At 37.1% G+C, this 72089-nt stretch overlaps 1 protein-coding gene across 6 annotated transcripts; it reads left to right on the forward strand.

The window, feature by feature from the left end:
* Positions 1 to 6839: 6839 nt before the first annotated feature.
* LOC104603492 (alkaline ceramidase-like) lies at positions 6840 to 54190 on the forward strand. Of its 6 annotated transcripts, none has more exons than XM_010267538.3 (6): positions 6859 to 7246; positions 7672 to 7738; positions 21065 to 21242; positions 21368 to 21425; positions 35413 to 35711; positions 53194 to 54190. In XM_010267538.3, the coding sequence occupies exons 5-6, from the start codon at positions 35458 to 35460 to the stop codon at positions 53705 to 53707; spliced, it is 768 nt and encodes a 255-aa protein (XP_010265840.1). In that variant the 5' UTR covers positions 6859 to 7246; positions 7672 to 7738; positions 21065 to 21242; positions 21368 to 21425; positions 35413 to 35457; the 3' UTR covers positions 53708 to 54190. The 6 variants fall into 6 exon arrangements, with proteins under 6 accessions (XP_010265844.1, XP_010265845.1, XP_010265840.1 ...); XM_010267539.3 differs by having other exon boundaries at positions 21109 to 21242; XM_010267541.3 differs by having other exon boundaries at positions 21144 to 21242.
* The last annotated feature ends 17899 nt before the right edge of the window (positions 54191 to 72089 follow it).

Consider the following 72089-nt stretch of genomic DNA (forward strand, 5'->3'; position numbering starts at 1 on the left):
AACTTCATCGCGAGATAGTAAGTTGGAACTATCACGCGTAAAACATGTGTGATAGGTCAACATATGATTGCGTTGTAGGGGGATAGAGTCGTGACCATCAAGAATGTGTGCTCGAACTGGACAATATTCGGTCGCGTGCTCGCCTTCACTGGTACAGTGACCCGACCTATAGGCCTAACTTTCTTTCCGTTGAACCCTACTAGTGGGGCATCTCCTGGTTTCAGATCGCTCTATTGAAGTTGCAACTTATCAAAGGTTCCTTTGAAGAGGATATCGACTGAGCTACCTAAATCCACCAAGATCCACCTTACTTTGAAGTTATTGATGATCATTTTCACGACTAGGGCGCCATCATGAGGATACTGAATCCCATGTGCATTGTCCTCGGTGAAATAAATGGGTTCTTTGATCCAAGGTCACTTTGGTAGGTTCTCTACCTCATGCTCCAATTCTCGGACTGAAGTTTTTCCTGTTGTTACTGTGCACCCCGTAACAATAGATCCTCTAGTGATCATATTAATCATCCTGTGGATCGGTCTTTCTTCTAGTAGCAGGCGAGGTGGCTGCTAATTTTGCCTGCTGCTCTTTGGGGCATCTTTCTTCTGATTTCCCTATCGGTCCCCTTGTCCTTTCTCCTCATACAAAATGTATCTCTTCAAATACCCTCGACGAATGACTTCTTCAATCTCGTCTTGGAGGTTTCTGCAATTCTCCGTGTTGTGACTATGGCCCCGTTGAAAGTGACAATAAACATTCGGGTTCCTGATCGTTGGGTCTCCCCGTAGCCTGGGTGGCCATCTGATGATGGAGGAGTCTTTGATGGCCATTAAGATCTCTCCTCACTTCACGTTAAGGGGAGTGTAGTTGGTTTATTCAACTGGCAAGGTCCTAGAACGTGGACTTGACCTATAACTTCGTGCTGGGGACTTACTCCTCGAGTTCGAGAACTTGCTCTTTTTCCTTTTGTTGTTGCTCGTTCCTTCTTCCTCTCTCTTCCTCTTCTTACCTTGCTAGTTGTCGATTTTTTAGTTTATTTCCTCTTCTGTACTGATGAACTGATCGGCCAGCTTAAGGAACTTGATGATGTTTTTTGGCTTGTTGGTCATGACGTGCCACTTGAACTCTTTGTGAGTGATTCCTTTTCACACTGCGGTGAGACGTACCATTGGGTCAAGGTCTGGTATCTGCAGGCATGTCTCGTTGAAGCGCTTGATGTAGCTTCGAATTGACTCTCCTTCCTTCTGCACCACGTTCAGAAGGCTCTCCTGTGACTTCGAGCACTTCTTACTGGTGATGAAGTGAGCCATAAATATGTATGCGAATTGCGCCCAGCTTCTGCTGGAACCTAGCACGAGGTTTCTATATCGGGTCCGAACTACTCCTCTGAATGTGGTGAAGAAAGCCACGCACATGAAAGCCTTGTCGGCCCTGATGAGATGCATCTGGGACTAGAATGCGTCTACGTGATCGTTGGGATCAAAGGACCCATCATACTTATCTAACGGCGGTACCTTGAAATCTTTCGACATTGGGGCCGCTAAGAGCTCGGGTGACAGGGGGGATGGCTGGCTCAATAGAGCAGGCACCGTTCTTGTGGCCACCGAGCTCACCTCCTCTCTTTCTCGACCTTGATTCGCTGGATGGCTAGGCTTTGCTGGTGGACCATTCCTTACTGATGAACGGCGAGTCTTGCGACGTCGCCGCTGCTGCTTCTTTGGTGGTTCAGCATTTGTACTGCCAGCCTCAGTGTTGTCAGGTATCTCAATCTTACATTGAATGGTAGGGTGAGGTGGTTCAAGGGTTCTCCTCGTCGCTTCTTCGTCGCATGTCCGGTGTTGGCTGTCACGGGGAACCAAGGGTTCTCCTCTCGAGCCCGCACCTTAGGCCTCGAGCTGACGATCTACGTTACCTTGATGTGGAACTTGTTAATTGTGCCTCTCAGGCTAGCTGGGTTTGGGCTATCCCTTGAGCTCTCTCTTCAGGAAGCAGGGGGAGTACGCCGGGTTGCCTACTGTACCCCACAGCGGGGTCCGTCCCGATGGAGGAATCGGTACCTACGGAGTTCTCTCCGTGCGGAGAGGGGATTGCGGACGTTCTAATGAGCCCGGTGCTGATTCTGGTTCTGAGTCTGCCCTTGATGATGATTTGCCAACTGGTTCAGTTGCAACGGTGGGAACTGTTGTTGGTACTGTTGATAGAAATAGTACTACTAAAGCTATTGGAATTGATGGATCTACTGCATTTGAATCTGCATCATTCAGTCGTTCTAGACAAGGTCGTTGAATTGGGAGTGCTCGACCCTAGGGGGACCACGAAAGGTTCCGAGAATGCGACACTCACTTGGGGGAGCAGGACACTCACCTGTTAGGTAGTGTGTGGCACGGACAGTGATGGAACGCCGAAGACAGTCAAGGGATTGCTAAACTGGTCGATAGTCACTAAGGAACCCTGGGGAGTGACTGTTTGCTGTTCTTGCCCCTAGTGATGTTCATGTTGCTCTTTCCATTGTGGCTAGATGATGCCATTGAGGTTGAGATTGGGATTGAGATTGTAACTAGGATTGGGATGACCTTTCGATTGTTTCCCACAGACGGCGCCAATTGATGGTGCATGATCCGGAAGCTCCTAGCTGGAAGGTTGCCTGGACGTGCTCACCTGGCGAGTTGGATCAAACTACAAAACAGGGATCAGAGAGACCGTGGTGGATGAACCAGGGAGGTTGCTCCGATGCTTAAGTTAGTATTCTTGTTGTGGTTGCGAGCTAAAGTTTGAATGCTAGAGAGCTTGAATGTAAGTAATTGCGCGTACTTGGGCCCTAGAGAGGTTGATGCCCTTATATAGCTAAGTTGTCGTGGGCTTCACGAAACAGTTCCGAGATCTTCGTCCTGAGTAGATGATATCTGTTTCCGCTTTAGTCGGGGAGTAATGTATTAGTCAATGAAGTCTATCGTTACCGCCCAATCCGGACAGGGAGAAGATAAGGTCTGCCGTTATGCGGCGTGATCCTGTGAGGTTCGTAGTCCACTAGGAAGCTTCTAGAATCGATTACATGTCACTTCGGTTCCTAGGCCCTAAACTGGCTTAGGTGCCGAGGTGACTTTATGCCAAGGTGGCTTTGTGTCGAGGTGATCAAACACCCGAGCTCTGAAAATTGTTGACTAGGCTCCTCTTGCTGAGTTGTCATCCTACGGTAGATCGTGTCCACGTGACCTTTACTTACTGGGTCGTGCCAAATTACCCCTCATCAGTTGCAATGCAAATAAATTTGCACTAATGCAAAACAATGGCAGTGTAAATGATTTAAGTGTAAATTCTGATCTATTTTTGTTGCAAACTTTAGCTTATTTTGTTTGACTATAATACAAATGAAATTGCATTGCAACCAAACACAGGCTAAAGGCTCAATTTGAAAAAAGTACAAATACGTACATACAAAATAATACAAAATATAAGGTTTTACACTCTACTCTTTCCAAAGAGTACAAACACACGTTTAAAAATAAAAAATACAAAACTTTGCACTACATATATTTGTATTTATACTCTTACTAAATTGAACCTAATGAGCATCCATTAAATTTCTTTATGATATCATGGGGTTTAAGTAGGATAGGAAACAAGGTATTTTCTCTAAAACTAGAAACCCCATTACCCTTATATATACTTCTAATGAGTGCTGCTGCCGATTCCATTTGTTTGGTTTCCAATGGGTTCCTCAATTCATTATATGAGAATATGTTCTCTGATAGTGCACGACTTGGTTGCTCTTAGTTGGATGGCAGTTCAGACGTCGGTCTACTTAGATGGCTGGTCGAACTGCAAGAAAGCATAATCAGAGAACCCGGGGTGACTTACCCAGTGTGGGCACTCCGATGCTTAAGTTAGTGTATGGAGTTTGTGAATTCAAGAATTTGTAGCTAGAGAGCTAGTAAGCAAATAATCGTATGTACCTTATAATGTTGGGGTTGGAGCCCTTATATAGGTGAGTTGCCGTGGGTCTTAAGAAACACCTCCGAGATTCCCAACCCGCATTACCAGGAGTCCGTTCCATGCCTGGAGATGGACTTTGTCTGAGCTGATAAGGCTTATCAAGTCCGCCCAATCTGGGTGGGATAAGGATAAGGCTTGCGGATGTGTGGCGTGATCCCAGAGAGGTCGGAGATAGCTGGCTATCTTTTAGAAATCGACTACATATCACCTCAGCAGGTCGAGCCATCACAAACTGCTCGGACCTCGATCTTGGCTGAGGTGCCTAAGGTACCCGAGCTGACTTAGCCTACTAAGGTGGCAGGAAATGTTGAATCGTCTAGTCATCAGGTCGATCCACGTATATGCGTGCTAACAGGTCGGGCCAAATTACCCCTCAATCATTCTCCATCATTTATTTAGAATTTTCTTTATGAGCTTCGAAATCTGCAATTTTTTATATTTCAAGAGGTAGTTGCTTAATTTCTATAACCAGATTTTTGTAAAAAAAAATGTATAGGCCTTCAAAAAATTATGTATGAAAAATAAGAAATAGAGGAAGGAATATAATATGTTAGAGGAAGGAATATAGGGCTTAAAATAGCTGCTAATATCTCATGGGCCAGGGTTGGGTTGAATTTTTGCCAAATTTTGAATGGGCCTGCCCACTGAATGAGCCTGAAGTATTGTAAAAATTAAAATGTTCATGGCCCAAGCCCAACAGGTCTATTAGAGATTAGAGGAGTGTTAAGGTTTTTCTTTTCTTTTATATTTTAAACAGTGTCAAATAGAACGAATGACAAAATGGCAAAACATGATGCCCATGATATTATTTTATTTTTTAACAAAACAATCACCTTTGGCTGAATTTGGTATGAAAAAAAAAGGAAACGGTTCAAAAAAAGCAGGTGTTATAATATCTTTGGTAGGAGACTAGAAATGCAACTTGGGTGGGCTCGGGTTGGTATTTTATGAAAACTTGAATGGGCCTGGATCTAAAACTCGAAGTCCAATGTGTAAAATCCTAAAACTAGTTACCTGATTTGCACCATTAAGACTGCGTTTGTTTGCAGTGTAAATACAAAATTACACTGATGGAGTTTTACAATGGTTAGATTTCTGAGTGTAAAAAGTAAACCAGCTTTATACTCATTTTACACTCTAGTGTGTTTGGATGATTGATGTAAAAGGTAGTGTCGCTTAATTCTTCGATTCCTCAATCTCTCTCCTCTTTTTTCCATGTTCCAACATTGAGCATGATCTTCAAAAGCCTAAAAAGTTGCAGTTGAGATAAATGCTTTTTGTTTTCATCATAGAACAAGAACCCCTATTTTTCTTTGATGAATCAGTGGATGAATGATGAATTAGTGTTAAATATTTGCAAGAAATTAAAAGGGAAAACATGAGAAAGAACAAGAGTTTTGTAGAGACAAAATCTAGTGATAGGAAAACCCACGATAAATCAATTTGGGATCAAAATCTAGCTTTGGGATCGAAATATGCTGCACATGTGACAAGAGTTTCATAGGATTTAAGCGTATAGACTGAGACTCTAGTTTTTGGGATCGAAAACTAGAGCTTCTTTGGCGCTACTCCAAACCATGTAGTTGCAGAAGCTTCTCTCTTGTCCAATACATGTTTGGGTTTTCACTGTTGACCAACTGATTCCATCTTGGAATCTTGGATGTCGCATCGGGGTGGTTGCCGACCGACTAAGGTCATGATCGTGATCGCAACCAGATGTCTGAGGTCATGGAGGCTGTCGCAACAGTTGTTCTTGGATAGAGAGATAGAGAGAGAAAATCACACCTACTAGAGAAGTAGCAGCACCGAGGAAGGGATATATTAGTGGGAGAACTACCTTTACACCGATGGAGAGATGAGAAGAGGTTTTTACATTGATTTTTTTTATGTATTTTTCTTGATGTAAAAATCTATCGGAAAGCTTGTTTACGTCAATATTCGTTTTTATTTTACATTCCAACCAAATAGCTGTAAAACTAAACCAAAGTGTAAAAAATTACATCGAACCGGATTTTACACTGCTTCCAAATGCAACATAAGAATTGGGGATATGGTGCTGGAACTTGCAGCTGCATATCTTGGTGGGGTTATGGTACGAGGGACAGGTTACTGACATTCAAAAGATATAAAGGAAAACCAAACTGGTCACCGAGTTCTTGGTCAATTGTCCAGTCCAGAGTGTGACTACGTCAAAACATATCAACATGATTTTTGAGCCGCTGTTGACCCGGATGGTTGGATCGTTCGACCCGAGAACCATCTAAGCAACCGGTTCCGTTTTACCCAAACTTGGTTCATGATAAAAAACCGTTGAATCGATCAATGACTTAGTAACCCAAGCAGTCAAACCGTCAATCCATTCGACCCGTTTAATGGTTTTAACCGTTTTTAAATTTTAATTATTATTATTTTTTGATTTTTTGATTTATTTTGTCAGAATAGGTCATCTGTTCAGACCGTATAATCAAACCATCCATCTTTTTTAAAACATTGCATATCAATAATTCCAAAAAAAATTATAATATTAGAAAGACATATGATGCTGAAAAGAATAAGATTTTTCGATATCATGCCTTTTTGATATGGGTCTTTATGCTTTTACATGATATCAACCAATCACAATCCTGCGAATTTTGATGAAAACCTAATTGATTACTACTTTTATGATATCGGTTGTTTGATTATAAATTTTTCCGATATCATATTTATCCGGCATCACACTGTACTTTTTTCTTATCACCCAAAAAACCTTCCCAAATCCAAGAGTGATTTGGGCACAACCAAAATTGGACCACGTAATGCAAGAAAACATAAGTATGTGATTTAAATCACCAAAACAACCATACGTCACTCGATACAATTCAAAGATACAAGTAGAGTTTATTGTATTGGACTGAGGACGCGCTCTCTTCTGCAAAGGGGTTCGGACTCGGGCGTCTTGATTCGAATCGCGCCACACGCACTCTCCTCCCACTAAAATCCTAGCATCCACCTCCTTCCCCCCCCCGGTTCTCTCAATACCCATCTGCTCCGGCGAGATGATCGGTATAAGCTCGACAAAAGTCAGATTCTACAACCTCCGGTGAGATCTTTTCATATTCCTTCTGCAATCCTTGAATCATTATTGCATTAAGGCCTCTCGTTTCTCGAGGAATCTTCGGAGCAGTGTTAATTCTTCAAAGATTTTCGATCCATTGGCGAGAATCATCACGACAAGTTCTTGAAGGTCCTTCTCATCTTCCACTGAGAGTTTCAGGTTCGATCCGCTATGCATTTGTTAGATCCTTTATTTGTTTTTGGTGGTTTCTGCTATTCTTCCCCGCTTTCATGTTTATGCGTTTGTAGTGTTTCTCTTCCATGATTTGTTTGTAGAAATTCTGGGATTATGTCTGGGCAATTGGGAGTTTGATGTGAGACTGATTATGAACCGAAGAGATTTGAATTCATCAATCTTCTAGCCTTCTACCAAAATAAAAAAAAAGGAATCTGCTAGCCAAGTAGTCGTAAGCAATTGATCAAAAAAAGTAGTCGTAAGCAATAACTTTAGGAAAGGGGAAAATGAGCTTTAGCTTTTCTAAGACAACTACTAATAATGCTTTCTAATGACGAAGACCAATAGAAATGTCTAAAGATTTGTTGAGTGATAAATTTTCTGAAATACAATTTTTGCTAATCTGTCAGCTATGGTTGCGTCCGTATGAGAACTTAAGCTGAAACGTTAGATTGAGCTTTGAGACCACTGGGAAAGGTGAGCATTTTTACCGATCCTTTGGTCTTGAGATTTATTTTTTCCATTTGTAGGTCTTGAGATTTATGAAACAATTAATTTCCATAGACTCCCTTTCTTACAAGAAAAGGGAAAAGTGATAGAGAAACTTTGGCATGACCTGCTATGTCTAATTCCATCCTTTTTTATTGGTACTCATATCTCTCTATCCACACATTTTTATCTTGTCTCTAGAAATTCTATGTGTGGTGCCATCTTATGATCTCTTTTGTCTATGCACTCAACCTATCTGCTTATATTTTATATAGGGGCAGCAGATTCCACTTCCCTCTATTTTGAAAATGGCTGTAACTGATTTTGACATCTTTAGTCTTCTAACCAAAGTGCTTCAAGCTGCTGACATTGATATCAAGAAAGAGGCTGCTAAGTTTGTGAATTCAGATTGAGCTGAAGTGGTTAAAATTTATCCTGTAAAATTAGAATTATAAGAATAGATTTGGATAAGTATTAGCCTATTAGGAAATGAAATGTGGAAAAAATAATCAGCAACGAGGATTGAACTTACCATATTGTGTATTGGATAAATTTACCAATTTTTTGCTAATTCAGAGATTAGCAACTAAATATCTGAATCTGCCATATTCTGGGAATGTATGGTTGTATTGAAAAGATGAAATGTGTGCATATTAAGTAGTTTGTATTTGTGATTGGTAGTTGTTAATGATGGACAGTTCAAAGTTCCAGTCTTCTCATTTACTGAAATCTCAGTTGTGGAATGTAGCAACCGCTTAACATCAAACTGATGTTAATATATGCTAAGATGCTTGAAAGATACTGGTTTTTACCATTTAAATGAATTTTGTGAAATTTCTTTCCTGTCATATTTGGCAGCCAAAGATACTGGTTTTTACCATTTATATGAATTTTGTTTATAGCATTGAAGTAGGATTGATTTGCCAATGATAATCTGTGTTATTTTAATAAACTTTGGGTACTACACTACCTCAAGCAGTTCTGAAGTTTGATTTGGTTCTAAAGACCATTAGGCAGGCTCATTACCTAATGCTGGTCCTGGCCATGCAGGATTTTGGAAGAGGTGGACTGGATAAAGACTTAACCTCTTTTAGCTCAAGTCTGATTCAGTTCTTTCTTCTATAATGAAGAAATCACTGATTTTCTCATCTAACCCAGTTCTTAGTCTAAAAACTTGCCCCTATCTCATCCATCATTAACTAGAAAGATATCAAGTACTTCAAAGAACCCATCTGCAGTTTCTTTGTAAGCTATTGGGAGAGGCTGCAGCTTGCGCCTCTCCAAGGGATGTTGTATGGGAGTACAAATCTAATTCAGTTTCTGAAATAATAAAAATTCACTATTACTCATAAAAAAAAATCCATCTGCAGCTTCAGGGATGCTGTTTTTGATAGATAACTTGTAACCTTTATTGATTATGATAAAAGAATTTTTATGTAGAAAGAAGGATGATTCAGGCTGGCATTACCACCTGATCCTATTCTTTGGTTACATTTACAGTCCATCAATTGATTATTCCCCAATACAACTATTCCTTATTTGCCTTGTTCTTTACTAAGGAACCAACAAGAGGGTTTGTTGATCTGTGCACCCAACCAAATGTAGCTTGAAGTTCCCTTGCTAGATGTTGCACCTCCCTCATTATATTCTGATATTGCCACATTCTTTGTCTGTCATACTTCAACCATCCCAACCACCATCTTTGAGTCCCCCTTCACCTTGAGATTCCTATAGGGCCTAAAGACCTCGCCAGAGCTGTAAAATACCAAAAAAAGTTATTTATATTTAATTAATTGGGGTCTGGGGGGTTACCTTGTAATTTTCCCCCTTGGAGGGACTTCTTGGTAAAAACAAAAGAAAACAAAAAGACTAAACCTAAATGTTTGGTCTTGAACGTAGGAAATAAATTTTTTGATACTTGAGTTTTCAAAAAGTTGGGGATATTTCTCCTTCATATCATCCTCAAGCTCCCAAGTGGCCTCTCTCTCAATGTGATTACTCCATTGAATCTTAACATAATGGATAGTGCGGTGCCTCAACACTTGTTCCTTTCTGTCCACAATTCCCACCAGTTGCACCTCATAAGTTAGGTCCTCTTTGAGCTGTAAAGAGGGGTGATCTGTTACATGATTAGGGTCTGGTATATATTTTCTCAACATTGAAACATGAAACATGTTATGTATTCCAGCCAGTGATGGAGGTAAAGGAAGTTTGTATGCCACTTCACCGACTCTCTCCAAAATCTCAAATGGGCCCATATATCTAGGGCTCAACTTGCCTTGGATCCCAAATCTCATCACTCCTTTAGTAGGAGATACCTTTGTGTGGTGATCAATGTAGCCAAATTACTAGTGGAGTTCCTACTCAAAGCATCTGCTACCACATTGGCTTAATGGTAATTGACAATCAAATCATAATCTTTTTGTAGCTCCAACCACCTCCTCTGTATCATATTAAACTCCTTTTGAGTGGTAAGGTATTTAAGGCTTTTATGATCAGTAAATATTTCACATTTCTCCCCATACAAGTAATGTCTCCATATTTCAAGGGAAAATACTACAGTTGCCAACTCTAGGTCATGTGTGGGGTAATTTCATTCATATGGTTTCAATTGCCTCAATGCATAGGCTACAACTTTACCATGTTGCATGAGAACACACCCTAAACCTCGCTTAGAAGTATCACAATAGATGGTGAAACCCCCATTTCCTGAAGGAATAGTGAGAATTAGAGCTGATACTAATTGCTTTTTTAACTCTTGAAAACTTTGCTCACATTCATTTGACCATTCAAAACTTAACACCTTTTTGAGTTGATTGAGTCAAAGGCATGACTATACGGGAAAAACCCTTAATAAATCTCCTGTAGTACCCTGCCAAACCCAAGAAACTAGGAATTTCGATAACATTAGTTGGTCTATTCCAATCCACCACTGCTTCTACTTTCTTTGGATCCGCTGATACTTTATCCTTGGATATTACATGACCCAAGAATGCTACATTGTCACGCCAAAATTCACACGTTTTAGTTTTGCATAGAGCTTCTCTCTTAGAATCTGCAACACCATTTTTAGATGTTTTTCATGCTCCTCCTTACTCTTTGAATACACAAGGATATCATCTATGAACACTACAACAAACTGGTCCAGGAAGAGCTTGAACATTTTGTTCTTTCGATCCATAAAAGATGCTGGTACATTAATTAAACCAAAGGGCATCACAAGAAATTCATGATGTCCATACCTCATTCTAAAGGCGGTTTTAGGGGCATCTTCCACCTTAATCTTTAGTTGGTGATAAGTAGAATGAAGGTCAATCTTGGAGAAAATTTGAACACCTTGCAACTGATCGAAAAGATCATCGATCCTAGGTAGAGGGTATTTATTCCGTATTGTCACCTTATTTAATTCCCTATAGTCAATGCAAAGGCACATGCGTCCATCCTTTTTCTTCACAAATAACACTAGAGCATCCCAAGGAGGCACACTAGGTCTAAAGAATTCTTTGTCTAACAACTCCTGCAATTGTTCCTTCAGCTCCTTTAATTCCATTAGAGCCATCCTATATGGGGCTTTAGAAATAGGTCCTGTTTCTGGTATTAATTCAATGGAGAATTCAATCTCCCTATTTAGAGGCAACCTTGGTAAGTCCTCTAGAAACACATGGAAATTCTTTTCAATTGGAATATCCATTGTTTTTCTCCCTGGCTAGTGTCTCTGACTATGACCAAGTAAGCCTTACAACCTCTTCTCAAGAACTGTTTAGCCTGCAGGGCAGAGATGACTTGGGGTTGAACATCCGCCCCACTACCTATGAAGAAAAATTCAAGTTTACCAGGAATTCGAAATATCACTATCTTTCGCAACATTCCATGGATGCAAAATTAGTTGCTGAGCAATCTATGCCAAAGATTATATCAATATCCCGCAACTCTAGTACCATTAAATCAGCTAATAATTCCCTATCACCAACTTTAACTATATAGGATTTGCATACATGATCAGGTAGCCAGGGGAAGAGAAGAGGGATCACTTAATAAGGTGGGATATAGTGTGTAGAAGTAAGGAAGAAGGTGAATTGGGGATAGGAAATTTGGTCTTGGACTTAAAGAATACAACTTTGTTAGGTAAGTGGCTGTGGAGATGGCCCTTGGAAAGAGGGAGGTGTGGCATGAGGTGATAGCTAGTGTTCATGGTTGCTCAAATAATGGCTGGGATGTTGGTGTTTCTTGACGGGCTACTTTGACAACTCCTTGGAAAGTGATTCATAGCAATCCTTCCCCAATTTCTTAATTTTGTCAGGTATGATGTTTCCTTAGGGAATTCTGTTCTCTTTTGGGAAGATGTTTGGGTGGAAAATTCAGCCTTAAAAGACCTTTTCCCTTCTCTTTACTCTATTTCCTTGGTTAAGAATAAGGCTGTCTCTAATTTCCTTCCCTATCCCCTTTTGCCTTTGTCGTTAAATTGGGATTTTGGCTTCCGTCGGGGCTTGAGGGATGCTGAACTTGGTGATGTTTCTCAACTTCTTTTGATTCTTGATAATGTCTGTTTGGATCCTTTACAGTCAGACAAGAGGATTTGGTCCCCCCACCCAAAGGGCTCTTTTTCTTGTGCCTCCTTTTTGAAAGCCCTTTGTTCTTCCTCCCCTCAATCAGTTTTTCCGGTAAAGGAGCTTTGGGATAAGCTTGTTCCTCCTAAAATTATCTTGTTTTGTTGTGAAGTGTTTTATGGGAAAATCAATACTCTAGACTGCCTACAAAAAAAGAAGCCTTTTATGTGCTTGTCCCCTAGCTGGTGTATTCTTTGCAAAGCTAATGGTGAGGACTGCTTCCACTTACTAATTTCCTGCTCCTTTTCTGTTGCTATTTGGGATTGGATTTTTGCCTTATTTGGTTGCAGGTGGAATTTACCTAGCTGGTCTTTGTATGGCCTAGTATTTTAAAAGCGAAAGGCGCACAAAAAGCGACAGGTTCCAAATGCCTCTGAGGCGCAAGGCGAGGCACACACCTTTTTAAAAAAGGCACACAAAATAAAAAAAAAACTAGAAAAATAGAAAAAAACATGTAGAAATTCTAAGAAATCAGGAAAATATCAAAAAACAAAGTTAATTACTTAATTATTAGCTCCTATTTTTCTGTGAACAAGAAGAAGAACTGAAGAAGAAGGAGGAGAAGAAGAAGGAGAAGGAGAAGAAGAAGAAGAAGAAAAGAAGAAGAAGAAAAGAAGAATAAGAAGGGTGCAGAGCCCCTGTTTTACTGTAAAAACATATCAGAAGAAAGACAATGAAAAAAAAACAAGTAACAAGAGTGGGCAGAGCCCCTGTTTTTCTGTGAACAAGAAGAAGAACTGAAGAAGGAGGAGAAGAAGGAGAAGGAGAAGGAGAAGAAAAGAAGAAGAAGAAGGGGGCGGAGCCCCTGTTTTACTGTAAAAATATTTCACAATGAAGAAGAAGGGGGTGCAGCCCCTGTTTTAGAAAAAAGACAATGAAAAAACAAGAGTGGGTGGAGCCCCTGTTTTTCTGTGAACAAGAAGAACTGAAGAAGAAGGAGGAGAAGAAGAAGAAGGAGGAGAAGAAGAAGAAGGAGAAGGAGAAGAAGAAGAAGAAGGAGAAGGAGAAGAAGAAGAAAAGAAGAAGAAGAAGGGGGCGGGCGGAACCCCTGTTTTAGTGTAAAAAAAGAAGAAACAAATACTGAAATACCTGATGCTGATTGCTGAAAGCCTGTTGGTCATCCGACTAAGAGATGGCCTCTGATAGAACGTTGAAGGTGGCTGTTCGATTGAGAGATGGCCTGAACTTGTTGATCCAAGAAGAACGTGGGGGCTGAGGGCTTGAGACTTCAACTGATACTGGGAGTCCGAGAAGCCTTGCATGGCAAGTTTTTTTCTCTCGAGAGGGTCGTGACTTTCTTTTGAATTTGCTATACCATATCCAACCATTTTGGCACATAAAAGGAAATAATCTATACACATAGCATTATAATCTATCTATAAAAGTCAATTTAAAAACAAATTAAAAAACAAAAGGCAACAAATATAGGCGTGCGCCTTAGACCAGGCGGTCCAGGCGCACGCCTTAGGCACAGAGGCGAGCGCCTTATTAAAGTGTAGGCACCTTGACCCATGCGAGGCGCCTACTCTCGAAAACGCCTCGCCTTGCACCTCAGGCGCGCCTTTTAAAACACTGGTATGGCCCACAAAAAGAGGGAGGATTATGTGGAAATGTATTAGAGCAGCCACACTTTGGACAATATGGGAGGAAAGAAATGCAAGAATTTTTCAAGAAACAAAGTCTCCTGAATATCAAAGAGTGTATCTTAATAAGGGAAATTCATTGGTTAAGAACTTCAGAATTTTTCCATTTGTTCTCATTTGATGACTTTAGAAGGAACTGGCTAGAGGTGGCTAATAGCTCCCTCAAGAAGAAAAGGACTTCTATAGTATGGACTCCACTGTTGGAGGGTTGTGTAAAACTGAATTTTGATGGAAGCAGTCAAGGAAATCCTGGCCCCTTAGGTATAGGAGGGATTTTGAGAGGTATAGATGGTAATATCTTAGCCTTGTACTCGGGTCCAGCGGGAATAGGAGACTCAAATAGGGCTGAGTTGTTGGCAGCTTTACAAGATATTCAGATTGCTAATCAACATGGTGTTGAGAACCTTCAAATTGAAGGTGACTCCAAGATTGTTGTAGATTGGTTAACAGATCCGAGCTTAGTCATTTGGTGCTACAAGAATCTCTCAAAGAAGGCCAGCTGGTTATTGAGAAACATGAATGTTGTTAGTATACAATGGTTGGCACTTGGCAGGTCTGCAAACACTATGGCAGATTATCTTGCTAAACAAGGGATTTTGAGGGAACATTTGTATTGGGCTACCTTGTAATCTTGATCTATAGTGCTATTTGATTCACTCTTTAAGGGAGGTCACACCTCGTGCCTTTCAGTAAGATGGTTGTAACAGTTCTCATATTGTCTTAATAAAATTCCTCTTCAATTATCAAAAAAAAAAAAAAACATGATCAGCAATCAAAATACCCCCTAATGGAGTTTCAATAGATAATTCAATCTCACTTGGAATAGATATCCAACCATGTTTCTTAGCAAAACTAGCAGGCACAAAAGAATGAGTGGCATCGGGATCAAATAACACATAAGCATAAGTAGTTGACAGTTGACACAGAGAGGATACCTAACACCATTGCATTAGAGGCTTGTGCATGTTGTTGAGTAGACCTGTTCACGGGCCGGGTCGGGATGGGTTCAAGCTGGGCCTTGCCTTTACATTAACAGAATATGTTCACGCTCGAGCCTGAGTCCGGCCCGACCATCGGGCCTAGGTCTTGAGTCCGAGCTCAACCCTCATATAAAGCCTGAAGCTCGGGCTTGAGCCCAACCAGAAATTTAGAAAAAATATTTTTCTTTTTTATTCAATTAAAAACTATTTTATTTATATTAAAAGACCTCAAAACCTAAAAAAATAATGAAAGATCTCACTACTACTTGAAAAAAGAGAAGAATAAACCAGAAATTTGGAAAAAATATTTTTCTTTTTTATTCAATTAAAAACTATTTATTTATATTAAAAGACCTCAAAACCTAAAAAAATAATGAAAGATCTCACTATTACTTGAAAAAAGAGAAGAGTAATAAAGAAAAATTATATTGTATATATTTTTATTATATAATACATTATCAAGTTGGGCTTGGGCTTGGGTTGGGCTTTTTTGAGAAAGCTCGAGCTCGGCCCAAAAAAGGTTGGGCCCAATGTTTTAGGCCTGAGCCTAAACCCGCGGGCCTGAAATCTTGTCCAAGCCCGACTTAGATTGGGCTTGGCTGCATCGGCCCGTTGGGCTACTTGGCCCATGAACAAGTCTATTGCTGAGTAAGAATGTACACCCTAGCTTGACTTCTAGGCTTCTGAACTCCTCCTTTCTTTTGATTTGCAACTACAATTCTATTATTTGTAGTATTTTTTGAGTGTCCTGAGATGTTTGAATGCCAAACTTCTCTTTCCTTGTAGGACAATCAGCAGCTATCTTGTGGTCCTGTTGGCCACAAGCAAAACAACTGCCATTGATCCAATGACAACTTGCTTCAGAATGATGCTTCTGGCACCTACAGACACCAAGGAGTTCCACCTTTTTTTCCCTAGTGTTTTGATTTTCAAGCTTCTTTGCTTGTTTTCCTGACCTTTGACCATTAAGATTGTCCCTGCCTCTTCTTCTGGTTGTTGTTGATAGTACCCTAATTCTAGACGATGCCCCTCTCTAATAGTAATGCTTTACTAAGCACCTCAGCATAGGTCTCTAATTCAAATGCAACAACTATTTGTTTGATCTGGGAATTTAATCCCTCAAATCTACGAGCACAATTCTCCTGGTTTGGCACCAAATTAGGAACAAATTAAGACGGGATGGCGAATTCAGCTTCATATTAGTCCACGGTCCGGTTTCCTTGCACTAGATCAAGGAATTTCCTTTCTTTTTGTTGACGAACACTCTTAGGGAAATAGTGCTTATAAAGGGCCTTTACAAATGTGTCCCAAGTGCAATTCCCTTTATTCTCCTCATATACTTGTTCTTGTGTCCACCAATCATTAGCAACTCCTTGTAGCAAATGGGTTGCATATACCATTTTGTCCTCTGGGCACTTAAACACCTTAAGAGCTTTCTCCATCTCTTGGATTCACTTCTCTACCTCAATAGAGTCAATGGTATCCTTAAAAGGTGGCGGAGCGATCCTCTTAAATTCCAAAAACCTGTTACGTTGCTTCAGTTGTGCCATCAAGTTTTGTTTCAATTGTTGTTGCTGTTGGTTCAGTAATGCAGAGATGTTGTCATTTGTAGTATTTTGTTGTTGGGGGAGCATTTGTTGTAACATTTGATATATCCCAGAAGTATTCTTAAGACTGGATTGGGCTACAACATTAGTCAGAGGTACCTGATCTCCATTAATATCTCCAACATTACCAACAAAATTGTTAACTTCTTCTTGTCGACGGGAACCCCTAGATTCATGACTCTAACCTCTTGCGGCATAGGAGGATTTAGGGAAAAATCTTCTCTGAGTGGGGAGGCATAGTGACATATTGAATCAAATTGTAACGCTGAAATCATGAGTCAATTACTTAAATTATTCTAAATGTTTGTTAATTCACTATAGCAAGTACACTAAATTTATGATCTAAAAATTAACTAAACAATAACAAAACACAATTAATCAAATCAAAAGATCTGAGTTACTCTAATTCATAGTTTCTTACCCATCTCACTACAAACCTAAGTAATTCCCTAAAGACCATAACTTGGCTCTGATACCACTAAATTGTCACGCCCCGAACCTAAGTCAAGACATGACAACGCCACATGCAAGGCAATCCTGCTTAAAAGCAAAATTGGAGATTTGAAAAATAATCTTAAATACCTCAAAATAATGATATTCGAATCTATTGAATAGTCCTTACATCAAATATACCAAGAAGAACTTCATGTTAACAAGTGGGATAAAAAATCCTATTCAACTAATAATTAACTTCAAAGAATGGTTCCTTTAAAACATGAAGGAAAAAAATTAAATAAACAATTAACTAATGAGATCTAATCTTGATTTCAAGACCAAGCTAGCAGAACAAGCTCTCTACTCTTCTCACATCCAAGCAAACTGCAAAAGCTATTCCTTGGTGTCTGAAAATGTGGAAAGAAAATGAATGAATACACTATTCAGTAATTGACAATCCATTCCAATGGTTGGATCAAGCTGGTGTTAAAAGTCATAATATAATAATTGATATCTGATAGAAAATCCTTTATTAGAAACCTCATATAAATCCATATACATTATATTTAAGGAAATAACTACTCAAATAGTTACAAAACAAAACTTACATATGGGAAAAAATGGTTAACAACACATAATGTGGAATGTGTAACATATATCCCATAACAGATTCAAAAAGTAGACTATGATCACTCTAACCTTAGTGGCAAGGTGTAGAACACATATATGCCCTGTGGTGAGGGCCCAGAACAAACTAACTTGTGATGCCATCATATTCATCACAATAGTGGGGGTCAAAGCATAGTCACTTAATTTCAGAATACAAATATATATGACAATCAACGCATGGGTTTCAATAACACATTTAACAATAGCAGTAAAAATATATTCAACTTGGATACCAAATATTCAGAAAATCAATGGAATATTTTAAGAAAGATGGAGTATCAAAGAAATCATTTCAAATATTAATAGTGTAATCAACATAATTCCAAATTACAATTGTCTAAATGTTTTGCTTATAACCTATCGTTTCATAAGGTCACATATTTTTTTCGTGCTTGACTCTATTTTATGTAGGATAAAAATAAGTAGTATATGCTGTTGTTCAATTAACATGTTCAAAACTAACTAGAGAGATGGAAGGTTGCTTACCTAGTACGCTAAATTCCAGTACCCAATATATATACCAAGTCAAGGTGTGTCATGAAAGCCTATAAATAATAAGTAGATACATAAATAAAAAATATTACAGAAAATCCAGAATTATAGATGCTATTTGCACGATGCATATGCCTCTAGCTTATTGCCTAATTCCCACTAAATCTGAAATGGTTTATCACTTAGGTTTTTAAGTTTCTCTAATTTTAAATTTTCAACTAATAAGCGCCTGGGATCCATTTCCAACATTTATAACTCATTTTCTAAGAACAAAATTTATGAATTTATCCTTCAAATACAAACTCCCCACGACCAACCATAAGATAGTATCGAATTTGACCCAAAAATTTTACAAAACTGCTAATCATCATTCTTTGCAGAATTCCCAAGTTTAGTATGTTTTGAATGCCACCTTACCAAGACCATAACTTTTCACCAGAAGTTAAAATGAGGGTATCTACCTACTACCATTTTGAAGACCTCTTCAAGAACTATGATTTGGAATCAAAATCTGGCCAAAAACTGGAGGGCTGGTTTCTGACGGCCTAATGTTGAAGGATAAATTCATAAATTTTGTCCTTAGAAAATGAGCTATAAATGATGAAAATGGGTCCCGGGAGATTATTAGTTGAAAATTTGAAATTAGAGAAACTTAGAAACCCTAGTGATAAACCATTTTAGATTTAATGGGATTTGGGCAATAAGCCAGAGGCATCACATAGTATCTACAATTCTAGATTTGTTGTAATAATTTATTTATTTTTTTAATTTATGTATCTATCTATTATTTATAAACTTTCACGACACACCTTGACTTGGTATATATGTCATTATATTGGGTACTGGGATGTAGCGTACTAGGTAAGCGACCTTCTATTTGTTTGGTTAATTTGGAAAATGTTAATTTAATAAAAGTATATGCTAATTTTTTTCTTACATAAAGTAAAGCCAAGCATGAGAAAATATTTGACCTTATGAAATGATAACTTATAAGCAAAAATTTTAGACAATTGTAATTTGGAATTATGCTGATTGCGTTTTTAACTATTTGAAATGATTTATTTGATACTCTGTCATTCTTAAAATATTCCATTGATTTTCTGAGTATATGCTATCCAAGTTGAATATGTTTTGACTACTATTGTCAAATGTGCTATTGAGACCCATGTGTGGATTGTCTTATCTATTTGTATTCTAAAATTAAGCGACTACGCTTTGGATCCAGCCATTGGGGATGAATATGATGGCATCATGGGCTGGTCTATTTTGGGCCCTCACCACAGGGCATATACGTGGTTCTAGACCTTGCCACTAAGGTTAGAGTGGTTGTAGTCTACTTTCTGAATTTGTTATGTGATATATGTTACACATTTCACATTATGTGTTTCTAACCAATTTTTCCCATATGAATGAATCTATATGGATTTATGTGAGTTTTTCGGTAAAGGATTTTCTATCAAATATCAATTATTATATAATGATTTTAACACCAGCTTGATCCGACTAGTGGGATGAATGTCTATTACTGAGTAGTATACTCATCCATTTTCTTTCCTCATTTTCAAACACCGAGGAGTAGATTTTGTTGTTTTCTTGGGTGTGATAAGAGTAGAGAGCTTGTTCTGCTAGCATGTTGGTCTTGTAATCATGATTATATCCCATTAGTTAATTGTTTATTTAATTTTTTCCTTCATGTTTTAAAGGAACCATTCTTTGAAGTTCATTATTGGTTAAATAGGAATTTTAATCCCACTTGTTAATACGGGGTTCTTCTTGGTATATTTGATGTAAGGACTATTCAATAGATTCAAATATCTTTATTTTGAGGTGTTTAAGATTGTTCTACAAATCTCCAGTTTTGATTTTAAGCAAAATACTTGCATGTTCTTTGAATACGCAGTGTTGTCATGTCTTGACTTAGGTTTGGGGCGTGACAAGAACAAAGCCAGATGTTTTTGAATACTCCACCAAATTTCTAGAATGGCCAGCTTACCCAATTTGCAGTCATCAAAATTAAGTTTGGCGTGGTTTGCATCTGGAGGGCACCACCCCCTACAAATTCTAGGCCTTGTGCATGAGAATGTGCCACTATTTGCTATTCATGAATGATATCTTCCATTGAATAAGCTGAAAAGATCTCAAGTGTCTTAATCCAGTGTATCACTTTTAGGGTGATATTTTCTCATTTGCAGCTTCAAGGTTATCGGATGCTCCAATTAAATGCTACATTAATGTTTTGAAAATTGTAATCATATCGTAAATCATAAAGAAGTTGAATTAAATCAAATCATGAATCATATTGTAAATTGTAAGATTATTTTTATTTTTTAAAAACTTGTCAAAATATTGAATATAGAAATGCTAAAAGTCAAGATATAAATAGAAAAGTGATTTTACTTTTTTTTAATCCATATCTACCATATATGTAGCTAAAACAATAGAATTTACTACTAACACAATAGAATGCTAAGATGACATAATCAAGTTTGACTTGAAAGTCAAATAATCCACATACAATAGCTCTATATCCTACATATGATGGAAAATAAATTTAATATATGGTCTTATATAATGTTAATAAATCAATTTCAAGTAGGGTCCTTAAAACAAGTCATCCTTGACAAAACTAAATATAAATAAAATAAAACGATGAAGTAGAGAACTAATTCTTAATTGAATTTATTTGAATCACAGGAATCCTATAAATTGTAAGATTTATGAATCAAATTGTAGGATTCAAACAAAAATCATAAAATTTTTGAAAAAAAGGATTTGGACATAAGATTCGAATTGGAACCCTTGGGATTCATGATTCAAATCGCGAATCATATATTGTAAATGGTAGATTTTGACAAATGTTTCCATCCATGACTTATACAAGTATGGGAGATATTCCCAATGTGCGGCTGGATGCTGTGCTCTCAGGGTGTTTTCACGATTTTTGCTTTCAAGAGACTCAGGCTCAGAAACAATGGATGCCATTCAAGAAGGCTTATTGCTTGTAGAGGGTTGCAAATTGGGTTACTCAATGTGAAGAATTTCAACAAAATCAAGCTTGGGTATGGCTCAACCTGACCCGACCCAACCCAAGTTGCACCCTAGTTGATTGTTTTAATCACATGTGCATGCATGAAAAGTCTAATTCAGTAAATTGATGAGGACTTTTGGATTTGGTTGGTTACAGTTTCTGCTGGATTCAACATATGCTTAAAGGGGAGATAGGGGAAAGGTCTTAGCCAACTGTAAGTGTCCTTCAATATTTTTGTTTTGATAACAAATGGGCTATTCTACTTTTGATTTTTTCTCAATGTATGCATAAGAAATTGTTATGTTCTAGTTCAATAGAATTAATGCTTTGCTGTTCTTGAAATTGTGGTAGTATTTAGCATTCCTGATTTTGCCTATTTTGAATGGCAGTAGTAATTTTTAATATGAAAATTTCACATATATTTACTGCTTTGATTTCTGAACTTCCTTTTTAAATTGGGGTAGTGATTGGGGCACATCCCCTTTTCACTAAAGGGGCATACTTCTATTTGATAGCCAAAAAGTACTTGGCTTAAATGAAGACAATAATAATACCCATATGTGTCTTTCTGTTGTTATGAACAGTGGTCTCTCTTGTCTATTTCAGATGGGGTTTGCCTATTGATAAAAAAATTTTCTTGTTTTTTCTTTTTTAGTTTTCGGATGTCAATAGATGATTATGGCAATCTTGACTAGAAAACTGTCATTCTAGTTGTTGTAGGTAAAGCAGTTTTGGTTATGGCTGCAAATGCAAGTCCTACTGTAATGCCCAAAGAAATTAAGGTATTGTCTAGGCTTCTAGCTCATGACAGGACTCCCACTAGGACAATTTTGTTTGGTAGAGGGCTAGATTTTAACCCTTTATTACATCCTGATGTGGGGAAGGCTGAGTAACCAAATGGCATTTATTTTCCTCAATGCAAATAAGCAAGGGAGGTGTGGAATATCATGAGGAAAGAAATTCACATTTAGTAGATCCTATGCCTTTCTCTTAATTGGTGCAATCTCCCTTACAATAAAATATCAGGATAATAATGCCAGTTTTCCAGCTGTTGAAAACACTTGAGAATAAAAGTTAGAAATGTTTTTCTCTCTTGAGAAAAAAGAGATGCTTTTTAATACCTAAATTCAGTGTTTTAAAAGGTATACTCAGGTGCATATATGAGATTCATTTATTAGGTATACCTTAACTGAACCTAGGTGTACCTCACCTTGCTTATTTCTATGCTATGATGAATTTTAACCATGAATTTGATGTTTGAATGATAATTTACAATACAGTTCCATGGCTGACTAACTTGCATGGGAAGGAGCAAATAGAATTTAGCTGTATTGGGTTCCTAACCCCATTGACTGAGGGATTGTATAATTATTTTCTTGCATAAGGTAAGGAGTTCATTTTCTCAAAAAAAAAAAAAAGGTAAGGAGTTCATTAACAAAGGGACAAATTTGACCCCTGAAAGCTATACAATGTGATACTGTACAAAACATTTAAAAATGCCCCATGGTGGAATGGGATAGCTCTTGTTTTTTGTTTTCCCCCTGCTCTGTATCTCCATATTTCATCCTTTAACAATAAAGCTGCTGATTTGTTACTGTTCCAAAAGAAGTAATTTACTTTATTATAGGTTATAGCTATGATGTTTAGAGTTCAAACAGTTTAGCCCATGTAGGACTTGAACCTACAAGTCTATAATTTTCATGCTAATAACATAACACTATCCAATTGAGCTAATAAGCATTTTGAAATATTTTGTTTCTCTTTTTCTTTTCTTTTTTTTAATCAAAGAAAGCTCAAAATCATTCATTATGCTATATTCAAAATAATTTATATGTTCAAACTTTGTTCAGACTTGAGAGAGCTAATAATCTATATTTTGTTTTTTTTCAAAATATAGATTTGTATAACAATAAAAAAATTAGATTTGCTTAGTCCTATATATTAAGCTTTTCATTTTTTTTTAAAGTGGTGCTAAATGATGTTTAGAGTTTAAACGGTTTAGCCTATGTAGGACTTGAACCTACAAAGGCTATAATCTTCATGCTAATAACATAATGCTCTAACCAATTGAGTCAATAGACTTTAAATATTTTGTTTAGAAAATTTTAATTTTGCATTTTTTCCATATATTAACCTTCTCATTTATCTTTTTTCACAAGTGGTGCCTTCATTAGGCAAATACCTTAGGCTTTAGCAACTCTTTGTGCTGTAGTTGTGCCTTTTTCTCTTGAAATTCTAGGTTAACCATAATTTGAGCAGATGAACATTTAGTCTAACCTAACCTAACAACCATTTTTTTTTGGTAATACAGATAAAGGTGACAAGCAGTCACCCAAAAGATGATGATACCTTTTTTGGTTGGCTGTTCATAATATATTTAAAAATGATGTCTTTTTTGGGGCTATTTACGAACGGTCAGAGTCTTTGAAATGGAATTCTGCGTTTCGGGGGAAGGTCTAGCTACTATATGGGTGCAGGGAGGAACAATCAGAGTCTTTGTTGATGAGGAAGGGGTTCGTGATCGTGAAGTCTTCCTCTGAAGATGCCTGGTTCTTTGATTTGCAGGTGGCAATCCTTCTTGTGAAGAGGTTGAAAGTTGGGTGTTCCTTCATTGGTGAAACCTGCAGAAATCAGCGGTAAGAAGACTAGAAGGGAATAAGTGGTTTCTAGTATTTGCATCAGAGGAAGAAGGTATGGAGCACTTCACTCTCAACTATCCATCCTCAACGGCATTTACTGTTCACTGTTGCGTTGGTCCCAATTCGGAATTGGTTGTTCGGAAAGACAGGTTTGGTTATGGTAAGTGGTGGATCAAGATTTTTGGCGTCCCACTTTTAGCTTGGTGTCCCGTAGTGTTCAAGGAGATAAGCAATGTAGTTGGAGGTTTCATAACTGCAGATCCAAGCAACCTAGCTTGGAGAAACCTCCAAGCCCTTCCTTTGTTGGTCTGGAGCAAAGCAATAAAAGATATCCCCAAAACCTTAGATTTGGTAGTGAGGGATGTGATACCTCCTTTGGATAGCTGTCGAGGATGCGGAGTACCCTCTTGTTCACTGGAAGCCCTACTGCAATGGTTGAGACATGAACATGGGGACTCCTGTTTCGCGTCTATACCCACCACCCGGTTTCAGTCCATCATCTTCCTTAGTAGAAGGAAGAGTAGCAGGGGCTACTCCTGGTTGTGGTGGTGTTGGTCTCTCTGGGTGCGGAGCCAGAGCGGCCGCCTGTACAAACTGTAAATGGAGAGGGAAGGGGTTGGGAGATGCATCCAGTTCTGGTGGTGGGTGAAGGAGAGGCAGCTTGTCTCTCAAAGTTCCAGCTCTCGGTGGAGGAAGGGTTTCGGGATGGTCTTTTGACGGTGGCAGGAATGGTGGCAGACAAAGCACTGACGAGAGACTTCTTCTCGGGGCTCTCGAGTACAATGGCAGCCTTGTTCTCAGGTCGGTCAAACAGGCAGGAACTTCAAATTTCAAACCTTTTTTCTGCCAGGAGTCGGTGGAATCTTCAGGCTTAGAGCTTGCTCATTTCTGAGTTTGGATCGTCCGTTGCAGGTAAATCCAATTACTTTCGTTGCCCCACCTAGAAGTGATGAGTTGGACCTGGGCCTAAATAGACATATTATGAAGTCCAGTGCATTGGATCTGACTGGTGGCCTAGTTCCCTTAAGACTATTTGGCAGCGGTTTGACCAAATCAAAGTCTTGCTAAGGGAAGATTCATGTATCCCTTGCTCCTTCGTCCAATGGCGAGTTCCAAGACAAACCCAAGCATTAAGCTTCCTATCAAGAAGCCAAGCTTGGCAACAAGCTAAGGTGAGCTCAGTCAGGATTTAGTTTTGGCGAGTGACATTCCTATCGAGAGGCCTGTAGAGGAAGTATGCAATGACCAGGAAAGTGTAGATGACCAGGTGGACAAAGCAATTCGGTTTGGAAATTTGCTCGGGGTTTCCTACCCGGCCGATCAGGACAGGATCGTGTGGAAGTGATTTAAAGCTAGGTGCTCCAGCAAGGCGAGGACTCCTATAGTGTCGTGTCAGACTTAGATACAGAGCCCGAATTTTCTTGGTCAGATCACTCTTATGATCCTTCGGCATTTCCTGTTGGGAGCAGAAAGTCCAAGTGTTTAGAGGACTGCTATGATGTGAAGCTGGTTGATCCCCCTCCCTGAGGATGTTGAAGAACTAGAGGGAGGGGCAGAAGAGGTAGAGGCAAGAAATTTTAATCCAGTCAAAAGGGGTGCTTGTGGCTTGCTAGTTTTTGTTTCAGGTCTTTTTCAAGTTGCTTGTTTTTTGCTGTTTGGTTACGTTGGGTGAGAGCTGGTGGTCTTGTTCTGGTGGCACTTGCATTGCTAATGGGTGCGATGCTTTGGAGTGTGCCAATTTTCTTGTCTGCAGTTCATGTACTTCTTGTACACTTCTATTAATAAAGCTTTACCTTACATTTTCAAAAAAAAAACAGATTTCTTTTTCTGTTTCTTTTTTGAAGGTGGATTTTTTTGAGGTCTTTCCATGGCTTACACATGTACAGAAACTCATTGTACAGAGAACCATGTTCTTTTGTCTAATGCAATATAATTTACCTTTTCTAAAAAAGGCAGTCAGCCAAAAGAAGAAACACAATCTACACTTACAAATAAAACCCACCCCAGACTTTAAAAAATCAGCAGAGACAATCAATCTGACAAAAGCACCAATACCAAAACAACAGATCACCCTCATGATACAATACAATACATAGAACTAGAACCCTATAATGACAAAGCAAACTTGACCCAACACTTCAACGACTCAATTAGAAACTTCTCTACTTCTCTTACTAACTTTCTTTGGCCTCACCTTCTTAGTAGGCCCAATTCCAAACAAACCCTTTTCAGTATTGAATCCTCTGACGGCATTAGGCTTTTTCTTCACGATCTTCAGCGTCCTTTGGTCCTCAACTGCTGATTGATTCTATCGAACTCCAACACCACATTTCTCTCAAAGAAATAGTCCAGCATCACCTCTCCCTCTCCTCTACCACCCAAATCAACTTTTTTTGAGAAAATTTAACCAGGATTCATTAAAGGAAGAAGAGGTTCAAAGCAGGGGAGGAACCCCTACAAATTACAAAGGAGGAAGATTGTTGCTATACAAATGCTCCAAATACACACCACATTTGGCTAAACCATCTGCTGTATGATTGTGTTCCCTAGGAATCCAAACTAATTTTACATTTAAACAGTCCAAAGAGTCCCTAGCCTCTGCCAAATAGTGACTCAATCTCCAAGGTTCCCCCACTTTGTCTCTTAACCATTTTATAGTATTTGCTGAATCACCTGCAATGATTAAATTCTGGATTCCCAAATTTTTTATTATTCTGATTCTTGTGAGAGCAGCCATCACTTCAGCCTTTGTAGAATAAGCCAAGCCAAATGGACCGCTGAAAGTCCAACAAATGTTGCCCCTTTCATCCCTTACTATGCCTCCAATACCAGCTAAGCCTGGGTTATCTAAGGCACTTCCATCGAAGTTTAGGGTCATCACTCCTTTCACTGATGGGGTCAGGATGTCTCAAGGATGTTTGATGGAGGTGAGGGAGAAACAGAAAGGGGTAAGCATCTCTATTGAGATCATTGACTGAGAGTCCTTTGAACAGACCTGAGTTCACCGTCCAAAGGTTGCAAAGGTAAGTAATGTCTGAAATTAACTCCTCCAGGGGCCTGAATTTGTTGCAAGCGTTTGTTTCTTTCATCCCAAACTCCCCACAACACTGCATGTAGCACTGATTGCCAATAAACTTTACCCCTTTTACTTAAACCTGTTCCTTGCCATTGGTGCAGAAAGTCCATAATGTGCTCTGGTATAACCCAGCTGTAACCTGCCATTTTCAAGAAACGGAACCAAATCTTTTGGGTGAACTTGCAGTGAAGAAAAATGTGATCTGTTGATTCACCTTCACTGAAGCATAAAATGCAAACATGAGGAGAGATGGACGGTCTTTTTTTTGATGAATGAGAGATGGACAGTCTTCCCAAAAACTTTTTCTGCAAGAGATCACGAATATTTAATTTCTAGAGACAAGATTCCCATACAAAGGAGCAAACTCTTGAAGGGATGTGGCTACACCAGATCGTCTTAAAAGGAAAGGAGGAATGTTGTTTATCAGCAATCAAAACCTTGAACATAGACTTAGAAGAGAAATCGCCAGTAGGGTGCAGGGTCCAGATTCGGGTGTCAGAATAGGAGGGGGAGATGTAGGCTTCTTTAAGGGTCTGAATTAAGTCTATTAATTCAGAAATCTCCGAATCCCTTAGGGGTCTTCTGAGTCGAAGGTTTAGGGTGTTCTCAACAGTTTGGTTTGGAAGGCAGGAAGAAATAGTGGCTTCCTGGTCAAGGGTAAGCTTAAAAAGTCTAGGGAAAGAGGCTGCAGGGGTAGTTTCCCCCCACCAAGGGTCTTTCCAGAATTTTATTTTAGATCCATTTCCCACTTTATATATCTTATGAAAGGAAAGAAAGAAGTATGGGTGGAGATGATACCTTTCCAAGGATTTGTCGACTTTATCCTGTTCAAATGGAGATTTCTATCCCACTCATTTATATGATCCATATTTGCTTGAGATGGCAGCTGTCCAAAGAGCATTGGGTTCTTTAGGGAACTTCCACAGCCATTTACCTAAGAGAGAGGAATTTTTCTCTTTTAAGTGCCCAATTCCCAAACCACCTTCCTTTTTAGGCTTGCATACTTGTTTCCAACTGACTAAGTGGCTTTTCTTTTCCTCACCTCCTTTCCAAAGAAAGTTCCTTTGAAGCTTCTCAATCTGATTTCTGACTTTGGTTGGAATCTGGAAGACTGAAAGGAAGTAGACTGGCAAATTTGCTAAGGAGACCTTAAAGAGCGTAAGCCTTCCCTCTTTTGAGAGATAACACTTCTTCCAAGATGATAATTTCTTCTCACATTTCTCCACCATTGGTGTCCAGAAGTTGAGAGATTTTGGATTCCCTCCAAGAGGCATCCCTAGATAGGACATAGGAAGATTCTCCTCTTTACATCCCAACAGAGTCCTTTCTAATCCTTTTTACAGAGGGTGGTTACCTAGAAGTTCCTGATAATCTATTGTTAATGCTATTTTTGTATGTGTCAGTGTGTGCATGCCTGTATGCATGTGTTTGTGTATAATCCCTTATATGTGCAATGATTTCACAAATCTTTCACCATGAAATATTCCTTGTATATCACAAATAAGGTTTCTCTTAAAATCTAGAATTGAAGTCTTGCTTGATATTTCTTTTTAATTTTTTAACTCATTATAAAAGTCGGTTTAATTATCAATCTTGGCCATAAATTAAAAATAATATATACTTGACAAATTGAGACTCAATGTCTCTTTGGTAATATCTGATTAAGTTTGAACAGCATTGACCATGCACAATGTCACTTCGTGGATAGTGTACCGATACTTCCAAGAATCCTCACCCTTTCCTGCTCACATTCTCTTCTCCGTTCAACTGGTGAGGAGACAGTTTTTTTTTTCCTCCCTGGTTCCTAGTGAGAAAGAAGACCCAAGAAAAAAAGAGACAGAGCATGTGTGTGTGTTGTGTTTGAGAAAGAAAACCAAAAAAGGAAAAAGAAAAAATTTAACAAACAAAAACAACCACTACAAAGAACATAGGGATCACAACCTGTCCAACTTTTTTTTAGTTGGTGCCTTGGTGGGTTTTGCAGCTTCCAACCACAGACTCAACACCCAGAAATTCTCCTTGTTTGTCGTTCATATTTTTCATCAGGACCAGCTGAGCTCTGTCCTCTGTAAGCATCAACCACACTCCTCATCTCTTCCTAGTTTCATCTTGGTTTAGATGTAGTTTTCTTTCTTTCCTTTTAGTTGTTTCTATAAAATCTGTTTGTTTTGTCTGTTTGTATCTACTTCCGACTGTTAGCATAGTTGTCAAGGTGATGCCTAGGCGACAAGGTGCCCTTAGAGGCTTGCCTCACCTAAACACCAGCAGTTTTGTACTTTCTATTATAAAATACTTTTTTATTCTTTGTTTTTTTTTGAGATTATAATTATAAAATAAACATTAATAAACTAAAATATTCATATTTTGTGTTTATATACTAGTTTCTTTTTATTATTTTCTTATTTGTTTGGGTTTAACCAACACAAACATTGCTAAATGCTGTATTGAACCCTCAAAGACTTCAAAACGTGAACCAATAAGTATGGTAGAACTTAAAATTTTGTCTAATCAACACATTTTCTTCTTTTACTATCTTTTACTACTTTTTCTTTTACTATCTTCTACTACTTTTTCTTTTCTTATTTTCCTGGGTTCAGTCCCTACATTTTTTTTTTCAATTTTCTTTTATTTCATTCTTCTCTCATGGATATGTTGATTTTCTATACTTGAACATGAACTTTATATTTTTCTTACGAAAATTATGAATAATTATTCTAGTGGGAGTTGACAGCTCAAAATTTTGAAGTTTTGACACATATTGTTGTTTTACTCTTCTCTTCCTCTTCTCTTCTCTTCTTCTTCCTCTCTTCTCCTTTCCTTCTTATTTCCTGCGAAGATAACACTTGTAGGTCCATATAACATTGTCCGGATCTGTCAGCTACCTAACTACCATCTTAGAGTCCCCCAAAATTATCACTCTGTCCACATTCATCTGTCTTGGAAACTGCACCCCTTGCAATACTGCTTGAAACTCAACAAAGATAGAGTCCCCCCATTCAGTTGGGCCTGAATATTAAACAATTATATTCCCTTTCACATCCCCAAACACACCCTGTATCCCTGATGGCCCTAGATTTCCAAGGTTGCTGCAAAGTTTAGTTTTATGAGCTCTTCTGTAGGAGGGTCCTAGGCTGGATTAGGCTTAACCTTAGCTTCTAAACAATTTTCTACAGCTCCCCAGTTTCACCAGATATCATCAAAGGAGAATTGCAAAAAAAGATTTACGGTTTTAGCCGAATGTATAGCTTTACTAATGAAACATTCCCAAATATGATAAAAAAAAATGAAACATTCCCAAATAACCTCCATCCTCTTTTGTTTATCATCGAAGATTCTAGCATTTCTTTCTTCCTAAATGGTCCAAATCAATGCAACTTTCGCACATCTCCAGAAGATTCTATTCCTCCGCTTAGACCAGCTAAAGGTAGTTGGGTTAAAGAGACCACTAACCTGCTAGATGTGGTGACCAACTACGCCCAAAAAGTATAAATAATTTTTCCCAAAGGCTTGCAACCACTGGACAAGAAATAAACAAGTGGTAACAGCTCTCACCAATAGCTTTACAAAGGGTACACCAATTAGGGGATAAGCAAAAAGAGGCCTTCTTTTTCGCAAAGTGTTCAATGTAATTAACTTTTCATGAGAGGCTTCCTAGCAAAGAGCACTAACCTTGGGTGGGTGGGGTTTGGACTAGACTTCTTTAGAAGGGAAAGAAGAGCGAGAGGAGGCTGAGCATGAAGAAGAGAAGGAAGCACAAGAGAAAACACCTTTGAGGTGAGGCATCCAAACCCTAAAGTCAGGTAAGGAAGGGTCCAAACTAATCATTGGACAGTTTCACGAGCAAAGCAACCTGATCAAACTCATGATCCCTTGGGTTTCTTCTAAATCCCAAGTCACAACTAATAGTAGTCAAGATGAAGGAGGAAATCATTGGATAGGTTCATTTTTAAACAAGGGAATACAAAGAGGGAAAAAGGTCTTTAAGAGTAGAATTACTAATTTCCCATAACTAAACCTTATCTCTAGTACATGCATCTTACCTAGTAAGGCTTAGAAACTGAACAAGAATTCCATGTATGGCTTTCTACGGAGAAGTGAAAGTAGCCTGCTAAGATACACCAGCATCCCAACCATTACTTTCTTGCCCATGTATACTTTCCCCTTTCATGCCATAGTTTTTCCCTCTCCAATGGCCATCTCCGCAACCACTTACCCAACAAGGCCAAATTCTTCTTCCATATATTACCTATGCACACAAAGTTCCTCATAATTTTCTCTACTTCCAGCACCTCCCTCTATGGCGTCCTAAAGATTGAGAGGTAGTTGACTGGTAAGTTTTCTAATGTAATTTCTCTTCCATGCTGCCAGTCGTTTAGCACATCTTTCTACTATTGATGCCTAGAACCTACTTTTTCAAGGGTTCTCTCCCAAAGGCATACCTAGGTAATTGACCAAGCTGAAATAGGGCAACCTAAGGATTCCACTTTTGCACTCAATTCTTCCTCATTTAAATTTATTCCAGCCACAAATTAATCTTCAGCTTTGAAAGCCATTCACAAACAAATCCAGTTTTCCTTAAATTTGTTACTAGTCTTGCAATCCAGCTTTGGATTACATCAGTCTTATGCCAATGCCTATCAGTTTCTTTGCTGATGTTAGGAGCTGGAGGTGATTGACCAATGTTGATATTGTTTCTTGTTGTGGGTGAGTCTCTCTCTCTCTCTCTCGTGATTAGTAACTATGAATTTTATTGATTATAAAAAATAATGAATATATATTTATCAAAAAAAATAATGAATATATCTATACAAGAGAAACCAAACACTATGCCACCCCTGGTAGTCTATGAGGCCCCGATATTCTGCCATCCTCTAATGATGTCAACTGTTGCTGTGTGTTGAATAACGATGTTTTCACCCAGTGGGTCACGTTGATCATCATGCTTAATGGAATGACAACAAGAAACAGAAGAAGATAATGGTAAACATTCAGATGAAATAAGTAAATCAAGTTTCTTTGCAAAAGGATTGCCGAACTAACGATGCCAAATATTCCAATCATTATTACAAGATAAGGAAGTAGTAGAAAATAAACAAGAAGAACTAGTTGCTAGAGAAGTAGGTCTCTTCTCAAATTCTAGAGTGAATAGCCATCCCGGTCTACGCTACTCCCCCTTCCCCTCTCTAGTGTGTTGGTCCTGTATCAAACAACCATTAGGTGAGAAGGTGACAGTGTGACCATGTTCAACAAGTTAGACCAGCTGATATTAAATTTATTGCAAGTCTAGGAATAAATAACGTCTGTGGTAACTTGATAGGGGAAGAGCAAGAGGTAGATAAGGTGAGATAATTACAGCTAGAAATATCAAGTTGCTCACCATTGGCTGTAACAATGTGTTTGCTAGAAGGAAGAGGATAGGATGGCTGATCGCATGTAGCTCCCATCATATGACTGGAAGCACTAGAATCTATTATCTAGAGATGACTAAGAGAGGCACAATAGTAGGCATACTTACTAGACAAACCAAAAGCAGAAAATGCAGAGGAGATTTCCGAGGACATCAACTTCCGAATCTTTTCTTTAGTCATAACATTTGCAGTGTCATTTTTGGTCTGAGATGTGGAGGATGATGTATCATCTGATCCCTCAACTGAAGTTTGATATGCCTTGTGATGTCTCTTTTTCCCACTAGATTGGTTTCCTTTAGGTGATCTTGTGGGGCATTCAGTAAAAATGTGGCCAAATTTCTTGTAGTAAGTGCGTATTTTTTTCTTACAATGGGATATCACATGACCAAATTTTTTGCACTTGTAACACTGCACACTGGATAAGTCCTTTGGTTTGGACTTACCTGTTTCTAAAAATACAACCTCTACTGTATCATTCTTGAAGTGATTATCCTGGTTTCCCCTCTGAGTAATTCACCCAAAATAGTATCAAGTTATGGTACAGTGTCTCTACATAAAATGCTTGATCTTATTACTTCATACTCAGGTCAGAGATGTATGAAAAAGTGCATTACTTTCCTTTTGTCAAAATGTTCCTTCAAAGTTTTGATACAGGAAGTTGAGGACATTTCACCCATGTGAATAAGCTCATACTCTTCCCAAAGATTGATGAACCCCGCATAATATTCTTGAATTTTTCTTTCACCCTGGCTGTAGGAAATAACTTAGTTTCAATCGGATATTGTCGTGAGATGTTGGACTGTTGATAAAGCTTTTCGAGATATCATACATCTCCTTGGCTGTCTGGAGATCCCTCATAGGGATAGCAACATCAGTGGTGACTAAACTTAGAATCCAGGATGCAATATGGGCATTATTAATCTTCCAAGCCTACAGCCCTTTTGCATCAGTCACTCAGGCACAGTTGTGGATCCATCAATATAGCCCCACAACCCCTTGCCTTAACATAAAACTAAAAATGGAGCTTCCATAAGGCATAGTTGGTTCCCTTTTTTTTATAGGAAACGGTAAATTTCATTAAGAAGATTAAAAAAGTACAGCTGTCACCACCCAAAGGATAGCTAAAGAGACCAAGTCATAAACAGTTTACAAGCAAGCCCAAATTAAAGCCCCCCTATTTACTCCTTGCTTTGCTAGAGCATCGACGATTCCATTTTCTGATCTTCTTACCCACTTAAACTATACCCTTAACTCCTTTGCTAAGTACAATATTTCCCTTAACGGTTGCCTGTAAGTCCATGCACCTAACTTCTTCCTTTCATCCAGCCGATTACCAGTTTGGAGTCACCTTCCACTTCTAGCTATTGCATAGGCATAGTTGGTTCCATTGATCTTAATAGGAAGAACATCACCTCTTTCAGATGCCATAGTAAGGGAAAAGATGAAGAAAATAGTCTCCAACAGTCTGAAAATAGAAAAAGAAATATGTTCACAGTCCAAAACAGGAAGGTTCACAGACGAACCGAACAAAGGGAGGGATCAAAACCCTAGCAAACCAACTCCAATCTTCACCAAATTTCTATGGCTGTAGGAACAGCCTAGGGCGACACCAGATCTAAATTTTTAGAGCAAACGGATCAATTTTTTGAAAGAAAACCCCGAAAAACTGACCTGAGTGGCATCCCAGTCCAGAAAATCCAGATTTCTTGTCTTCATCAGAACAGTCCAAGAAAGAAGGATATGCCAGTCCAAATAGGTTGAGAAATAGACCCAGCTTGATGCTGAATATAAGAGAACAAAGTCTGAGATCAAATCCAAATAAAATGAACCCCACATGAATAGACCTTGCGTGAACAGTAACGTTAATGGTAACCGTGAACAGTAACGTGAATGGTAACCGTGAACAGTAACTTGATTGTTAGTCTTGGTTCACCAAACTAATTCCCACACTAAAGCTGCTCTGATACCATGTTAGTGCAGTTCGTACAAGAGAGAACACAGCAGATTTGGGGGTTGTGTCTAATGTGCCAACCACACCAAGAAGATGCTATTTATATTAAAAGATGTAAAAGGATACTTCTGTCCTTGTAATACACCAAGTAATGTACAAGGTAAAAAGAATAGAAAAGTAATGGTACAACAAGAACACAGCAGATTTGGGGGTTGTGTCTAATGTGCCAACCACACCAAGAAGACGCTATTTATATTAAAAGATGTAAAAGGACACTTCTGTCCTTGTAATACACTAAGTAATGTACAAGGTAAAAAGAATAGAAAAGTAATGGTACAACAAGAAAGCAAAATTACAATTCAGCCATCACTATCTCTGTATATACACCCCCTTCCAAAAAAAAGGAAAGTGACTTTCAGGTTTCTATCTTGGGGCAAACCTAGGGGCTATTGCTTGGTGTAATGGTAAAACCTTGGTTTGATAACCATGAGAATGCAAGTTTGAGTCTGATAAGAGCGACTATATCCAGTCCACCCTCCCAACACCCCAGATAACTGGGACCAACATTGGGTAATGGCTTTTTTTTTCTTTAATCCAAGGGCAAACCTAAATATTAAGCGTCAAGGTGCTCAGGTTCCTCCGTGGATGCTAGTGCATGCCTGATGCCTCATCTTCATCTGCTCTCAAAATGGTACCGGGTACACTACATTTGGAGTTTGGACAAGTTCATTTGTCAAACCAGAAACTATCTCCACAAGTTGGGAGAGGATTGTACTTGTAAAATGGTCCGATGTGTTAAACAAGTCCTCCGTATTAATGTAGTTAAGGCTATTTATTTGCCTTAATTATTACACACAAATTACTACTTTCCGACCCCAAATAGTTGGGATAAAGTCTGACTTGAACTCTAAGGTTGGTATTTGTTTTTATCTGTTGATTAGTATAATAGAAAAGATGCATTGATATACCACTTTTATCATTTTTGTGTTTTACTACTTTGTACTGTCAAGTTTGTATTAACTCTAAGGTTGGTCTATTTTGTAATTGTTTTTTCCATTTATTGAGTGATAGCAATACAAAGTTATTAGTTGGTGATGCAAGCAATGACTTTACATTGTTTTCTGCAGGCAGAGTATTTGTATTTGTCAACTTCAGAGCATATACATTTGAGAATGTCAACTAAAGTATCAAGCTTCTGGGGTCCTGTTACATCCACCACAGACTGGTGTGAGAAAAATTATGTCCATTCTTCCTACATTGCAGAATTCTATAACACTATATCAAATATTCCAACCATTCTTTTGGCACTCATTGGGCTTATAAATGCCTTGAGACAACGATTTGAGAAGAGATTTAGTGTACTTCACATATCTAATATGATACTTGCCATTGGGAGCATGTTATTCCATGCAACACTACAGCATGTGTAAGTTTCTTTCTGCTATGCCATCTCTTACTGGTTTTCCTTTTTATTAACTTCTTTCCCAGCATGATAAAATGGTCCTTAGACCAAGTTTTTTAAAATGTTATTTTATTTTTTCTAATTTAAATCTCTAAGTTAGATTCAATGGTTTTAATGTAATTGTCATCTTCCTTCTGGTCATCTTTACTTCCTAATTTATTTGGGGCTCCTTGCTCATAATTTTCTTCATTAGGGTTAGTTAGAAAAGCAATTGAAGAGAAAGTAAAATCTGGGCTGGCTAATCTTTTGTTCCTTATGGTTGGGTTATGGTGGATAAATTTTGGATTTTTAGCAATGCATGCTTGTGTTTTGTAACCTGACCTTATATCCTGTGCATGTTTGTTTTGTTTTATTTTCTTTCTATCTTTGTTCTTTAAGTTTTTGGTTGCAAAGAAAGTGGAAAAAAAAAGAAAAGAAAAACAGAAAAGAAAGTGACTTTCCTTGGTTCACTTGACATTGAAAATCAAAGGAAAAGAAAATTATGACAAAATAGGAAGGTAAGTTTGCTCTTTGACCTCTTTTATTTTCTCTCCAAAAGATGGAGAAAGCAGAGGTAAACAATGGAGAGAGTGGAAGATAAATGTTTCTCTTGGTGGTAGAATTTCCCTCATTAAATCCACCTTTTCAAATCTCCCAGTGTATTTCTTTTCAGTCTTTTTTGTGTCCAGCAAGGTTACTAAGTAGTAAAAAGGATTTAGAGGAATTTTTTACAAGAGTTGGGTGGTTTAAAAAAGTACCATGTACATTTTGCTTTAGATTCTGTGTTCTAAGATTTTATGTGCTTCATGTTTGGAGAGGCAGCATCTCGCGCCTTCCCAAGGGACTGATTATGTAATTTCTTTCTGATTTAATGGAAATATGATATTTAATCTATCAAAAAAAGTACCATCTTTTAATTGGAATACTACGGGATATTCTCTTTTTGAAATGTCTCCTTGGGCAAATGGTCATGGATATTCTCTTTTGATTTTGGTAAACTATTAAGAAATATCCATGGGATACAAACATATGGTGGGATACTAGTTGGCCCCAAAAACAATGTTGATTCTCCTTGTAAAGCATTCTATTCAATTCTTCACAGTCAGTGTTTTAAAAGCGCAAGGCACAAAAAAGGTGCAGGGGTCAATTTGTGCCTGAGGCGCAAGGCGAGGCGCACGCCTTTTTGAAGCAAGGCGCAAAAATACAAAAAAAAATTTCAAAAAAATAAAAAAATATTAAACATAATATTAATAAAAACTATAAACTTAAATTTTAAAATAAGTGTTTTAAAAAACCTATTATCTAAAATTAAAATACATAAACATAAGATGTAAAGCATATTCAAATGAGAATTTAAAAATAAAATCAAACATATAAAACATTTTCAAGCATGTAAAACCTCTAATCTCTTTTTTCACTCAATTGCATTACTTCAAGTAGCTAATGTAATGTAAAACATACTACGTTCCTGATTCTACGAACCGCCTTTGTGCCATGCCCCTCGAGGCAAGCTCGAACAAGTTCATGTTAGGTGTTAATTTCTTAGTTCTCACACAAAAAATAATGAATTTATAATTCTAATTGCTTTTTAAGAAAAATATTTTATTAGGATGAATGAGTGAACAACATTAGCAAATAGGGGGTTCTTGGAGCTCCGGTACTGGCCGCTATGTTCAAATAAAGCAAAAGAGCATTAAATTTTCCAAAGGCGTGTGCCTAGGCTGAGGCACAAGGTGCATCGGGCGTGCACCTTTTGAAAAGGCTGCGCTTAGGACCTAGGCGAGGCACATACCCTAAAATGCGCCTCGCCTATGTGCCTAGGCGCGCCTGAGGCGTGTCTTTTAAATCACTGTTCACAGTATTTGTAAGTTGTTAGATATGATCTTGGGAGAGCTCTTTGGGTTCATTTTTGGGACTACTTTTGGTGGGATGACTCTCTAATCTCTATTGAGGAATAGATTCCCAAGGTTATATTCTATCTCGGTATCTCCTTGTATAATAATTATCCCATTTCATCCTTGGGCTTACCACCCTCTTGGAATTTTGATTTCAAGAGGGTCCTTACAGACGTTGAAATTTTGGAGGCCTTTGAACTTATTCAAACATTATATGGGGTATTTTAGACATAAATAAAGTTAGGATTTGAGGTATAGATAAACTTGGTCATTTTTTCGTGCTCCTATTTTTGAAGCCTTGTCCTTATTTCATTAGTGTTCTTCGTCCTTTTTGGTTAAAGCAATATGGTTGGATCTCATACCCCCTAACATAAGGGCTTTTTGTTTGGAGCTATAATATCAATAGATGTGAGCTCCTTTGAGGAAGAAGGCCTACTTGGGCACTTTTCACCCATATTTGAATTGTTTGCATGACAAGTGGTGAATGAACAATCCACTTGCTAATCTCTTGCTCTTTTATTAGGCTATTAGCAACATTTGAGAATGTTTCTTTTCTTTATTGGGTGTGAGGTGGAACTCTCCAGATAATATTGAATCCTTATTTCAGCTAACTTTCTTCTCCCTGAAGACTAAAAGAGGGATGTGAGCAATACCATAGAGATGCATGAGAGTATCCATCTTATGGATGATATGGGAAGAATGAAACATGAGAATCTTCTCAAGTGTAGTTAAAATCTAAAGAGGGCCTAATTGACTTGGTAAAAATGAGAGTTGAGAGTTCTACATTGGTTAAAGATCAAAGAAAATTTTCTTTTATCTAAAGAAGATAAAAGAAATTTTTTTTTTCAGAGGTTGGTCGAACACTTGAGAGATGGTAGATTTTGGCATTTTTGAGGAAGGGCTCACTTCAGTACGAGTGCTTGGTCGATTGATAAAGGTTGTTGCGGCTAACCAAGGGGTTTGGGAACACGAGGAGTTCTTGCGCAGATGTCTGATCATGCGTTCTTAGATGGTTGTTCGTTGAGTGAGGAGGTGACATTTGCAGAATCCGTCATTGAGATGACTTGAAGGAAACAAATGGCTTGTCATTTTTGCTTCGGAGGAAGAAGCATGTGGAGCCCTTCATTCACGAAACCACTTCCTAAATGGAATGTGCTTTTCCTCGTAACCCTGGAGTCTGATAGGCTGTTTGGAAAAGCAGAGTAGTGGCTTCGGTAAGTGGTGGATGTCTTTGGTGTTGCTCTCTCAACCTGGTGCCTGAAAGCGTTCAAAGAAGTTGGCGATGCAGTCGGGGGTTTCATCACTGTAGACCCAAAAAACCTCGCCTAGGAAAACCTCGATTCACTTCGTCTTTTGGTATGGAGCAAGGTGGTACGGGATATTCCTAAAACCACAGAACTAATTGTGAGAGGTATTAAATATTTACTGCAGATTGCGATCGAGGACCTTGAGATCTTGTTGGTGAACAAACCATTGTGCTGTTGTAATTTGGAGTCCAACTAGCGAACGCCTGCTTTGACTGACTTCAGGAGGAAGCAACCCCCTGTTCTGGAGTGTGGTGGGTTATGGGGTTAGTGGTGAGCATTTCGTTGGGGGTGGGTTTGCAGATGCCAATTTCAAGAATAGACTGTAAAAGAAATCGTTGCAGAAAGAAGCGGCTGCTGCCGCGTGTGAATGGGACAGGGAGTTTTAAGCAGAGTAGGTGTCACTATTCTCTGAAGTGATGGATGGTGTTCATAACCACTCCAAAATGACAAGCGGGAATCTGTTGCTATTGCCAGCGCCGGAGAGAATCTTGCTGGAAGTGCCATCAGAGTCAAGGTTACCGGAGTTTCGAAGAACTTGTGCCGCCTATGGACAAGACGGGGTAGTTTCCTCAATTTTCAAAAGTCCCTTGTGGTATTTCGGTAAGTGGGGAATTTTCAAGTTTCGTCTTCCAACCTGGGTTAGACCCTTATGGGTCAACCTGATCATAGTTGCTTCTCTACCTAGCAATCAGGCTCATGAGCTGGGTTGGGCTCGGCTTGTTTTGGAGACAAAAACGCGACCTTCTCTCAAGGGCTAGTTCCTTTGAGCTCCATTTGGCATCGATTTTAGGTAATCAAAGGCCTTGTGGCGGTGGCGGTTATGAGGCCCATTCAAACAACGATTCCCTTGCAAACTCCTTTGACAAGCACTACGTCCAAAGGAGAGTCCATTAGTGATGGGGCTCGAGTAAGCGAGCCCCTTTTAGACAGTTTAGCCAAGGTCTTTGTGTTTGGATGTTGCCTTGTTTAGTTTTGCACTTGTGACCGCAGGCCCGCTCATCAGAGCGGTTTGGGGTCTGCTTGTCTCTCTCCTTTTTTTTTGAGAAAAGTTAACTGATTTCATTCAAAAGAGAAAGAGGTACACAAGGAGGTGTGCAGATACATAACATGGAACAGACCCCTGAGAGTTATACAGGAGGAAATTTGTCACAATACAAGGGACTCCAAATTAGCACCTAGTTTTGCTAAACCATCTGCAGTAGCATTTAACTCCCTTGGAGTCCAGTACAGAGAAGCATTCATAAGAGCCAATAGATCTCTTGCCTCTGATAAGAAGTGACTAAGTCTCCACAGTCCAGCTTCCTGTTGTCCTTACCATTTTATGGTGTTTGCTGAGTCGCCTTCGATGGAGAAGTTCTGAATACCCAGTTTGTTGACTAGGCGAATCCCTGTTAGAGCTGCTAATGCTTCAGCCTTTGTAGAGTCAGCTAATCCAATCGGTCAACTGTAAACCCAGCAAACGAGTCCATTTTCATCTCTTAGGATTCCCCCTATACTGGCAACTCCAGGGTTACCCAGGGCACTTCCATCAAAATTTAGAGTCCAAGTTCTTGCCCTTCTTGTTGAGGGGACTCTATGGGTGTGAGGAGTGTATGGGGAGGAGTGCAGAAAGTGGACCACATTCCTGTTGAGGTCATTGATATTGACTCCTTTGAACTCTTTTGAGCTGGAAGCCCACTGATTACAGTGATAAACAATGTGATTGAGCAGCTCACCCTTAGATTTTGCCTTGTTTTCGAACAGACGATTGTTCCTTTCCTCCCAGATTCCCCAGAGTACTGCTTGAAGCACTATCAACCAGTAAGCCTTCCCTCTCTTGCTCAGGCCTCTTCCATGCCATTGAGAAATCCAATCCTGAAGGTGATTGGGAGCCACCCAACTATACCCAGCTAGCTGAAGGAAGTAGTTCCAGATGTTTCTGGTTACCTAGCAGTGTATGAAGAGGTGATCAGCTGTCTCACCCTCACAAAAACAGAGGATACAAACATGGGGGGAGATATAAAGCCTTCCAAGGTTCTTCTTCTGAAGTAACTTGCAAGTGTTAACTCGAATCAGACACGCCTCCCATACGAAGAACCTCACTCTTGAGGGGACAAGCTTGCACCAGATTTTCTTGAAGGGGAAGCCACAGTCTCGGTTTTATGCTACCTGAGCTTCGAAAAAAGTCTTAGACGAGAACTCACCTCCTGGATGTGGTTTCCAGATTCTGGAATCTTGGGAGTTTGGGGAAATGTAAATTTCTTTGAGGGAGAGGAGGAGGTCAGCTAACTCGCTTATCTCCGGTTCCCTTAAGGGTCATCTGAGGCTCAAGTTAGTGTTGCTTTCATTGGAGGAATAGGGGAGGCACTGGGAAATGGTTGCATCTTTGTTTAGGGTAAGGCTGTTAATCCTAGGATAGGAGTCTTCCAAGGTGGAATCACTCCATCACAGATCAGTCCAGAATTTTATTCTATTTCCATTACCCACCCTAAATCTTGTGAAAGAAAAGAAGAGGTTATGAGTGGAGGTTATACCTTTCCAAGGGGCTGAGGAGACTAGCCGGTTTGAGCGAAGATTGCAGTCCCAACCGTTGGCATTTAACCCATACTTGCTGGTGATGATAACTGCCCATAGGGAGTTCGATTCAATGGGGAATCTCCACAGCCATTTTCCGAGTAGGGCATTGTTCTTCTCTTTTAGGTGTCCGATTCCCAACCCTCCAGCCTCTTTTGGCTTGCAAACCTGACTCCAATTTTCTAAATGCCTTTTTCTATCTTCTCCACCTTCCCATAGGAAGTCTCTTTGGAGCTTTTCGATCTGTGATCTGATTTTGGTTGGGATCTGAAATACTGAAAGGAAATAGACAGGCGTGTTTGCAAGAGAAGCCTTTATGAGGAAAGTCTCTCTCCTTTTGTATATGTCTTGTATACTTTGTCTTTTTTTTTGATCAATAACAGTGAATTTTATTCAAGATTGAGAAAGTACATAGTTAAGGAGCTAAAAAATCTCAACTCCCTAATACATCAATGTACACCCAAACCATAAATCAATTACAAAACAGCCCAAAAAATAGAGTTTCTGTTCACCCCTTGCCTAGCTAAACTATCTGCCAATGAGTTTGCACTGCTCTTTGCCCATGTACAACTAACTTCCATGTGCTTACTCAGCCACTTAAAATTCCTCTTTTCATTGTTGTAGTTCCAGAGCTTGGAATTGTCCTCTTTTAACCAGTTCACTACAATCTTGTATACTTTGTCTTTCTTTTTTCTAATAAAAGTACTTTACCTTATTCAAAAAAAAGTTCTTGCTTTATTGTTAATATTTTTTGATGGCTACAAATAAGCTAGGTGTAGGAGCAACACTGGCCCCACTCTATGTACTTATTTCACTGATAAGTACTACTTATATGGCCTTGTGTACTTATTTCACTGATAAAATTATCACCATTTACTTGGAAAAAAACGCGGAAGCAAAACTGGCCCCACTCTACCCTTAAAAAATCTTTCTTCTCTTTTCTTTTTCCCTTTTTGTTTAATTTTCTTTTCTATGAATTCCTTTACACCAAACCCAATGTAAATGCTGAGTGAAAATATATCTTTGTTTAGATAATAATTATGAAAAGATGCTTACAAAAAAGTCATTATGAAATGATATGCCTGTTGACAGATGTTGTTGTACACAGGTTTAATACTGCAGGGGTATTTCTGTAATTTTCCATTCTTTTATGTTGTACGACCAGTATAGTATAAATAACAACTGCTTCTCTCGCCTGAAGCATTCTTTTGAGGCATTCAGTCCTCTCGCGTCTCCTTTCTTCTCTTCTCTTCTCTTCCTCTCTTCCTCCTCTCTTCTCTTGTTCAACATGGTATCAGAGCGGGTTCGTCCAGGCCTGAAAACAAATTAGTTGAGGTCATTCTCCAATGCCGAGTAGGTTGCCTCTTCATCTCCTAGAAGCTGTATCCTTGATGTTCGACTTCAAGAAGGAAGAAGGTGTCGGCTTGACTGTTCAACTTCCTAGCGCAGAAAAGAGTTTTGGTACAGAGTATTTTCATCTTCCAGCCCATATGCTGTTTTCCTTGATTGCTCGACTATAGAGAGGTTGTCACTTGATGTACGAAGAGGATGTTCTGGTTTGCAGAGAGGCTGGCGTTTAAGAAGGTACTGTCCATCTACTGTTCGGGTGCCCTGGTATTCAACTGAGGCTGTTTTTTTGTTGTTTTTCTTCTTGCACCCTTCGATGGACTGATGGTGCCCTAAAAATCCGAATGTGGTGTTCTCCTCTTGTGTGTTACTACTATTCGGCTACATTGTTGATGGACTGAAGTTTTTTTTTCTCCCATTGACTGTTCTTGCTATTCGGCTACATTGTTGATCTCAGTGACTATTTGGCTACCCTGAAGTTGGTGTAGCCGATTAGGTGTGTGGTGAACTATCACCTTGTATCTTTCTTTCTACTAAGGAGTTGTATGAAAATTGTAAAACCTAGGTCATACAGACCTGGTTATGTACTGCAACTGCAGTGTTTGTATGTTTGTTCTTTGAATTCCTACAAAATTGTAGGTCATACAGACTAGTCCAAGTGTTGCAGCAACAGTGTTTGTTCTTGGCTCTCTGTGAAACCATGGGTCAGAAGTACCTAGTTGTATGCTGAAATAGCAAGTGTTTCTTCTTTTGTGGACTGAAGGACATAAGATCCCTTTTCTGTAGCAGCTCTGTGAGGCAGTGTGCCTTGGGTGTTGTGTGCTCTTAAACCTGAAATCATGAATAGTGAAGATTCAGCCACATCTGGAATCTCCACAATGCTGGATGGAATGAGTGGGGGTGGCGACCTATCATTCCCTATGGCTGTTGTTCCTCTTGATGGATTAAATTACCTAGAATGGTCAAGAGGGATCAAGTTATACATCACTGCAAGGGGGAAAATAGGCTATATTAATGGAAGAATCAAAGAACCACCCTCTGGGAATGCTGAACATGATAGATGGGATCAGGAGAACAGTATGGTAATGTCATGGCTCTTGGTCTCCATGCAACCACAAATAAGAAAGAACTTCATGTGGGCTGAAACTGCAAATAAGATATGGGAACAAGCAAAATCCACATATTCAGAACTACGACACTATGCCAAGATCTATCAACTGTACGCAACATCATCTACTTGTCGACAGGGGGAGAGAAGTTTATCAGTATATTACTCTGACTTGACCTCTGTCTGGAAGGAATTGGACCATTACCAGAATGTTGATTGGAAGTGTGATGAGGATGCCAAACTGTACAAGAAACTTGTCTCACAGCAAAGAGTGTTTTGCCTTCTTGCATGGTCCAAATCCTATGTATGAGTCCATCAGAGTATAAATTCTCAGTTCTAAGGATCTTCCATCAATTTAGGAAGTCTATGCTCTTGTTCAATCTGAAGAGAGTAGAAGGAACTTGATGAACAACACTGGTGGGGATGCAATTGTGTTGGCAACAAAAGGGGGTGTCTCTACTAGTGTGGGATCTTCTTCCTGGAGAGGGGATCTCCAGAAAAAAACAGAAGATAAGGAAAAATTGTGGTGCACTAATTGTCAGAAACCCCAACACACCAAAGATACCTGTTGGGATCTCCATGGGAAACCAAAATGGGCTTAAGATCTGACTAAGAAGCAAGGCTCAGATGTGAATAAAAGGTCCGGGCAGCAAGGTACAAAGAAACACCACATGGCCAACATGGTTACTCGGGAGAATCAGCCCCCCATTCCTACTGTGACTCAAACACATATCTTTGGATCTGACCCAAGGGAGGATATTGTAAACTCCTTCCGTGACCATCTAGAGCTCTATGGTAGAGCAATTCGTCAGATGGATGCTTCTCCCACAACCTCATTTGCATCCACGTCAGGTAACCCTGCCACGGCTTTCCATGTTGCTTCTCACAACCTTGACTCTCCATGGATCATTGATTATGGAGCGTCAAAACACATGACTGGTATGTCCTCTTACTTTCAAACCTATCACCCTCTTTCTAGAAGAGACAAGGTGAGACTAGCTGATGGATCATACACTTCCATAGCTGGTCAAGGAACTCTCTCTCTTCCTCTTGGTTTTACACTTCCTGATGTTCTTCATGTTCCAAAATTTCCCATGAATTTGTTCTCAGTTAGTAATGTTACTAATTCCTTAAACTGTTCCGTAACCTTTTTCCCTTCTTATTGTGTGATTCAGGATCTGGCCTCGGGGAGGACGATTGGTAGGGAACGTATGGTTGTTGGACTCTACATGCTGGAGAATACAGCTGGTCTTCATGTTACAGAGTCTATGAGTCAGTTCAGAAAGAGTAAAATGTACTTATGGCATTGTCGTCTTGGTCATTTGTCTTTTGAGTCCTTGAAAGTTGTATTCTCAGAACTGTGCAAGTCAATGTCCGTTTCTGATTTCTTTTGTCAAATGTGTCAGTTAAGCAAGCATTGTAGAACTCATTTTCTTCAGAAAAATAGTAAATCTGAGTTTCCTTTTCACATTGTTCATTCTGATGTATGGGGCCTTGTTACTTTACCTTCTGAGAGTGGCTACAAGTACTTCATTGCCTTCATTGATGATTATTCTAGACATACTTGGGTATATCCAATGCGAACCCGGGAGGAAGTGCCAAAAATTATCCAAAACTTTCAGCGGAGTTCTTTACTTCACATGGCTCACTTCATCGTAGCTCTTGTGCCCGCACACCACAACAAAATGGTGTGGCTGAACGGAAGAACCGGCACCTCCTTAAAGTGGCTCGGGGTTTACTATTTCATATGAATGTCCCCAAACGATTTTGGTTTGAGGCTGTCCTTTGTTCTACATACCTCATTAACCGAATGCCCTCTCATTGGTTAGAGTACAAAGCCCCGCATCAACTTCTCTTCCCTAAGGTCCCTCTTCTTTCTATCCCTCCTCGTGTATTTGGTTGTCGGTGCTTTGTCCAAAATCTGTCTCCCACCCGTGAGAAATTGGATTCTCGTGCTATCCCGTGCATATTTCTTGGTTACTCTTTCACTCAAAAGGGGTATCGTTGCTTTGATCCTGTTTCTCGGAAATTCTATGTCTCCATGGATGTTACTTTCTTTAAAGATGAGCCTTTTTTTCCTGTTTCTCCTCGAGGGCAGTGTAGGCATGAGGAGAAACTGGTTCAACTTCCTTCTCTTTCTGATCCTTCGCCATTGGTTCAACCTCCTTCTCTTCCCGATCCTCCATCTTTTCGTGTCTTTTCTCGTCGTCCTAAAGGCCAACCAAATTCAAGAGTTGTGGAGAATCCAAAAGTTGTACTTCTAGTGCCATCAAACTCCTCGGGGGAAGATCATACCCACTCAGGTAACTTAACTCCCAATGATGTTCCTGACTCCTCTGTTGCTAATGATCTTGACCTTCCTATTGCCCACAGGAAAGGTGTTAGGTTGTGCACCACTAAACATCCCATTTCCAACTTTGTTTCCTATGAGAACATTTCACCCTCCTTTTGTGCCTTCCTTACCTCCATTGATAGTGTCCCTATTCCCAAGAATGTGGTAGAAGCTCTTTCAGTATCAGAATGGATAAATGCCATGAAGGAAGAAATTAATGCCCTTCATAAAAATGGCACGTGGGAACTTGTTGATCTTTCTAAGGGAAAGGATCCAGTTAGATGTAAATGGGTGTTCACGGTCAAGCATGGGGCTGATGGAACCGTGGAGAGGTATAAAGTTCGTTTAGTGGCAAAGGGTTTACTCAAGTATATGGACTTGATTATGCAGAAACTTTTGCCCCTGTTGCCAAGATGAACTCTATTAGAGTTCTTTTCTCTCTTGCTGCTAATCTGAATTGGGATCTACATTAGCTTGACATCAAGAATGCTTTCTTGAATGGTGACCTTGAAGAGGAAGTTTATATGGTTCAACCCCCTGGTTTTCTGGCTCAAGGCAATGAACAGAAAGTGTGCAAATTAAAGAAGTCTTTATATGGGCTGAAGCAATCACCAAGAGCTTGGTTCAGCAGATTCCATGCTGCAGTTCAGCAAAAGGGATACAAGCAATGTCAATCAGATCACACACTATTTGTGAAAAGGGGAGAAGATAAAATGGCTGCCTTAATAGTATATGTGGATGGCATAATTGTTACTGGTGACTGGAAGGATGAAATTCAAAGGTTGAAGGGTTTCCTTGCCACTCAGTTTGAAGTGAAGGATCTAGGACCTGCCAAATACTTCCTTGGAATTGAAGTTGCTCGATCAAAAAAGGGTATCTTTATCTCCAAAAGGAAATATGTCCTAGATTTGCTTCAGGACACTGGAAAGATGGGGGTTAAGCCAACTGACTCTCCCATTGACCCCAACCATAAATTAAGTGACAGCCAGGGTGAACCTCTTAAAGATGTGAAACAATTTCAGAGGCTTGTAGGGAGATTGTTATATCTCTCTATGATCCATCCAGACATTGCATATACTGTTGGTGTCCTCGGTCAGTTCATGCATGCACCTAGGTCCACTCATCTTGAAGCAGCAGAGAGGATACTACGATATCTTAAGAAGTTTCCTGGTGCTGGCTTGTTATTTCAAAGGCACGGGCATTTGAGAGTTGAAGTTTATACAGATGCGGATTGGGCTGGATCTCAAAGTGACAGAAAGTCTACTAGTGGTTACTGTACCTTTGTAGGAGGGAACCTCGTTACTTGGAGGAGTAAAAAACAAACCGTGGTGGCTAGATCTAGTGCTGAAGCTGAATACCGTGCAATAGCCCATGGAGTAGCTAAAGGTATGTGGATAAAGAATCTGTTGAGTGAGTTGGGTTTCCCAGTGGACAAACCCATAACTCTATTCTGTGATAACAAAGCAGCTATAAGTATTGTTGCTAACCCGGTGCTACATGATAGAACGAAGCACATCGAAGTTGACAAGCATTTTATCAGAGAGAAAGTCATCACAGGCGAAGTATGTACTCCCTATGTCAGCTCTGAAGACCAACTGGCAGACATCTTTACAAAAGGGCTTAACTATTCCAGACATCATGATCTCTGTGACAAGTTGGGCATGATTGATATCTTTTCCCCAACTTGAGGGGGAGTGTTGACAGATGTTGTACACAGGTTTAGTACCGTAGGGGTATTTCTGTAATTTTCCATTCTTTATGTTGTGCGACCAGTATAGTATAAATAACAACTGCTTCTCTCGCCTGAAGCATTCTTTTAAGGCATTCAGTCCTCTCGCCTCTCCTCTCTTCTCTTCTTCTCTTCCTCTCTTCCTCCTCTCTTTTCTTGTTCAACAATGCCTTTTAAGAAACATATTTCTAAATGATATCCTGTTCTTGATTCTATGCCTTAAAAAGATGATTTAGATGTAAGGGATTTTGGTAGTTGAGCAAGCATGCTTGGTTTCATGTATTGACTCAAGTCCATTTGTATCTTTTTTTCTTTGATCTATTGAGCTTTGACAACAAACTAGTATTTTGAAGTTTGAGTCCATTTCTTGTTTGAAAAGACCAAGAAAAAGGAAAGAAAATCTTTGAAAGGTAACAATGATGCAAAAGCTTGAAACCTGACAATTTTTTTTTTTTTTTTTTCTTGTTTCATTTTCTTTTTAGTTCAAGCTTCAAAGTGTTGGGCAATTAAGAAACATCATGTGTAGAAATGTAGAATACATATTCTTCTTTCTGAAATGGTTAGGATACAAAAGTTTTGACCCTTTGAAGGGAAGGGTCAAACAAAGGGTTATACACATTATTCTTGATGTCAAGTTACTTATCAAATAAATAGATAAACATGCCTAGAATATGGGTATAGGTGATGAGGATGCTGACATGGATGAGTGACAAGGCTAGCTTGCTATGGAGGATAAAGTTAGAAATGAGCCCATTAGGAATGGTTTAGAACTAGCCCCAATAGTTGACGGGATGAGGGAAAGTTGACTGAGATAATTTAGCTAAGAAGTAAATCAGTCTTCTAAAGCTGATACAAACGTGATTTAAAATAGAGAAGAAAGTGGAAGAAAGGTAGAAGACAGCAGAATAGAAGAAGAAGATGGAGAAAAGAAGAGGAAGAAGAAGAAGAGTTTGATAATCTCTTCTTTCCCCTCATTAATCCTTTTGTTAATCTTCATTTTCTAAGTTAATTACAAGTATGCCCTTAAGTGGGCGGCCAGCTAAGCAAGAACTTAAAATAAACTTATAAAAAGAAGTAACAGGCCCATTAACAAAGAAAATAAATAATACACTACATAAATAAAAGAATAGATACTAGGGCCCATTCAGCCCAGTCTCTCTACACTCCCCCTCAAGCTGAGCATAGATGTCAATCATGCCCAACTTGCTTATATAGTGTGTCAGCTTCCCTCTTGGAACACCCTTGGTCATAATATCATCCAACTGCTCTTCTGAAGAGATAAATGGCAAGCAAACTTCCCCTAAAGCAACTCTTTCCCGTATAAAATGTCTATCAATCTCTATGTTCTTAGTTCTGTCATGTTGAACAGGATTATGTGCAATGTTGATAGCTGCCCAGTTTTCACAATAGAGCATCATTGGATTTTCATAGTCAACTCCCAACTCTTCTAAAAGTGATCGTAGCCACAGTAATTTTGACACTCCATGTGCCATTGCCCTGTACTTTGCTTCAGCAGAGGATCTAGTAATTACAAATTGTTTCTTACTCCTCCATGAGACAATGTTCCTTGCCACCAAAGCACAAGATCCCAAAGTGGATCTCCTATCATCAATACATCCAGTCCAATCAACATCAGTGTATACCTCCAGTTTCATGTGTTCATATTTGGCAAATAGAACACCTTTCAAGTAACACAAAACTCTTTCTGCAACAACTAAATGTGTATCTCTGGGAGAATGCATAAATTGACTAATAACACTCACTACATAGGAAATACTCGGTGGAGTCATGCAGAGATATAACAACTTCCTAAGTAGTCTCTGAAACACTCCCCTATTAGGCAAACGTTCGCCATCAGTAGCAGAAAGCTTATGATTGTGATCTATAGGGGTGGAAGCCAGTTTAACACCAAGTTTACCAGTCTCTGCAAGGAGGTCAAGAACATACTTGTGTTGAGAAATGAAGATACCATCCTTAGATCTAGCAACTTCAATTCCTAAGAAATACCTGATATCTCCTAAATCCTTGATCTCAAATTTAGAGTTAAGAAATCTTTTGAGTTTACTCACCTCCTGGGTGTCATTACCTGTGACCACAATGTCATCAACATAAACAATCAGAAAAGTCACTAAAGAGTTACTTCTTTTCAGAAACAAAGTATGGTCAAATGGAGTTTATGTGTAACTCAAGGAGACAAGAGCAGCCCTGAAACTCTCAAAATAGGCCCGAGGAGACTGTTTGAGACCATAAATGGATTTTTGCAGTTTACACACCTTCCCTTGCATTTCCTTTCCATACACCCCCAGAGGCAAAGACATATAGACCTCTTCATGTAGGTCTCCATTCAAGAAGGCATTTTTAACATCAAACTGGTGGAGAGGTCAATCAAAAGTAGTAGCTAGAGACAACAAAACCCAACTGAGGTCATCTTGGCCACAGGAGCAAAAGTCTCAAGGTAATCAATACAATACATTTTGAGTGTAACCTTTAGCAACCAATCGGGCCGTAAACCTCTCAATAGTGCCATCAAAATGATATTTGATGGTGAATACCCATTTACAATCTACTGGTTCCTTCCCTTTAGGCAAATCCACGATATCCCAGGTATGGTTCTTATTGCAAAGCATCCAATTCAGTTATCATAGCATCCCTCCATTCAGGTTTAGACAGGACTTTTGGTATAGACCTGGGAATCACATGGGAAGATATAGAGGCAAGATAAGAGTAATAGGTAGGAGATAGAAGGCTATAGGACAAGTGTTTAGAGATACAATGTGTTGTACGCTTCCACTTGCCTTTGCAAAGGGCAATAGGAAGATCAAGGTCTGGAAAGGAAGTAGGTGGGTCAGAGGAACATTGACCTGTTACCTCAGTAATGATAGGAGGTGCAAGAGGCTCTATTGCAAGAGTGGAAACAACTTGCCTATACCAGAAACTGTCTTTGGTACCACCTTTGGAGAACAGGATGTGAGGGTACTATAGGAGCAGGTGGAGGAGGGGGAGTAGGAATACTTGAGGTAGACACAGTGGGAGGAGAGGACAAATGTGACATCCCGAGAAACAAAGCGAGTGCCACGAATCGGATCAAAATAGCAATATCCCTTTTGCGTGGAGGCATGTCTTAGAAAAATACACATGTGCCTTAGGTTCAAATTTGGGTCTTTGATGGTTATGAACATGTACATAGCAGGTGCACCAAAAAACTCGGAGAGTAAGAGAAAAGAGATTCTCATTTGGAAAGAGAAGGCTAAATGGGGTTTTGAAACCTTGAACCCGAGAAGGCATATGATTAATAAAAAATGTAGTAGTAAGGACAACATCTCCTCAAAATTTAATAGGAACATGAGATGCAAAAAGGAGGCATCTAGCAACCTCAACCACATGGTGGTTCTTTCTTTCCGCCACTCCATTCTGCTATGGAGTGTAGGAACAAGAACTTTGATGAATAACCCCAAAAGTTTCAAAGTAGGATGAAAGGTTCTTCTCAAAATATTCTTTAGCATTATCAGAATGGAATATTTTGATCCGGGTGTTAAACTGGGCAAGGATAAGTTCATGAAATTTTCGCACAATAGTTGGTACTTCATCCCGAGATCTCATGAGATAAATCCAAGTGTAACGAGAATAATTATCAATAAAAAGGATAAAGTACTTGTAACCCACCATAGTAGGCAAATGATATGGCCCTTACACATTAGAGTGCACAATATGAAAAGGACAAATAGATCTTTTATTGCTTACTGAATAATAATATCTACAATGCTTTGCAAGTTCACAACACTCACAATGAAGACTCGATAAAGACACTCCCTTAAACATATTGGGAAACAAATAACTCAAAGCAGAAAAAAGGCAAATGATAAACCGGAAATGACATAACATGACTCTATCAATAAACTCTGACAAAACAGACTCCAAAGCTACTACATCAGGTGGTCCAAGACTCCTATCAAGTGTGTCTAGCAAGTATATTCCATTCGCCTCATGGCCACTCTCAATCGTCCTCTAAGATTTCAGGTCCTAGAAAACACAATGGGTAGGAAAAAAGGTTATGTTACAATTCATGGATTTAGTCAAGTTGCTAACAGATAAAAGATTGGTATTAAGTTTGGGGACATGAAGGACAGAGGATAAAACAAGGATGTCAGAGGTCTTGATATCCCCTTTGCCAGAGATGGGAGCAAGAAACCCATCAGCAACAAACCCTCTACCAACTAGGCAAAAGATCCTTTAATCTATAGGGAACTTATCTCCCCATACACTCTCCTAATCAAAGGGTGTATGGGAAAAAGAGAAAAGAAAGAAAGAGAAGGGAAAAACCTACTCTGATACCAAGAAGTAAATCAGTCCTCTAAAACTGATATAAACTTCATTAAAAATAGAGAAGAAAGTGGAAGGTAGAAGACAGCAGAACAGAAGACGGAGAAAAGAAGAGAAAGAGGAAGAGGAGTTTGATAATCTTCTCTCTCCCCTCGCTAATCCTTTTGTTAATCTTCTTTTTCTTAGTTAATTACAAGTATGCCCTTAAGTGGGTGGCCAGCTAAGCAAGAACTTAAAATAAACTTATAAAAAGAAGTAACAGGCCCATAAAGGCAGGCCCATTAACAAACAAAATAAATAACACACCACATAAATAAAAGAATAGATACTAGGGCCCATTCGGCCCAGTCTCTCTACAAGCTACATGCATAGATGATAGACTGCGCCTGACTTGGTGTAAATGGAAGGCTTCAAAAAAAAAACAAGGGGAAGGCCAAAGAAGTTCATAAGAATTATGAAATGATCTATGGACCTAAAATATCACAGCAGTGTACCCCTCCCAAGACCCAAAGTAGCTAGGACCATCATTGGGAAATGGCCCTTTTATGTATGTTTTAGAAGTGACTTAAAGAAACAAGTCTGAATGTGTCAATGGTCAACCTTAGGGATTGGTGGAGGAATATTAGTTTGCAGTTTAAAATAAATTTGAACAAGTTGCATGCATAATAGAAAGTTGCCTCGCATAGCCTCGACATGTTCATTGTTTTTTTGTGGAACCTTCATCAAGGTGGGAAGATAGATTATAATCGTCCCTAGTGCCCTTTCATTTAAATCTGTTAGGTTAAGAGCATGATCTTTTACTGAACCATTCTTTGCTGTTCTGTTCATTATTTTACAATTGTAATGTACATAATGACATTTGGGATCTATTAACAGCCAACAGCAAAGTGATGAAACTCCAATGGTCTGGGAAATGCTCCTCTACATCTACATCCTCTACTCACCGGATTGGCACTATAGGAGTACAATGCCTACCTTTCTGTTCCTTTATGGTGCTGCCTTTGCTATTGTCCATTCACAAGTGCGTTTTGGCATTGGTTTCAAGTTGCATTATGGGATCCTCTGTCTGCTCTGCATCCCTCGGATGTACAAGTATTACATCCACATTGAAGATGTCTCAGCCAAGCGTCTTGCGAAGCTTTATGTGGGAACCTTGTTTTTGGGGACTTTGTGTTGGCTGTGTGATCGCTATTTGTGTGAAGAGATATCCCACTGGTATATTAACCCACAGGGTCATGCATTATGGCACGTCCTAATGGGTTTTAACTCTTACTTTGCAAACACATTTTTGATGTTCTGTCGTGCTCAGCAACGGGGCTGGGCCCCAAAGGTCGCCCACTTCATGGGGTTCTTCCCTTACGTGAGAATCCAGAAACCGAAGAGTCAGTGAATGAAGAGTCCGCATGTCCGCATGAGGTGATGGGAAATGTGGATCGTCTCTTAGTAGGCAGTATGAACAGGTGAGCATCGACGACAAGCAATCACTTTTCTTTCCTTTTCCTAACTGGATGGATGTAAATGATGGTGAAAATATTCATGTGGTTGGTTGTGATCTCGTCAAAAATCTTCAGTGTAAAACTGCCGGGTGCTTGCAATGTACCATATTTATACCCCATGGTCGATGGAGATGAGATCAAGTGGATCTTGGTAGGTTCTATTTTTGGATGCTTTCAATTGTTTCAGAAAGAAAGTAGAAAATGTGTTCGGTTAGTAAAATTTGTCGTTTCTATGGGGAAACCCTATTACAACTCTTGAAAAGCCGTTTTTTTAACTCGTCCGAGAAGTGCTTTTTGGGTGAATCTAATGTTTTGACTGAATGTTGAGTGTTGACAGGCATCATCTATGTCAATATTGGATTTGTTTTGCCTTCTAATATACGACATTTTCATTGCTATTGAAGCGATTTCAGGTGTTCTCTTTTTCTTTCATCAGATTTGATTTGATAATCGAGATTTTTAGCGAGGTACCTACCGACCTAGGAATATTCCACATTCTACGTGGCAAATTAGTTTAGAGTCCTAAAATTGAAACTTTGGACCGACCTAGAATACTACATGTGGCAAACCGGTAGTGTTGGGACAAGGTTTCATTGATTTGAGTTGAATTTACTGTAGTAAAGGGTAGAGAAGTACTTTTGATTGAGATCGTTCCCACCTGCGAACAGAGCTGATTTTTACTTGGTCTAAGTGATGGTTATGAAATTGAAGATTACTAGATTTTTGCTGCAATAGAAGTGCAGATTTATACTGATGGTTATACAAGGAATCTTCCCAATAAGATTGCATTGACAAGACGAAACCTGAGCTTAGTTCAAAATATCGATTCTCTGGTTGGGCAAAATTTGGAGTTTTCAACAGTGATTCTCTTTTATTTTTATTACTTTTCAGTTAAGATATATTGATAAATAAATATATTAGGATGTTTGTTAATTGTTCAAACCAATCTATTAAAGTCTCTAATCTCAGTTTTAAGCGTTTTGATGACTTCGAAAATTAATATATATGATAGATAATTTTGAACCATGAGCGCAAGGTGGGAAATAGCAACTATTTGGCAAATTATATTACATATTATTTCTTTATTTTATAAAGGGTGCAATGGTGAAATAATTCAATTAGTTTGGATATTCGAATTAAATGGTTAAATCAAATATCGAATATTCAGTCAAATTCAAATTCTGATTACCTTCGTAAGGATTCATCCGATATCAAATCAAATTCAAGTCATTGGTTTTCTAATGGAATTCGGATTGAGGTATGGTGTGATTCACTTTTTAAATTCGCTTCATTTGAACCTTTTAATCATACCCCTCGCCTGAATCCTGATATAAACAAACCTCAAAGCATAGCAATATTCAGCTTAATGAGATAAATGAGAAAGGATGAAATTGGTGGAATTTAGAAGGAGCTCCTGGTGACAAAATCTTCCCTCTTCTAATCAATAATAAGCTAGTATGCCACTTAACAACTAATAGAAAACTATCAATATTTAGCAGGCGACCATCTTATTTTCTGATCCAACAAATAAATATAAATGGGCAAGAATGAGAATGAATTCTTGTATCACTAACTCAGCGGCTCATCTGATCCCTATGGCTGCACCTTAAGTCGATGACTGACCATCCAATTTTAGCCACCAAAGAAAGACAAAAAAGCTTCTATAAGAAACCCTCATAGAGTGATAACCGCATCACGATTCAAGACCTGTTCCAGAAGGCGGCCTACAACCGAGGGAGATGTGAGTTGATGGGGAAGTGAGAAACTGGAAGCGGAGCTCCAGCTTTCTTCTCTTTCTCCTTCCTTTTGGCTTTCTCAGGAGGACTTCTGGACTTCATCTGTCCATCATCAACTACGCGCGAAGATGAAGGAACAAAGCACCCAAAAACGTTCAAGAGCGACGAAGCCATTTGCAAATTTTGCTTTATCTGTTCCACACTTCACTTCTATGCAAGAACAAGAAGAAGAGGAGATGAGCTGAAAGTATACGAAGACTGAGACCGGCCTAGAAGATTTGAGTGGGAGAAAGGTATTACTGGGTGAGTGGTTTATATACAGTTGGAAATGTTGAATGGATGGGTTAGATGGTCTGGGTTTCGCTTGCAGAGCAAGGTAGGGTAGCAACTGGGTCAGAAAACAGAAGTCTTGTCTGGTTCACTATGACAGTGGGCTCTGCTGACGTGAGTCAATCAAAACACGGCCACCTCACACAAGTTTCCACTAGTCTTTTGCGTGGCGCTGGATGTTTCTCGGCATCTTCGTTGGTCCTTGTGGGTCGATCATGTGGCTGCTGCCGCTATGGCCTTGGGATTGTTAGTTAGTAGTCGCCTTTGCGTAATAATCATGGAATGAGAACCATGCACGGTCTCAACTTTCAACTTTCAATGGAGGCTTTTGAATCTTCCAAGGGACTCATAAATTAAACTAAATAAATAAAGACTTGAATTGAAAGAAATAAGATATATCTTATGCCTGGCTTGAGATGGCAATTTCCACCCTATCCGAGGTATCCGCCTTAGCTATTTTTTTTTTTTTTGAGAAATGGATTTTGGGATTTTACGGCCTTTAAGGGTATGATAGAGTATAATATTTGATTAAACCTGATCCTCCCCATTCATATATTGACTTTATTAAAATACCCCTATTATTTATAATTAAATTATCAATATATCAGGGGATATACCAAGATTATATAGTATAGGTTTTGGACCTGACCCATCCACCATTAAATGAGAGAAGGGTAGAGTTGAGGCCGAAAAACTTTGCATTTTCATGTATGAAGAGGATTTGAATATTAAAATTACAACCCACTGTAGGTCTTCGGGAGGGTATGAATTGGAAGAGTCAGGAGGGGGGTGAGAGGAGAGACTAGAATTTATAAAACCTTCTGTGAACTCGTCATATTGCCATCCCTACTTATGCTGGAACTAAGGGCGATCATGGGCTGGGGTTGGTTTGGGTAGAGCTTAGAACCTATGCTATGGGCTCTAGTTTAGGCCTGGACCAGGGCCAGACTAAGCTTGGTTCCAAGTTATGATTTAGTCAATGTTTGGCTTCTACCTTAATTGAAGATTAGGTTTAAAATTTAAAATATTTGAATAACCATTATTTTCAAAATTTTTGAAAAGACATTTAGATTTTAAATTCTCAAATGAGTGATTAAATTAAAAGATTAAAATATTTGAATAACCATCATTTGAAAATAGTGACATTATATAGTTAAATGTCTCAAGTGTGTGATGTTAGGATAGGGTGCAATTAAATTGAGCTTCAATCGAATAGTTTGGGCCTGAGTTTCATTAGGTTAGATTCGAGTTTGATGCCCATCAATTTTTGAATATTAGGGTGAATTTGATTAGTTATTTCAATTTGAATTTGAACAACAAAATGTTTAGCTTGAAAGTTTGTGAGCCTAGATCGATTAATATAAAAAATATATTGCTAAATTATGTAATGCAAAAATATAGTATATATTAGTTTTAGTAAAATGTATTATAAATATAAAAAATATTATATATTGTAAAAATATATAAGTATTCCAAGTTTCAAGTCGAACTTGAACTTATTGAATATTTACATAAACTGAACTTTTTGCTGAAAATAGAGTTCAAATCGAACTCAGGAGTATTTTAGTCAAATCAAGTTAAGACATGCCAAAATTTGGCTCAGTTCGGTTTGATTACACCCCTACGTTAGGAGATAGGGTGTGATATTAGAACATAAGTTTTTTTTTTTTTTTTAGTCCTCAATTTTAACTGTACACACTTATTTTACTGAGACTATTGCTATACATATATTTTTTTTGGTATTTATCAAATTTTTCCTAATTTTGAAACATCTCTTTATTGTTTTATGGGGTGCTTGACAACATGGTTGGTTTTGTTTTTTAAAACATAAAAAACAACGCTTAGTTTTCCATCCAGCTCAGTTTTAGTCTTATCCATCAATATACTACATTATCAACAAATAAAATATACCATTAGACCTCTTCAAATAAATGCTTAGCTAACTTATTCATAACTAATTAATGCACAAATATATAGGGTAAGTGATAATTCTAGGTGTAAATGCATTGTGAATAGAAATCCTTCTTTCCATCTTTATATATTCTTGTAGAGTGAAAAGTCATCTTCAAAAAAATAACAAAATGAAAATTTTGGAATAGTTTACATATAATTGGATGTACAATTTAAGAAACATGCATATAAGCATAATCATAAATTTCCATATTTTGAAAATCCACATTATTCACATATTATTAATTAAGAAAAAATCCCATATTTTTTGTATGTTTAAATAGTTTGGCATCACTAATGTATTAGATGTCGAATTACTCAAGTATATTAAAAGTTTTGATTTTTTAATAAAAACATATAATTTATGGAAATTATGAATTTTCAGAAAATACAAGAATGTCTTATTTTTTTTTACTTTTATTTATAATCTAACAAGATGACCATATATATAGATGTACACAGATGTTCACTTTCATGTAAAATATGCGAAAAATTTCTTACCGTATCTTTTAAAGTTAAGATAACATGTTAAACCTGTATTCTTTTTTAACTGGTCTTTTTACCATTCCGTGAATGCTTAACCAAAATTTTATCATATTTTTGTATTCTTGAAACTGAATTTAATTTTCATGAACTTTGTTGGGGAAGATGAGGTCACTGTAACTTTGGAGGAGAAGCTCTGAGGCCCGTCTGAAGACACTGTCTTTAGAACGTTATTTGCCCCCACTCAATTTTACTGAGTTTGTTGTTGGGTTACAGTTAAATTCGTTCCCAAGATACAACAGAGCCTTAGGCAATAATCTGCAACCAGCAAAGTTGAAGAGTCTACAAAGAAACCTTCTGTGAGACTGTAACAGACCGGACAGAGAGAGAGAGAGAAAGTGAATTTCGAAATTGTGTGATTTGGAGTTTGATTCATGCTCCTTAAATAATTTGTGAAGAGGTATGAGGAAAAGGTAGGTGCTAGTTTAAAAAGTAGTTAACAGTTAGTGACTGTTAACTTTGAATTGTGCCTCTTGATCACACCCGATCAAATCGTGACCGTTGATCTCATCAACGGTGATCAACGGTCAGCAACGCACCAAAACCAAATCTACCCATCGCGAAGTGCGAGCAAAGTGCGCCTCTAAAGCGCCTCATTGCGCCGCACACACGCGTGCGCGCGCGTTGCACGGTATCGAATCACCATACTCTCCTCTACTAATTCTAAGGAGTGTAAATCAGCTCCTATTGAAATACTGAAAACAAAACTTATAATTTTCCAATGTGGGACAAATTCAAAACTGTGTTTTATAAGAGAAAAACTGATTTTTCAATCAAGTGTGTAGGTACAATTTCTCATGTAATTGACCAATCAAACCCATTGGATTTAATCTCTTATGAGGTTAAAATCCAACAAACTTTTTCCATGTATTTTCAAGATATGCTTGATACATCTATTACACTTCCTCAATTTTCTTTTGGGAATAATTCTGAAATTACCTAATATTTTGTAATCTTTTAATGATTTGAAAGATTTGGGTGCCAGGATACATCTATTACACAATAAACAATTTGCACAAAAACTTAATTTTTTTTTTATTTTTGATAATTTATTGTAATAAACAATAAAATTTGTAATAGTAATTCATAAATCATCAAAAAATATAGTAATAAATGTTTATTACTATAAATTATCAAAATTTAAGAATTCCTAGTACAATTTATGGGAATAATGCTGAAATTTACACCGCTTTTCAAGTTGCCCCTTATTGAAGAGTCCCCCTGGTGATAGAATCACCATTTTTCAAGTTGTCCCCTATTGAAGAGGCCCGTGGATTGATGCCAAATCCATGGGGAGGGGGGGGGGGGGGGGCAATTAGTAGACTAGGGGGGCTGTAATAATACGATTAAGTGTACATATTATTTGGCTTCCAACAAATGTAAAAATTAAAAAGAGACCATCTTTTTTAATTGGTAGACTGATAACTGCAGGCGTTATCACCAGAAATCAAGAACCCATCTTCCCTCTCCCTTCTTTAGTTCAGAGTTTGCATGTGTGTGCACCTTAATTTTGCGATCAATGATCTCTTCAGCTGCTTCACATTCTACACCTCAAGTCTCCTGATCATCACCATCTTTTAGCTAGTTATCTACTAATTAAATAATGACAGTAGTAAAAGAAAAGCTTCCAAAAAATTAATTAGGAGCGGCATCACAGGAGGGTTCTCCATGAAGGAAGCAAGTTATTCAAGAAACCTTACAACCGAGAGGGATATGAGTTGATGGGGAAGTAAGATACTGGAATCGCAGCTCCAGACTTTTTCTCCTTGCCTTTGGCTTTCACAGACGGGCTTTTGGACTTGGCCTACTCAGGTAGTGCACCTCCAACTTCCATGGAGACTTTCGATGGTGACGGAACAAAGCACCTGAAAATTTTCGGGAGAAAGGAAGCCATTAATTAATTTGCTAGCTATAGTTTTGCCCACTTCAGTTCTAAAGAAGAAGAAGAAGAAGAGCTGGAAGATTTGAAAGGGAGAAAGGTAATCGGGGGCTGGAAGTGTTGAATGGATTTGTTGGTACTTCAACAAGTCGACCTCTTAAAGTCTTTGTGAGGAGTCCGGATTTCCTGCACAATCCTTCTGAAGATTTTTTGTACAGAAAATCAAAAAGTGCCATGTCATCAGTGTTAAAATTTCACATGTGTGAGTTAGCAATAACAGACGTTTCAAACGTTTCTCTATTTTTAATATATTAAAATTTAAAAAAAAATAAATAATACGGGTTAGGATTTCTTTTTTCTATTTCATTCAAATAAAAAATAAAGAAAATTAAAAAATAGAGAATAAGAATTCCGCCTTGACTTCGGATTTCCAAGAATTAAACGCATGGAATCAACAATCGAGGTAAAGTATTTAATTGACCTTTCTCTGTCGATTTTAGCAATATGAGAGAGACACCATCTTCACAAATCTCATGCCTGTAGCTGGTATGTTCTATTGTTGGTGATGAACGCATCATAACTTATTGACCATCTAAACCCGTTACTTCTAAAATGAAATGGGAACCTAGAAGATCCCGATAATCTACTCAGAGATATGGAAGAAGCTATTATGTACGAAGCCTGATTTGAGTCGATAATGCTTTAGAGATAGGCAAGGATTCCGATTAATACCTTCAGCTATCGTGTCGTGTTCCTTGTTTCTGCAGTGATGTTAAGCTACAAAATCAATGATTTATCCAAGAACTGGGAGTGGCTACTTGATCCACAATGAGATGTTATCATAGGCTAGTAGAACCAACTGCATCATCATTCGATCAAATGAAATGGACTTCATCAAGAGTTCACTCAACTCCAACAACTCCGACCAAATCGCCAGGATACTGGTGAATTGTCCTACTCCCATAAGCTTGTTCCTCATTTGTAGTCATGCTATCATCTGTATTTTTCTGTTTCTATCTAAAACTTTGTTGGGAAAGTGGCGGAAGCAAGTGGAGCTCCGGGGAACCTAGTTTTCTATAGGACATTGCTGGCATTGGTATCCCCATCAATCTTGTGGGAGTTAACAAGAGTACCCAAATACAAAGTTGCAGATATGCCGCTAACCTTTTGATGGGTATTGGTGGGAGTGACCGAAGATGATGGCTCTCTCACGTTGCTAAAATCTCCAACTGTCTGGATCAATGATGATTCGAAAACCATGGTGTGTATATAAAGAAAAATTTCTTGTGGAGATGTTCTAACAGAAATTCAATATCAAAACATTATAAAGATGTATGGGTTCTAAATGACGAGTGGTGATAGATTCTCTGTTCTTTTGAATCTTTTATTGTCTAAGTACATATTAAAATCAATAGAGAAAGGTCAATTAATTACTTTACCTCCATTGTTGATTCTAGTTGGTTATCAGTCAGAGAATCATCTCAGCTTTCTCGCGTTTAATTCTTAAAAATCAAAAGTCAAGGTGGAATTCTTATTCTCGATTATTTAATTTTCTTGTTTTTTGTTTGAATGAAATAGGAAGAAAAACCGTATTTTTTATTTATTTTAAAATTTTAATATACTAAAAATAGGGAGGACATTTGAAACATCTGTTACTCTAACTCACACATGTGAAATTTTAACATAAGAGAGTGTTGATATGATACTTTTTAATTTGATGTACAATTGTGCATGTAATCCAGACTCCTTTGTGAGAGCTATGTTGACAAGGACTAAAGAGAATCTACGTATGAGCCTTGACTTTGATATCTATCTATATACTTAAAGGCTAAGGCATCGGAAGGTTGACACATTTTTTGTTCTCTAAATTATTGACATGTCTCTCTCTCTCTCTCTCCCTTTTCTTCTTTATTCTCTCTTTTCTCCCACGTCTCTTCGCTTGGAAAGTTACAAGAATGCCACATATAAGACAAACCTCTCAATATAGTTGCCTCTATAATTTAGGAAATGCCACATAATTGACTCAATGGCATTTGAAAATTACAATAGTGCCACATACAATTATTTACGATTATGATATCCTATAAATAAAATGTCATTCATCTTCTTTTTCAACTCTCTTTCTCTCTCTCTCTCTCATATTCTCTATCTCAACTTTTATTTATTTATTTATTTATTTATTTTATTATTATATAAACATTTATTTATTTAATAAAATTAAATAAATTATTTATTTTAATAAAATAAATTGGTGGAATAACAGAGATGTAACATTAAGAGATAGATTTCAATAAACATTTATTTATTTATTTTACTAAATTATTTATTTATTTAGAAATAATTTACTAACAAATTATTCTTTCCCCTTCAGTCCAATATTTAGTGTTGTCAATGGGTTGGGTCTTGTTCGAGATAGCTTATACTAGTCCCATCCTAATAGACTTTTATTTATTTATTTATTTAATTTATTTAATAAATACTAGAGTTGAACCAATGGATTGGGTCTATCCTGATGGAGCTAAAGTGATTGAACATAATTATAACGATTTTGGTTCCATGATTTTGTCTTGATTAATTATTAGATCGATTCTCATTCTTACTTGTCTAGAATTGATTCAGGTCCGGAACCAAACATTTTATGAAATATATAATGTTTTATCTTTCTTGTATTTTTTTATCATGTTTCATGTTTGAAATAGTAAATTTGGTAAATAATAAATAAGATAATATTAGTTAAAAATTTTTAACTTATTAACATAAAAATAAATTAATATTATTTTGACTATTATTTTCATTATAATGAGGTCTATGATTGGATCCCAATTAAATAATCAGTTCAAGACTGATTCTACGTGGTTATTTATTATTCATAATAATATAAATATAATTATTTAATTTTAAAAAATATAACATAATTTATTATTGTATCTCCAAATCGCATTTTGGCTTCCCCGCTAGTTAAGAAATGAAAACAAAGGGAATTATAATTTGATGAGATGGAACAACTAATATACACATATCCTATCCTTATTTGAATAAAATTATGTAAAATGAGAGGGAGAAACTAAAGTGGAATTTGATAAAAATGAAGTCTGAAAAAATCTCTCTTTAACCGTCCTCTCAAAAGCAAAATTTTGTCTTTTTGTTTTTCAAAGCATCTTTAATTAATATTAACAATATTACCAAAAAAAAAATTAATATTAACAAGAAGGAGGCGGGCATTTTATTCTGAACCACATGAATAATGAATTATGTCTGAAAACATTCCATACATCCACTTACCAAATCAGATTTTTTTTTATTCTTTTAGAGGTACGATTCAGACGTTAACACAGACAAGACCCGACCTTTGAATAACTTATTTAGATGAGAAAATGTATGGTGGTAGTAAGACATGGACCAATCAACACCCTGCGTGAGTTTTGATAAATACCACCAGAATGATTAGCACTTATATGATATACTGCTCCATTATTTAGAAGCTTTTTCAGTACCAGTCAAATCCTTTTTTAGATTTCAGACCTTGAATCAGAGCAATCAAAAACCACCCGAGGCTGTATTTAGTAAGAGCTCAAAAAGTGAATGCACTGATGTGTGAATGTGGGTCAACATTAGTGTTAGAGTTCTAAATGAATCGGGTCTGGTACGGGACAGGGTGTGCTAGTCTTATTTTGATTATTAACTAGGACAATTGGATTTGACTCCATCAGACCCGATTAGATTTATCAACTATAATTACAAATGATAATGACAATTTAGATCGTGCTTCATTTTAATAATATAGCCTAAATAAAACTGAAACTAAAATACTAAATTGTTTATCTGTTGATAATATGTGTCTTTAATCATAATTATATATCTTATGATCTTATCTTATGTATTATTTATGGAATTTCTTCTTTTAGACATAAAATATAACAAAAATTACAAAAAATAATCCAAGGGATCTTTGTATATTTTTAATTATATAATTAGTTTGAAATAAAAAGAATCAATCCCGACTCAACTATTAATCAGCTTTATATATATATATATATATATAAAGCTTTGGCTCCTAGGCAGTTGGGCAGTGATCCAACTAAGTACTTTTAGGATTTAGGGTTTAAAGGACCCATACCCACATGGGGGACGAAACACCAATAATCCAATACACCCAAATACCCTTAATTAACCCATTATTGGGGTGAGGGAAGCCCATATTTAGGCTCTAATTAAAGAGGTCGCCCTTGGTATCAAAATCACTCTTTTTATTCTTTTTTTTGGGAAATTGTCTAAAACTCACCATGAATTTTCAGCATTTCTCTTAAACTCACCATAACTTTTCAAAATGTCTAAAACTCACCATGTCACTAACTCGACGTTAAACAGACTAATGGGCGTTAATATATTACCATTTTAACCTTCATAGAAAATATAAAATATATACAAAATAAATTAATGGGTGTTAATGTATTACCATTTTAATATTTAGACATGAAAAAAGGAAAATTTTCAAAAAAATACTTTCAAATATAAAGTACATAAAAACATAAAAATTACAAAAATATAAAAAATTATAGAAATTGCAAACAAAATAAAAAAAAATCAAATTATAGAAACTATAGAAATTGAAAAACAAGTAACAAAATAAAAATTGTAGAAAAACACCAAAAATTATAAAAGAAACACAAAAATTGTAAATAAATAAAAAAAATACAGGAAAATTTATAGATTGTAGAAAATAGAAAAATGTAAAAAATATTGGAAATTATAACAAAATATTAAAAGTGCAAAAAAAACAAGAAAATTGAAAACTGAAAAAGACAATTTTTCCTCTAACTCCCCATTCAAGGGTAATTTGGTCATGAAAATTGTTATTTGTGCTGACATGGACACCTCCCTTAAGAAGCATTAACAGTGCACTACCTGAATGTGAGTTTTGGAAAATAAAAACTTATTGATATGGTGAGTTTTAGACATTTTGAAAAGTTATGGTGAGTTTAAGAGAAATATTAAAAACTCATGATGAATTTTAGAAAATTTCCCTTTTTTTTTATCAAAATCACCTCTTTTGTAATCAACAATGAAACAGCCATTCGACCTATTGAAACTAATACTGAAAATAGGAGCTAGTCCGTTTTATTCAGATGTATAACAAATATAGAAAAAACCCAATTGTTCATACATAATTTAACTTAGACCATATATATATATATATGAGACGGTGGCAACTGCATCATGGCGTTCACCTTGAATGAAGCTAGCTAGAGTTATTCAAGGAGATCTACAGGCGAGAGAGGTGTGAATTGATGGGGAAGTAAGAAACTGGAACTGGAAGTGGAGCTCCACCAATTTTCTTTTTCTTGCTTCTGTCTTTCTCAGCAGGCGAACTTCTGGATCAGCTATGCCTTCAATTCCGCTGGCGACGCGTGATGATGGCCGAACAAAGCACCTGAAAATTTTGGAGAGCAACGAAGCCATTTGCTTTGTTTTGGGTTAATCTGTTCGACACTTCACTTCTAAATTCTATACGGGAAAGAAGAAGAGGAAGATGTGAAGAAAAGAAATGGGTTATCTTATTAGCTTAAGTTAAGAGCTGGAAGATTTGAGTGACCGTGGAACCGTGGACAGAAGATCTCCTTTCGCCAATTGGGTCGGCGACCGTGGAACCGCCATGGATATCATACAAATCAAAGATTGCCATTGGTTCCGCCCCAGCGAATCCCCCACGAACATCACCGTCTTCCCTCTCATCCTCACCAGAAAATCAAAACCATTGAACCTACAACTGCCACGTACTCATCATCAATAGGTAGAAATTAAAGAGGTATTGTCTCAAAAATTTCTGATGCATGATCAAAATAAAATGGGATGGTGGAGATACACATTTACGTACCTGGGGAGCTCACAGTCAAGAGGCTTCCAACAATCTGGTAATCGGTGTCTGGTCGACCGTTGATTTGACAATTGAGCTCACTGTTCAGGGTGGATGATGGGAGTCATGGAACAGTTGGAGGACGGGTATATCGGGTATTATCGCGAATCCAACTGCCAACGAACAGGTTACAGGCGGTTTCGTTAGATTGGATAATATGGTCTGCGAATCCAAAATGTCCAATTTTTGGACTTTTATTGATATTAAAGTCCAAAAGTTGGGTTTATCAACTATAATCCTTATAAAAAAACCTTTCGGTTCAACTTCAGTCGTTTATAGCTGCATTTTTCAATGGTGATCATTTCTATTATCCAATATTCAAAATTTTGTCACGTAACAAAGTGTTTTGGGTTGCATATGTAACCTCAATATACTAAAATTACAAGTTATTTGGGGTTTTTATGATTTCATAGGTAGCCAATTGCCAACAGGGTGGCTCAGTTGGGAGTCTGGATATATAGCGCAATTCGATCACTGCATTTTTCAGCTGTATATCAGGAATATTTCCCGTATTTATATGTTATTATTCATCCGAGATGTTTCTAATATAGGGTTTAGATCCCAATTCCTTGGTTGATATATTAGCTGGATTGTTTCAGTGGGGATGCGGATTGACTTTAGGGGATTCATGTCACTAAATACAACTGCAACCACACATTGGGAACATTTCCCTTCTCATTTCATGGAAGCATTTTATCTGAGCTCGTAGTAGTCAGCATCCCTAGTGAAACTTTGAACAAAAAATATATATAATGGCGTTGTGAAAATTTATGATGTTGTGTCTATTATAAAGAGCAAGTGAGAAACACCCAATGCATCGATACTTTGAACCATTCTAGTCGTCTTGAAAATTTATGAGGTTGGATCTATTTTAATTGGATGCAGTCCAGGGCAGCAATATATTTTACTATAAAATATGTTAAATGTATCCATGAGTTGAGACTTTTTTGTGACATTTAAATATGTAGAATTATAAATTATTTTCAAAATCTAATGTCTATGATCTTTGAAAAATGGTGATTGTGTAAATATTTGAACCTTCAAAGCTAATCTTTGACTTTGAGTTAAGATATTTAAATAAAAATATAACAGTAAAAACTAACATGTCTTTTTATATCTCTGTTCATCTATCTATCTATCTATCTATCTATACTAGTAATTAAGCACATTGCACGTGAGAAAATTTTCTTCATATTAATTACTTAAATTTTAGATATATCATAGTTAAGATAGAAATTGAAAATTAAAAAAAGTAATAATATGATTAAAAATAAACTTAAATATTAATTATTCAATTATGACATCATGCATTTTTTTGAAAAGTTGGATCATTGACCCACCATCTAGATAAGAAATAACATTGCTTTTGGATTAGTTTTAAATTAGGGAAAATTGTAGTTGGAGCCGGCTGTACATTTAAAATTTGGTTACAAGTTGGTCCATAAACCAACAAAGCTCTAACAAACGGTTTTACATTTCAAATTATAAAAATCCTCGCAATGTCATCGAAGGGTTATGTGGCTATTGCCAACATGAGACTCTTAATCCATATTGGACATAATAAAAAGCTTATACTAAAATTGCCCTTTAATGTTGGGTGATTGGAAAATAAAAAAAAAGGGTTTTTAGTTTCTCTCTCTCTCCCTCTCTCGATCTCCTTCACACTCATTCACTCATAATCATCTTTATCTGCTCAATGACTATGTGATATGAAAATAAATAAAAATGGTTTTTGGCTTCTGTATTGATGTTCTCTATATCAATTTCTCTCATTCTCTTTCTCTCTCTCTCTCTCTCTCATTCTCTTTCTCGGTCGATTTCTCCTTCTCCCTTAATTTCTATCGTTCTCCCTCAATTTCTCTCTCTCTCTCTCTCCCTCTCTCCCTCTCTCGTTTTCTTATTTTCTTATTTTCTTACACACTTATATGGTATTAATCAAATCGTATAAAAGAACATGAGACCAACTTGGTATGGTTCAAAAATTAATTATTACACCAATTTGATAAAATTTACAAGAAATTCTTAGCTATGAAATTTACACCAATTGGAGAACGATAGAGGTCGAGGGAAAAGAAGATTTCGACCAAGAGGGAGAGTGAGGGAGAACAACAAAGAGAGAGAGAGGGGTTTTGATTTGGCTATAGGCCGAAGCAGAGAGAGTGGAAGAAACAGAGGGAGCAGGAGATCGAGAGATGACTGTGAGAATGAGAGAGAAGGGAGGGAGATCGAGAGATAGAGGGAGTGGGAGAGAAACTAAAAACCTATTTTCGATATAGGTTTTCTGTTATGTCCAACATGGAATGAGAGTTCCATGTTGGCAATAGCTACATAAGCCTCTGATGACATGGCAGGGTTTTTAGAATTTAAAATGTAGAGCCATTTTTTAGAGTTTGGTTGGTTTCTGGACTAACCTGCATCCTAATTTTAAATGTATAACTAACTTTGACTATAATTTTCCTTTAAATTATATATTTCATTTACATTATATAAAATATATTTTTACTTATCACACTTAAATTTTATTTGTCTATGGTATCATTTTACTCAAACCACTAACCCACCATCTAAAAATAAAAATTGTTTTATTTCTAGGTTGACATTAAATTTTGTATTACATTTTCATCATTGATAAAATTATTTCTTATGTATAAAACTTATTTTTGTTCAATATAATGAATGTACAATATTAGAGATGTACCCAGTATTTTATTTTTTATAAATATATAACATTAGATATGTACCCAAAATTTTCTCTTATCTTTTATTTTTTTTTGTGATTCTTTGTATTTTCTATTATTAAAAATTTTATTATTTGACTATGGCATCATTTAATTTCTAGGTAGATTTTGAAATTGGATTTCCATTTTCATCATTAATAAAAATACTTATTACATTTCATAGTCATTTATTTTAATTTTTTATTATTTAATTATGACATTATTTATTAATTCATTTGACTCCAAATGGTCAAATTGCTTGCCCACCACTGGGAGGGAAGAAAATGGTTTTGTTTTCAAATTACTTTTCAAAATATTTATTTTTATACTATTAAAATTAGTATTTTGGATTTAATTACAAGAATTTAATGATGAGAAAATATATTTTAAATATAGGATTTAATGAGAGAAAATAGGAAAATATTTTTATTTCCAATTGGTTTTAAATTTTACATTCCATTTTTATCATTAATAAAAATATTTCTTATTTAACATACTTATTATTGTTTAATGTGTATGTTAAAAATGTTCCCAATTTTTTTTTAATTTCTATTTTTTTCATTTTATCTATTTTTTAATTTTATTATTTAATCATGGCGGCATGGATTAACCCATTTGACCCAAAATGATTTAATTTCTTACCACCACTTAGATGAAAACACTATTTTATGAAAATACTATTTTTGCTAGGTAGATTTTTAAGGTATAAGCTTTTATGTTATTGGAATTATTAATTTATTAAGTATGAATTTAATTGATGAACTTAATGATGAGAAGAAATAAAAATGACTTAAATATATGATTCAATGAACATGAAGGCAAGTTAATAACTTAAATGTTGGATTTAATGAGAGAAGATTGAATGCATTGAATATCTTTAAATTACCTATTTTCAACTCATTTAATATCAAAAACCAATTACCCTATTTGCCCTCATTTTTTTATCATTAAATTTAAATAGAGGGGTAAATATTGTCCTTAGAAAATTCCAGAAATATTCTTGAGGCCATTCGTACTTTTTAAAGTAGTATATATATATATATATATAACACTCCACGTCAGCACAAGGATCAAAATTTCGTTACATATTGGGACCTTCCCAATACGCCTCTATAGGGTGTGTATCGGGTCAGGCCATGGTTCAGAGGGTAGCTAGGACTTAAATTGTTCCCTCTGAACCGATTTTGAAAAAATAAATAAATAAAACAAAAAAAGCACTGATACAAGCCGATACACAAAAAAGCATCTATAAGCGTGTATATATCGATATTTAGAACCTTGCATCAGCATGCCTCTCCTTACTCCAAACCCCCTTCCTTTCTTGTTTTTTTTGAATTTTTTATTTTTTTTAATTCCACATAATTTCCCATTAAACCAATAAGGAAGCAATATAGGCTAAATTATCTATAACAACCAATAGATAAAAGAAGGATTTGATTTTCTAATGTTTAGCCAAGTGACACTACTACCCCCCACTTTCTCCTAAATTATCTCTAATTCCTATTTATCTTCACCCCAACTTGGCCAAGTGGCATGATTATTCCCCACTTTCTCCTAAATTATCTCTAATTTCTATTTATCCTCTCCCCCACTTTTTATCTATATCTATCTAAAGAAAGTTTGAATTAACAAATCTAAAATCTATTTAAATATTATAATTAAATTACATAATAATTTTAAAATATTTATTTAAAACACAAAAATAATTATAATAGATTTAATAATATTCACATTATTAATAATTTTCATTTTTACAAAATTCATCACGAAATTATGTACTAAAAATATACATTATAATTTTACAAGAATGTTATTCAAATGATAAAAATTTAACATAAAAACAAAATATTATTTAAATATTTTAATAACTAAATATCTTAAATAACAACATATTAAAAATAACTAAATAATTATATAAAAAATATTACAAAAAAAATAAATCTTTAAATAACTAATTATTTTAAATAACAAAATATTTAATATAACTAAATTTTAAATAGCAAAAACAAGGAAATTATGCAAAGAATTTAAAAAAATATTAAAAGTAGAAAAATAATTATAATAAATTTCATAAATAATTAATTAATATTTTAACAATATTATACAAAATTAATAACAAAACTATGTAATAATAGTATAAATTATAATTTTATGTATTATTAAACTCTATAAATAATTAATATTTAAATAATGATATTATTTAAATGACAAAATAATATTTTAAACTAATTTCACTTATATGAATTAATAATTCTAGAAAAAAAATTCAAAAAATTAATATTTACTAATTAATAATTTAAAAATAGGAATGTATATTCATTATATATATATATATTAAAATTAATATTTATTGCATTTTTGGTAACTATTTATTATTTTTTGTGATAAACACATTTTTAATAATTATGTATAAATCTATTTTTGTTATGTTATTTAACAGAAAATTTTCAATAATTGTTGGAGATTAAACTACTACCATTTAACTTTTTAAATTTAATTTATTGTATTTATTGTAGTTTTGTTATAAATTTATTTTTAGTAATTATGTATTTTAGTTATAATTTATTAATTAATATTTATTATAAATTAAACTATTATTTGAGATTACACTGTTTATTAACTAATTTAATATAATTTTAGTATTTATTGTATTTTTATTAGTTTTGTATTGTATTTTCATTATAAATTTTATTTTCAATAATTGTGTATTTTCGCTATAGATTTTCAATAACAATTGGAGATTAAACTATTGTTACTTATTAGAGATTAAAATATTAATTTAGTTGAAATTAGGAGTGTTCACTAATTGGTTCAGTTTGAATGATCAAGGTACTTGGTTGTCAGAACATAAGGAAATAGTCAATGTCTTCATATCATATTTCTCGGAACTTTTTACTTCTCCAGCTTTGGGTGATTTAAGCTTATTTTCTAATATAACAAATCCTATCATTTCGAATGAAGATAATTTATTTCTAATAGTTATTCCTTTTGAAGAAGTTAAAATAGCTCTTTTTAATATAGGAAGTTTGAGTCAACTTGCCCAAATGGCATGCTAGCTCTGGTTTACATGGAGTGTTAGGAAATTATGAGTCATGAGATAGTCCTTTTTGCTTAGGATTTCTTTCAAAATAAGCTCTTCTCAAAAAATTGGACCATACTTTTATTTGTCTTTTACCAAAAGCAGTAAATTGTTCTAAAGTTCAAGAT

The sequence above is a fragment of the Nelumbo nucifera genome, chromosome 2 (genome assembly GCF_055504915.1).
Source record: "Nelumbo nucifera cultivar China Antique chromosome 2, China Antique-T2T, whole genome shotgun sequence".
Classification (NCBI taxonomy): Eukaryota; Viridiplantae; Streptophyta; class Magnoliopsida; order Proteales; family Nelumbonaceae; genus Nelumbo; species Nelumbo nucifera.

Bases quoted from the DNA above. Each gene is read 5' to 3' on its own strand.
- LOC104603492 (XM_010267542.3), top strand. From the start codon at position 35,458: ATGTCAACTAAAGTATCAAGCTTCTGGGGTCCTGTTACATCCACCACA. The intron at 35,712-53,193 runs GTAAGTTTCTTT...ATCTATTAACAG, and splicing joins CATGCAACACTACAGCATGT to CCAACAGCAAAGTGATGAAA.